Raw genomic sequence first — 72,089 nt, 5'->3', positions numbered from 1 at the left:
ATGCTTCACACAACACCACCAACAATGGAGGAACTTGAGAGGAGGTTACTTGCACTCACAAAATCGGCTAGCACTCTTGTGTATCACTTAGGTGCCGATTTGGTAGACTTAGGGTCTCTTATATAGTGTGGCAAACTAGGGTTACACCATGTAAACCCTAATAACCTTCCATATCCCTCATGCTCCATGGATTAAAACCTCCATGGAATATCCTGTTGGATTAGTGTCTAAGCCCATAACTATAATTGGTATGTACTTGACCCGATTTGGCATGGTCCATTTGGGTTGCATGGCATCAGAACAATTGGATAGACAAAATGAGAAATAAAGGATGCTAGTGATTTACATTAATATATTATAAGTTCTAACATATTAATATGAAATCATATTATTTAATTAGTATTGATCAAGAATTAATTTAGAATTAATCTAGTGATCAAAAAGGACTAATTAAATATGGACTTTTATATATGTGGTGGGCCAAGTTCATTTAGGTTGGGCTAAGCTTTCATAGATAGTCCATGGAGTGTTTAACCCATGGATTCTATGGAAATGAAAGGTCATGGGTATTAGGGTTTACATGAATGTAACCCTAATCCTCCACACTATATAAAGAGGTTCCTAGTTCATGAAATGTGCACTAGTGTGTATACACAAGAGGGAAAAAATGGATTTGGTGCATGTATCCTTATTCTCTAGTTATTCCAAGGGTTCTTGATGTTGTGTGAACCAATTGAGGTGTCACACTTGAAGCACTAGGCTCTTAAGCTCCATGGAATCAAGCTACAACAAAAGGTATGTCATTCTACTAGATTCTTGTAGTATAGTTGCTTCATATTATGCTAGTTAGGATGAAACCTTGGAATATCAAATATTTGCATGTATAATAGAGAAACCATAGATCCAATGTTTATAGGGTTTCATGTACACCATAGGAGTGTTAGAATGCTCAAAACCCATCAGTGGTATCAGAGCCTAGGCTTGTTTTCTTTTATACTTGATGCAAATTGCTGAAAATCGAAGTTTGTATGCTGCCTGGTCAGATGACTCGCCGAGTTCATTAAGGGACTCGACGAGTCCATGCCTAAATTCATCCAACTCGTCGAGTTGGTTCATGCACTCGACGAGTTGGACCACCTGACAACATATCTTAGAATTTTAAAGATGGAATTGGTCTAGAATCATTACCTTAAACTGTTTTGGACTTATAAAACCTGTTTTTGATGTGGTAATGATTATGGTAAACCAATTTCAAGGTTGTTATCAAAATTTCAAGTTTTATGTATGTTTATGTAATTCTTGAAATTGTTGATATGATTGTTCATACACTTATGAGTTTTGGTAGATCATAGGAATTATTTGCAAAATTGTTTATTAGTTAATTATTAATCTAAATGTGTTTTTAATGGAGTCCATAATTTGTCCTCAAGTTATGGATTACCAAAAGTCATTTCTTTTAAAGATCCATTAAAATGCATAGGTTACAATAGTTGAAGAGTCTTTTTGTTTTAAGAACTCCATAACTTGTCCTCAAGTTATGGATGTTCAAGAGTCTCTTCATTGAAGTTTTTAAAACCTTAATTAAACTCATAAGTTATGAAAATCCAAAAGTTTTTGAATAGTTAAAAACTTTCCCTCAAGTTTTGGAATTTGTAAAGTCAACACACACTTTAATTCCAAACCCTAGAGTTTTAAAAGTTAAAATTCAACCCTTATACTTTATAGTATTATAAGTTAATAATATATATATATATATATATATATATATATATATATATATATATATATATATATATATATATATATATATATATATATATATATATAAGAGCAAGTCAGTCTTACCGTTAGTAGGCCTCATTCACGAAGCCGGTCTATAAGGAGGGTATAAGGTAACTGCCTATAAAATGGTAGTTTAATGGGTGTCCACTCTCACCCACCGCTTCCTTGACTGGTGGAGGGTCGTTATCCGAACGGGTAGGACAAGGACTATAATTCTCCCTTCATTAAAAGTATTAATGATAGATACTAAGTAACTAAACTCTTATAAATTCCCAATCTTAGTTACTTAGGAAAATGTGAATTTGGTGCAAACTCATGAAATTACACTTTGCACTTTGCTTAAGTCGTTAGTGGAGCGTGTGTGGTTAACCGGCACACTAACCTGGATTTAACAAGGTAGGCAAAGGGTAACTTAATGTTTATCATAGAATCGGTGGAGCGCGTGTGGTTAACCGACACATCGATTAAGTGATAAATATTAAGGGTACCAAGTATATTTGAATGGTTATTCACACCTTGTTTTGTGATCCTCGATATCCCAGACACAAAACTTGAGAGGGCACAATCGAGATTGAAACATGCCATTGAAAAGTTCAATGAATGTCAAAAGATCTAGGAGTTTCAAAACCAATTAAAACCTAATTCCCATTTCGTTTTTCATGGTGGAAATTGGTGAATCGTCATTCACCTACCTTCAAATATTTTATAGCTTGGATTACGGCATCCCTATTCCAAGTTATAAAAGTATTGTGTTGGGTCCTAGCCTTAATATTTCATATTGGGTGTTATATTAAGGACTTAAATCAACTGACTTGAATATCTCCCATATTAAATGTCTGTTTTAGACATCTATGATCTTCCCTAATCCCTTGGAACAAGCTTTCCTAATGAATATGATGTTCCGTGGTTGGATAATGGAAATCATACTTCACTTCCTCCACATCCTCCAATTATTATCCCTAACCCACAAGTTCTTGAATAGTTCAAGGTCACTCAAGCCCTATTGGAAAGCAAGGTCTATGTGTGCTCACATCTTGGAGATGAAGTCACATATTGACAAGCCGGGAGAGTTGGGTGTCAAAGTATTGAGAAAGTTGGTTGTTCAATCACTTTCTAAGTCACATAGTGAGTTTCCTTTGGGACTACTATGACATGACCCTTAATGATCTTATTTATTTGCTTGGTGCTGCTGAATCAGCAATGATTTGGAGGATTGGCAAAGCAAATTTGATTAGAAGATCAACTTCCCAAACCTCCATGGACATTGACAATGGTAACACTGGATATCCAGAAAAACCTTCTCTTCCCAATGGAAATGGATCGTCCATAGTCAACTCGGTTGACCAAATGGTAAAGAGAAAGGCTAAGTCTGAGACAGTCTTTTGTACCATTCACAAAGAGTCCATATGCTAATATTGCCAAAGGAAGGGGAATCGGTTGCGAAGCTGCCCTATTTACCTGAAAGATTATAAGGTTGGTAACTCCACTATCTAACTCTATTAAGTTCCTATTTGGAGATTCTTATTACATGATGTGACTGTGTCACATGTTGAAGTTTTAAGAATAATAGAAAGGAGAGGAAGCTTAAAGAAGAGTAAGCTGATTCTGATCGCGAAGATGGATTTCGATCGCATGGTTCGGTGATAAGAATTTTTGAGTTGTTGCTTAAGAGTTGTAATAGATTGCTTAGGAATAGATAACAACATAGTTTTTCATATGCATTTGCATTGTAAGGATAAGTTTTTTCCGCAAGTTTTAATATAAAAGAAATTTTTTAATTTATTTATTTTAAGTATCCTTACAATGGCATTTGTGAAAAATTGTTGTTTATATGATTCCATTGATAGCAACATTGGAAAATGGATTTGATTTTGTCGTTTGTGGTAGTGTCATAATTTACCAAATAAGGAAATATTCTCATCAACCAAGTTTCAGTTGGATAGAAACTTGGAATTATGCAAGTTGTATTGTATGGTGAATGAGATTTTTCATCTTTGGAAAATTAAGACTAGTTCCTTGTCCACATGTATATGTGAGCCAAGTGAAGGACTAAGGGATCGAGTACACATTCTTGTACATTGGTCAAGTCCACCACAAAATATCGATATGACTATTCGTCATGATTTACTAAAGTTTAGTAAATATGGTTATACTTACAAGTTTAAGTATAATTCTGAAGCATTGGAAAAGTTTCGATGTATGGCAGAACGAATAAGAAGAATCAAATTTGGCAGAAAGATAGAAGTTTCTCAAATATGAAAAGATGGGAGAGTACTTTAGTATCATGTTTTATGATCATCTTAATGATTGTGAGACCATATCACAATTCATCCTCTAGGGACATCTCAGTGCATTCTTATGGCTAAGAAGAGGAGTCATGAATTGTTGAAGTGGTTAAATCAAGAAGATGAGTCATACTTCGTTCCAAAACAAGTCTTAGAGTCATACTCCAAGATTGTAACTTGAGTGACACATCTTAAAGAAGGTTTATTAACACTTGTCAAATGTAAGAGTAAAATGTGTTCTACTCTTGTACATTTGAAATTGGTAAGTTGTGATGTTTTGGATAAAACAAAGACCAACTAAGGCCAATTGTGTGAAGTGTTTGTCTTGATAAAAATCTGCACTATCTCTTGAATATTTGTTTGACAAGGCATGGTACTTGGCAAGAGAGTCTTATATGTCAAGAGGACAGTGGGAGTCTAAAAGATTCTGAAAGAGTCTAATCAAGAATAAAACCTGTAGTTTATCACTAGCACACGACTTGAGGTTTATAACCTATCGTCGTGTTGACATATTCCTGTTTCTATGCCCATTCTAGTTAAAGTTGGCTTTGCATATTGAGAGTTCTCAATTGGTTGCATAACAACTTGGAAGCAATGACAGGCCCTTGTGCTGCCAGGTGGCAAGAAGTTAAGACTGCACAAGTTTAGTCCATATGAATTTGTCACTAACCATGTCTTGTGATTATGGTTTTGACAAATTCACATGGAAAGGAACACATACACCATAAAATCTAAGTGTCATAAGGTTTATCTCTGATTCATGAAAATGATGGTGAGGAAACGCTTTCACTAAGTAGATTTTAAGTAGATAGCAATTGTGATATTTGCATTCTCAAAGTCGTTAGTGGAGCGTGTGTGGTTAACCGACACACTAACATGGAATTGTGAGGAATGGCAAAGGTCTAAACAATTGAGACTATGATTACGACATCCCTTTTCATAGTTCTGAAATTTTTTAGACACACATGTGTGCTATCTAAGGAAAGGTGTATGATTTTGATAAAGTTTTATCAAAGCATCTCGTATCAGAAACCTGAACTTTTGTAAGAAAGTCAATAAAGTATTTATTTCTAGAAGTCCAGCTGATTTCTGAGTACATGTCAAAGCTAGTGGGATCATAAGTGTTATGCTAATAATCATCATGCAATTGGGAGTACAATAATTATGATAAGTGTTTCAAGTTAGCAATGTTAATTATAGAAAACAAAAGTTTCAATTGGGAAAAGTTGTTTTGCTATAATTAAGGGAGAGGAAATTGTACTTCATTTCTATTCTAAAAGCTTAGATTGAGATTTTAATCAAATTTAGTCAAGTATATATATATGAATGTTATGTAGGAATGGTTCAACATAAGGAAATTTGCGTTCTAAAATTCGATTATGATTATGGCATCCCTTTTCATAATCTGAATTATGAGAACATGGAAAATAGAAATAGAAATATTATAGCAAAAGACTGGTCTAGTATCATGTCTTTATGTGAGGCATCATGAATCGTGTCCCATATGCTTCAGATATAGGGTCGATTGCATGTGCTATAATATTCATCTGTTCTAAATTTTTCCAAATGCCTAGAGCATTACGAGGGAAAAGTACTAGAACTAGATATGACTAAAATGATTAAGCAATTGTCGAGGACAATCTAAGGTTTACCAAAGATTGGTTGCTTAGGGACAGTTGGAAGTATGGTGTAAATCTTTGGAGAGGACCATATTGACATATTCTGAAAAGAGGCAACTCTTGTTCAGAAGTGATAGTCAAAATGAGAATATGGAAATATTCCCATAGGTGGAAGTTATTCATTAAATCTGTGTAAGATTAGGAAACTTAATGCAAGAAGGATGTTCAAAGCAATGTACTTTGAATTTGAGACTTCGTTTCCATGGAATGATCTCCATTGAAATACTCTATAATGATTGTTGACAAGTCTTTGTGACTTTGTGCATAATCATTATAAGAGGATCAGTGCATATAAGTTTAAAATCTAACAAGATTTCGGTAAATGGCAGGAATTTGGAATTCTTGCATTTGTGGTAAGGATTTGGGATTGTGAAATGAGAATCATTGGAATTATGTTCAATCGATCTATTTCACAAAGTAAAAGATCATAGACAAACTTAGTGTGCATACTTGGTGTATGGCATAACTAATGTTTGGACAAACATAGTGTGCATATTTGGTGTATGGCATGACTATTGTTTGGATAAACATAGTGTGCATGCTTGGAGCATGGCATGACTATTGTTTTAATTCAAGTATAAAGTTGATAAATTTGAAACAGTATACAATGAATGATGTGTAATCAATATGGTGATAAATAAAAGGTGTTATATTTATATTCATAAGTTCTGAGACCATATTGGATTCGATTATTCTTGTGTTTCACTTTGCATGTTTTGACTTCCATAATAACTAGGTCGTTCTTCCTGAATGACTAAGTTATTCAAACCATCCACAGTCGATAATACGTTGGGAGTAGGTATTAAGGAAAGACTGTCATGAAGCTGGTTTGTAAATGTCCAAGGTAGTGGACATAGCAAGAGTTGCTACAACATTCATGAGTGCTCATAAGTTCTGAGTATTGGATTAAACCCACGCTCATTTGACTCACTTCATGGATTTTATCATGAGTGATCATGAGACGATAATATCTTATATTCTTCAAACCTAGAGATATGAGTTGTTGCCTATGAGTTGGTTATACATTGATTGTACGAAAACGCATTGGTAACTCGATGTTATAAAACGTGCCTTTGTGTATAATTCAACAAGTAGTAGAACAAGCATATGAGCCGACGTTTATCCATTCCTTTTACCCTTAAGGGATAAAAGCGATATCTGTGGGCCCCTTGATGATTTAGTGATGACACCCCGAAGTGCTTGGTCAAGCCTGGACTGATTTGATTTGTTCAATTAGTCGGTCGTCATAAACCGGAAATCAGGAAACAACAAATGGACAGAGAGAATGATTATAATCCATATCTCAGTCCATATGATATCTAGAATGGAGGAATATATGATCCCTTATCTAATGGACGCGTCATTGATTTGTTCAGAGTTCGACAACGACTTTTAAGAGCTACGATTGCTTGTCGGGTTTTGGAGTCATACGCAATAATAGTTTTAGACTTATCCAAGTGGGAGACTGTTGGATTAGTGTCTAAGCCCATAACTATAATTGGTATGTACTTGACCCGATTTGGCATGGTCCCTATGGGTTGCATGGCATCAGAACAATTGGATAGATAAAATGAGAAATAAAGGATACTAGTGATTTATATTAATATATTGTAAGTTCTAATATATTAATATGAAATCATATTATTTAATTAGTATTGATCAAGGATTAATTTAGAATTAATCTAGTGATCAAAAGGGACTAATTAAATATGGACTTTTATATATGTGGTGGGCCAAGTTCATTTAGGTTGGGCTAAGCTTTCATGGATAGTCCATGGAGTGTTTAACCCATGGATCCTATGGAAATGACAGGTCATGGGTATTAGGGTTTACATGAATGTAACCATAATCCTCCACACTATATAAAGAGGTTCCTAGTTCATGAAATGTGCACTACTGTGTATACACAAGAGGGAAAAAACAGATTTGGTGCATTTATCCTTATTCTCTAGTTATTCCAAGGGTTCTTGATGTTGTGTGAACCATTTGAGGTGTCACACTTGAGGCACTCGGCTCTTAAGCTCCATGGAATCAAGCTACAACAAAAGGTATGTCATTCTACTAGATTCTTGTAGTATAGTTGTTTCATATTATGCTAGTTAGGATGAAACCTTGGAATATCAAATATTTGCATGTATAATAGAGAAAACAAAGATCCAAGGTTTATAGGGTTGCATGTACACCATAGGAGTGTTAGAATGCTCAAAACCCATCATATCCATGGGTCACCACATGGGTTTAGCCCAACATAAAGAACTATGGATCATATGCCCACTTTATAAGAATGAATGATTTACCAAATCAACCCCTTATATTTAATTAGTCTCTTTTGATCACAAAATTAGTTCCAAATTAATTCTTGATCAATACTAATTAAGTAATATGATTTCATATTAATATATTAGAACTTATAATATATTAACAAATCATAAATATCCTCTCCTCATAAGTCCATCCTTATAAAATGTTCTGGTGCCATGCAACCCAAATGGACCATGCTACTCTCGGGTCAAGTAGATACCAATTATAGTTATGGGCTTAGACACTAAATCCAACAGTCTCCCACTTGGATACGTCTAATAACTATAACTGCAAGTACGACTTAAAACGCCGACTAGCAATCGTAGCTCTTAAAAGCCTCTGTTGAAACGAGATGCTCCATTTTAGATAAGTGATCATATAATCATCTGTTCTCAAGATATCAGCTGGACAAATACATGGAACAACGTCATACTTATTGTCCATCTGTTTGTTTCCCGATTTCCAATTTGTTTGACATAGAACTTAATCGAACACATCAATTTAGTTCTGACCGGGCCCGACACATAATTCAAAACAAAATCATCGAGGGGCCCAAGATATCGCTTTTAATCCTCCAATGACTAAGAGGAATAGATAAACTTCGACTCATATGGTTGTACTAACTACTCATCAAATTGTACACAACAACACGTTTTATAGCATCAAGTTACCGAAGCGTTTTCGTACTATCAATGCATAACCAACTCATATCTCTTGGTTTGAAGACTTATATGATATTATCGTCTCACGATCACTCGAGAAAAATTCCATGAAGTGATACAAGTGAGCGCGGGTTTAATCCAATACTCAGATCTTATGAGCACTCATGAATGTTGCAGCAAACTTTGCTATGTCTAACACAATTCAGATAAATCGACAAGCCAAATTCATGACATTCTTGATTCAATACCTACTTCCAACGTATAATCGACTGTGGATAGTTTGAATAATATAATTATTCTGGAAGTCAAAACATGCAAAGTGAAACAATAGTAAATGATTGACACAAGACAGTACCATACTAGTAAATAAAAAACACTTTTTATTTAAGCATCAAATGTCAATTACATTTCAACTATTACAAGTTTCGAAAGCTATCTAATCATTAAAACTAATATCGTCCTTCAGCCCGATGCGCCTCGCATGCTGTAGACGCTTAACCCTGCTCAGTCCCTTCGTGAGGGGATCTGTCGGGTTCTCATTAGACGATACCCTCTTTGTCACGAGAAGTCCTTCTTCTATTCGATGTCTAATGAAGTGGTATTTTCTGTTGATGTGCATGGATCTGCCGTGATCCCTTGGTTCCTTGGCTAAGGCAACTACACTCTCGATGTCATAGAAAATCTCCATAGGATCCTTTATAGCTGGTACGACTCCAAGGTCTCCAATGAAGTTCTTCAGCCATATTGCCTCCTTCGCCGCCTTGCTTGCTGCTATGTACTCCGATTCGCAAGTTGAATCAGCTACTATCTCCTGCTTGGAACTTTTCCAAGTTATTGCTCCTCCATTCAGGGTAAAGACCCAACCCGACTGAGAGCGGAAATTATCTCTGTCGGTCTGAAAGATGGCGTCACTATACCCCACCACTCTCAAGTCATCACTCCCACCGAGGGTAAGGACCTATTCCTTAGTCCTCCGCAGGTACTTGAGAATGTTCTTTACCGCAGTCAAGTGAGCCTTGCCAGGATTCCCTTGATATCTGCTGACCATGCTCAAAGCAAAGGCCACATCAGGGCGAGTACAAGTCATAGCATACATGATCGAGCCAATAGCGGAAGAATATGGTATTCGACTCATCTCAGCTATCTCAGCCTCTGTACTCGGACTCCGAGCTTTACTCAGTTTGGCATTGCTCTGGATCGGTAAGTCACCTTTCTTGGAATCCTGCATGCTGAATCTTTTCAACACCTTATCCAAGTAGGTACTCTGACTAAGTCCAATTAGTCTCTTTCTCCTGTCTCTCAATATCCTTATCCCAAGAATATAGGCAGCTTCTCCGAGGTCCTTCATAGCGAAACACTTCCTAAGGCAGGACTTAACCTCCTGCAAGGTTGGGATGTCATTTCCTATGAGTAGTATTGATGGGTTTTGAGCATTCTAACACTCCTATGGTGTACATTCAACCCTAGATGCTTTGGATCTATGTTTTCTCTAATATGCATGCAAACTTTCAAAATTCCAAAGCATCATCCTAACTAGCATACAATGGAGTAACTATACTACAAAATTCTAGTTAGATGAAATACCTTTTAGTGTAGTTGGAAACCTTGAAGCTTCAAGAGCCTAGCACCAATAATGTGAATGCCTCAAATGGAACCATAAATCACCACCAAAAATTGGAAGAACTTGAGAGGAGATAATTGTTGGATTAATGTCTAAGTCCATAACTATAATTGGTAAGACTTGACCCGACCCGGCATGGTCCATTTGGGTTGCATGGCATCATGCATTTGGATAGACTATAATGAGAGAAATAACACTTAAGGTTGGTTAATATATTATAAGTTCTAATATATTAATAAGGTTATTTAATTAGTATTGATCAAGAATTAATTTGGAATTAATTAAGTGATCAAAAGGAGACTAATTAAATATATGGGTTGATTGCGTAAATCATTCATTCTTATATATGTGGGCTTGTGATCCAAGATTCCTTATATTGGACTAAGTCCATGGGGTGACCCATAGATACTCCATGGAGGTTAAAATCCATGGAGCATAAGGAATGGGTAAAGTTATGAGTTACATGGTGTAACCCTAATAGCCACCATATAAAAGAATCCCATGGCTCAAGAAATCGTGCACTAATGTGTGAGTGTGAGGGCTAGACGATTTCAAGGAGTGTTCAAGTTTCTCTCAAGTTATTCCAAGTGTATTTGGTGTTGTGTGAACCATTTGAGGTGTCACACTTGGGGCACTAGGCACTCAAGCTTCATGAAGACATTCTACATCAAAGAGGTATGTATTCTATCTTGTTATATTTATTATTTTGTATGCTAGATTAGGATAATACCTTGGATGTTCATAATTGTATGTATAATAGAGAAAACATAGATCCAAGGTATTTAGGGTTGCATGTACACTTAGGAGTGTTAGAATGCTCATAACCCAACAGTGGTATCAGAGCCTAGGCTTGTTTTCTTGTTATACTTGCAAAAGTAGCTGAAAAATCGAGTTGGATGCATATATTCGATTGTTTTGGCTGGAATTGGACTAGGAACATTACCCTAAGATGTTTTTGGACTTATAAACTTGTTTTTGATGTGGTAATGTTCATGCTAATCCAATTTCTAAGATAATTGTCATAATTTCAAGATTTGTATTAGTTTGTATGTTCATGCTAATTTCTTGAAGATTGATGATTTGAATTATCTTGTTCTTATGAGGTTCTTAGATTAATAGAAAAGTTGTGTGAAATAGTTGTTTTTAATCCATTTAAATCTAAGAGTTGATTCCAAAGTGTGTTTTTGTAACTTGTACTCAAGTTATATGAAAAGTCACATTTAAGAATCATAAAACTCATAAAAGTTGGCAAAGGTTACAAAATGAAGAGTCTAGTTCTAATTAAATGGTTTTATGACTCCATAACTTGTCCTCAAGTTATGGAGGTTCAAGAGTCTCTTCATTAAATTAAAAAAAAAGTGTAACCTTAATTAGTTCCATAAGTTACAATAAAAAAAAGTTATTTTTTTTATTAATTAGTTTAAAGTCTTCCATAACTTGTCCTCAAGTTATGGAACTTGAAGAGTTTTTTTTTTAATTAAAACTACTTTAAACTCATAAGTTATGGAATTAATTAGTTTTGAATAGTTTCAAAACTTGCCCTCAAGTTTTGGAATTTGAAAAGTTTTCACTTATGAATACTTTAATTCCAAGTTAGCCCTTAGAATTTTAAAAGTTAAAATTCAACCCTTATACTTTATAATATTATAAGTTAATAATATTTATATATATGTATAAGAGTAAAGTCAGTCTTACCGTTAGTAGGCCTCATTCACGAAGCCGGTCTATAAGGGGGGTATAAGGTTACTGCCTATAAAATGACAGTTTAATGGGTGTCCACTCTCACCCACCGCTTCCTTGACTGGTGGAGGGTCGTTAGCCGAACGGGTAGGACAAGGACTATAATTCTCCTTTCATTAAAAGTATTAATGATAAATACTAAGTAGCTAAACTCTTATTAATACCCAATCTTAGTTACTTAGGAAAATGTGAATTTGGTGCTAACCCATGAAATTACACTTTGCACTTTGCTTAAGTCGTTAGTGGAGCGTGTGTGGTTAACCGGCACACTAACCTGGACTTAACAAGGTAGGCAAAGGGTAACTTAATATTTATCATAGTATCGGTGGAGCGTGTGTGGTTAACCGGCACACTGATTAAGGGGTAAATATTAAGGGTACCAAGTATATTTGCATGATTATTCACACCTTGTTTTGTGATCCTCGGCATCCCAGTCACAAAACCTGAAGGGCACACTCGAGATTGAAACATGCCTTTGAACAGTTTAATGAATCTCAAAGATCTAGGACTTTCAAATCCAATTAAAACCTAATAAATTATTTCGTTTTTCATGGTGGAAATTGGTGAATCGTCATTCACCTACCTTCAAATATTTTATAGCTTGGATTACGGCATCCCTCTTCTAAGTTATAAAATAGTTTGTTGGGTCCTAGCCTTAATATTTCATATTGGGTGTCATATTAAGGACTTTAAATCAACTATCTTGAATATCTCCCAAAAAGATGTCTGGTCTAGACATTTATGATCTTCCCAAATCTCTTGAAACAAGCTTTCCTAAATGAAGATGATGTCCCATGGATATCATACTTCTTTCACCTCCTCCAATTATTCTCCCTAACCCACAAGTTCCTAAAAAGTTTAAGGTCACTCAAGCCCTATTGGCAAGGCAAGGTCTAGGTGTGATCACATCTTGGAGATGTAGTCACATATTGACAAGCCGGGAGAGTTGGGTGTCAAAGTCTTGAGAAAGTTGGTGGCTCAACTACTTTCTAAGTCACATAGTGAGTTCTTTTGGGAATCCTATGAAACAGACTAAGACAAGACCCTTAATGATCTTATCTATTTGCTAAGATCAACTTCCTAAAACGCTATGGGCATTGACAATGATGACATTGGATATCCAGTAAAGCTCTCTCTTCCCAATGGAAAGGGATCGGCCATAGTCAACTCGGTTGACCCAATGGTAAAGAGAGAGGCGAAGTCTGAGATAGTCCCATTATCAAGGGTCCATATGTAACTATTGCCAAAGGAAGGGGCATTGGTTACGAAGCTGCCAAATTTACCTAAGGATGTTAAAGTCAATAAGTTTGGCTCTACTTCAGGTAAAGTCCATTGTCTAACTCTATTAAGTACATGCTGATTCTGATCGCGAAGATGGATTTCAATCGCATGGTTCGGTGATCAGAATTTTGGGCTATTACTTAAGAGTTATGATATTTATATTGCTTAGGAATAGATAACAACAAGGTTTTCATATGGATTGTAAGGATAAGTTTTTCCGCAAAGTTTTAAAATAAAAGAAAAAGGTTTTGATTTTATTTATTTTAAGTATCCTTACAATGGCATTTGTGAAAAGTTGTTGCTTATAAGATTCCATTGATAGCAATATTGGAAAAATGGATTTGATTCTTTCGGTTGTGGTAGTGTCTAATATTACCAAATAAGGAAAGATTCTCATCACCCAAGGTTCAATTGGACCGAAACTTGGAATCATGCAAGTTGTATAGTATGATGAATGAGAACTTTCAGCTTGGAAAATTAAGACTAATTCCTTATGTGAATAAGGAAAGGACTAAGGGATCGAGTACACATTCTTGTGCACTGGTCAAGTCCACCACAAAAGATCAAGAAGACTATTCGTCATGATTTACTTAAGTTCAGTAAATATGGTTATACTTATAAGTTTAAGTATAAGTCTGTAGCATTGGAGAAGTTTCAATGCGAGACAGAACGAATAAGAAGAATCAAAAGTATGGCAGAAAGATAAAAGTTTCTCAAATCTGAAAAGATGGGAGAGTACTTTAGTATCATGTTTATGATCATCTTAATGATTAAGATACCATATCACAATTGGTCCTCTAAAGTTATCTTAGTGCATTCTTATGACTAAGAAGAGGAGTCATGAATTGTTGAAATGGTTAAATCAAAAAGATGAGTCATACTTCGTTCCAAAACAATTCTTAGAGTCATACTCCAAGATTGTAACTTGAGTGACATATCTTAAAGAGGGTTTGTTAACACTAGTCAAATGTAAGAGTAAAAGGTTATCTACTCTTGTACATTTGAAATTGGTAAGTTGTGATGTTTTGGATAAAACAGAGACCAACTTAGGCCAATTGTGTAAAGTGTTAGTCTTGATAAAGAATCCGCACTATCTCTTGAATATTTGACAAAGGAGTCTTATATGTCAAGAGGACAGTGGGAGTCTTAAAGCTCTTGAAAGTTTCAAGACTTAATCAAGAATAAAACCTAAAGTCCTTCACTAGCACACGACTTGAGGTTTATAACCTATCGTGTTGAAATTTTTGTGCCTATTCAAGTTGGCTTTGCATAGGAGTTCTGAGAGTTCTCAATTGGTTGCACAACTACTTGGAAGCAATGGCAGACACCTGAGCTGCCAAATGGCAAGAATTTAAGATTGCACAAGTTTAATCAATATGAGTTTGGATTTGTCACTAACCTTGTCTTGTGATTATGGTTTTGACAAATTCACATGGATAAGAACACATACACTATTAAATCTAAGTGTCATAAGGTTTTATCTCCGATTCATGAAAATGATGGTGAGGAAACACTTTCACTAAGTAGATTTTAGCTAGATAGCAATGTGATATTTGCATTCTCAAAGTCGTTAGTGGAGCGTGTGTGGTTTACCGGCACACTAACATGGACTTGTGAGAAGTGGCAAAGGTCTAAACAATTGAGACTATGATTACGACATCCCTTTTCATAGTTATAAAATTGTTTAGACACACATGTGAGCTATCTAAGAGAGGTGTATGATTTTGATAAAGTTTTATCAAAACAATCTAGTATCAGAAATCTGAACTTTGGTAAGAAAGTCAGCTGATTTCTGAGTACATGTCAAAGCTAGTGGGAGCATAAGTGTTATGCTAATAATCATCATGTTAGTGGGAGCATGATAATTATGACAAAGGTTGCAAGTTAGCAATGTTAATTATAGAAAACAAAAGTTTCAATTCGTGAGGTTGCAGGGGTTGAAAAAGTTGTTTTGCTATAATTAAGGGAGAGGAAATTATACTTCATTTCAATTCTAAAAGCTTAGATTGAGATTTTAATCGTATTTAATCAAGGATATATATATATATATATATATATATATATATATATATATATATATATATATATATATATATATATATATGAATTTCATGTTGGAATGGCTCAACATAAGGAAATTCTATATATGGGTCCATTATTTGCGTTCTAAAATTCGATTATGATTACGGCATCCCTTTTCATAATCTGAATTTTGAGAACTTGGCAAATTGAAATGGAAATATTATAGCAAAAGACTGGTTTAGTCTTTATGTGAGACATCATGAATCGTTTCCCATATGCTTCGGATATAGGATCGATTACATGTGCTATATTCATCCTTTCTAAAATTTTCCAAATGCCTGGGGCATTATGAAAGGAAAAGGTCTAGAATTGGATATGACTAAAATGATTAAGCAATTGTCGAGGACATTCTAAGGTTTACCAAAGATTGGTTGCTCAAGGACAGTTGGAAGTATAATGTTAATTCTGGAAGGACCATATTGACATAATCTGTAAGGAGGCAACTCTTGTTCAGAAGTGATAGTCAAAATGGAATATGGAAATGTTTCAAAGTTAGAAATTATTCAATCTGTGTAAGATTAAGAAACTTAATGAAAGAAGGATGTTTCCAAGGAGCTGATCTCCTTTGGAATGCTCTGTAATGATTGTTGTCAAGTCTTTCTGACTTCGTGCATAATCATTAAGAGGATCAATGCATATAAGTTTAGAATCTAACAGATTTCAGTAAATGGCATGAATTTGGAATTCTTGCATTTGCAGTAAGGATTTGGGACTGTGAAAAGATGATCATTGGAGTGATGTTTAATTGATCTATTTTACAAAGTAAAGATCATAGACAAACATAGTATGCATACTTGGTGTATGGCATGACTAGTGTTTAGAAAACATAGTGTACATGCTTGGAGCATGGGACAACTATTGTTTTAAATTCAAGTATAAAGTTGATAAAACCGAAACAATGAATAATGAGTAATCAGTATGGTGATAAATAAAAGTGTTTATTTATATTCATAGGGTTTGATACCATATTTGATTTATTTATTCTTGTGTTTCACTTTGCATGTTTTGACTTCCAGAATAACTAAGTCGCTCTTCCTGAATGATTAAGTTATTCAAACCATCCACAGTCGGTCATATGTTGGAAGTAGATATGAATCAAGACTGTCATGGGTTGGTTTGTAGTGGTCCAAGTTGGTGGACAAAGTGGTGCTACAACACTCATGAGTGCTCATAAGTTCTGAGTATTGGATTCAACCCGCGCTCATTTGAATCACTTCATGGATTTTATCACGAGTGATCATGAGACAATAATATCTTATATTCTTCAAACCTAGAGATATGAGTTGTTACTATGAGTTGGTTATACATTGATTGTACGAAAACGCATTGGTAACTCGATGTTATAAAACGTGCCTTTGTGTATGATTCAACAAGTAGTAGAACAAGCCATATGAGTCGAAGTTTATCCATTCCTTTTACCTTCGGGATAAAAGCGATATATGTGGGCCCCTCGATGATTTAAAGATGATACATGTGAGTGCTTGGCCAAGCCAGGACTGATTTGATTTGTTCAATCAGTCAGTCATCATGAATCGGAAATCGGGAAACAACAAATGGACAGAGAGAATGATTGATAATCCATGTCTCAGTCCATATGATATCTAGAATGGAGGAAAATATGATCCCTTATCTAATGGACAAGTCATTGACAAAGGTCAGAGTTCATCGACAAGGTCAGAGTTCGACAGAAGCTTTTGAGAGCTATGATTGCTGATCGGTTCCTGAAGTCATACGCAATAATAGTTTTAGACTTATCCAAGTGGGAGACTGTTGGATTAATGTCTAAGTCCATAACTATAATTGGTAAGACTTGACCCGACCCGACATGGTCCATTTGGGTTGCATGGCATCATGCATTTGGATAGACTATAATGAGAGAAATAACACTTAAGGTTGGTTAATATATTATAAGTTCTAATATATTAATAAGGTTATTTAATTAGTATTGATCAAGAATTAATTTGGAATTAATTAAGTGATCAAAAGGAGACTAATTAAATATATGGGTTGATTGTGTAAATCATTCATTCTTATATATGTGGGCTTGTGATCCAAGATTCCTTATGTTAGACTAAGTCCATGGGGTGACCCATGGATACTCCATGGAGGTTAAAATCCATGGAGCATAAGGAATGGGTAAAGTTATGAGTTACATGGTGTAACCCTAATAGCCACCATATAAAAGAATCCCATGGCTCAAGAAATCGTGCACTAATGTGTGAGTGTGAGGGCTAGACGATTTCAAGGAGTGTTCAAGTTTCTCTCAAGTTATTCCAAGTGTATTTGGTGTTGTGTGAACCATTTGAGGTGTCACACTTGGGGCACTAGGCACTCAAGCTTCATGAAGACATTCTACATCAAAGAGGTATGTATTCTATCTTGTTATATTTATTATTTTGTATGCTAGATTAGGATAATACCTTAGATGTTCATAATTGTATGTATAATAGAGAAAACATAGATCCAAGGTATTTAGGGTTGCATGTACACTTAGGAGTGTTAGAATGCTCATAACCCAACAATAATATGCACTCAAAATCGGCTAGCACTCTTACAAGAACTCTAGGTGCCGATTTCATGAACCAAAGGGCTTCTTATATAGTATGGCTACATTAGGGTTACACCATGCAAACCCTAATGTGCATGACTTTCCATATTCCTCACGCTCCATGGGTTTTAACCTCCATGGAGTATCCATGGGTCACCATATGGGTTTAGCCCAACATAAGGAATCATGGATCATTAGCCCACTTTATAAGAATGAATGATTTACACAATCAATCCTTATATATTTAATTAGTCTCTTTTGATCACAAAATTAATTCCAAATTAATTCTTGATCAATACTAATTAAATAATATGATTTCATATTAATATATTAGAACTTATAATATATTAATAAATCATAATTATCCTCTTCTTAAAAGTCCATCCTTCAAATTGTCCCGGTGAAGTGCAACCCAAATGGACCATGCTACTCTCGGGTCAAGTACATACGACATATAGTTATGGACTTCGACACTTTATCCAATAGTCTCCCACTTGGATAAGTCTAATAACTATAGTTGTAACTTGTAAGTATAACTTTAGGATCCGACTAGCAATCGTGGCTCTTAAATGCCTTTTGTCGAACTTAGACGTACCATTTTAGATAAGTGATCATAGAATCCTCTGTTCTCAAGATATCAGCCGGACAAACACATGGAACACAGTCAATCTTATTGTCCAACATTTTGTTTCCCGATTTTTGATTCGTTTGACATAGAACTTAATCGAACACATCAACTTAGTTCTGATCGGGCCCGACACATAAGTCAAAACAAACTCATCGAGGGGCCCAAGATATCACTTTAATCCTCCAATGACTAAAAGGAACATATAAACTTTGATAGTATATGCTTGTAATAACTATTCACTGAACCATACACAATAGCATATTTTATAACATCGAGTTACTGATGCGTTTTCGTACTATCAATGTACGACCAACTCATAGTCAAAAACTCTTATATCTAGGTTTGAAGATTATATGATATTATCGTCTCACGATCACTCGAGATAAATTCCATGAAGTGATACAAGTGAGCGTAGGTTGAATCCAATACTCAGACCTTATGAGCACTCATGAATGTCATAGCAATGTCTAACCATTTCTGACAATCCACAAGCCAAATTCATGACAGTCTTAATTTAATACCCACTTCCAAAGTATGATCGACTGTGGATGGTTTGAATAATCCAATTATTCAGGAAGTCAAAACATGCAAAATGAAACAATAGTAAATAATTGACATGAGACAGTACCATACTAGTAAATAAAAAGCACCTTTTATTTAAGCATCAAATGTCAATTACAGTCTATCTATTACAAGTTTCGAATCAACTATCTAATCATTAAAACTAATATCATCCCTCAGCCTAATGCGCCTCGCATGCTGTAAATGCTTAACCCTGCTCAGTCCCTTCGTGAGGGGATCTGACGGGTTCTAATCTGATGATACCCTCTTTGCCACGAGGAGTCCTTCTTCTATCTTGTGTCTTATGAAGTGACATTTCATGTCGATGCGTCTGGACCTGCCATGATCCCTTGGTTCCTTGGCTAAGGCAACCGCACTATCGCTATCACATAAAATCTCCACAGCTCTTTTATAGTTGGTACAACTCCAAGGTCTCCGATGAAGTTCTTCAGCCATATCACCTCCTTCGTGCTTTGCTTGCTGCTATGTACTCTGATTCGCACGTTGAATCAGCTACCGTCTCCTGCTTGGCACTTTTCCAAGTTATTGCTCCTCCATTTAGGATAAAGACCCAGCCTGACTGAGAGCGGAAATTATTTGTGTCAGTCTGAAAGCTAGCATCACTATACCCTACCACTCTCAAGTGATCATTCCCACAGAGGGTAAGGACCCAGTCCTTAGTCCTCCGCATGTACTTGAGAATGTTTTTCACCGCAATCCAGTGAGCCTTGCCCAGATTCCCTTGATATCTGCTGACCATGCTCAAAGCAAAGGCCACATCAGGGCGAGTACAAGTCATAACATACATGATCGAGCCAACAGCGGAAGCATATGGTAATCGACTCATCTCAGCTATCTCAGCCTCTGTACTCGGACACTGAGCCTTGCTCAGTCCAACATTGTGATGGATCGGTAAGTCACCTTTCTTGGAATTATGCATGTTGAACCTCTTCAACACTTTGTCCAAGTAGGTACTTTGACTAAGTCCAATTAGTCTCTTACTCATGTCTCTCAATATCCTTATCCCAAGGATATAGGCAGCTTCTCCAAGGTCCTTCATAGCAAAACACTTCCCAAGCCAGGATTTCACCTCCTGCAAGGTTGGGATGTCATTTCCTATGAGTAGTATGTCATCCACATACAGTACCAAAAAGCTAACTATACTTCCACTAGCTCTGATATATACACATGACTCATCGTCACTTCTCGCAAAGCCAAACTCTTTGACTTTTTCATCGAAGCAAAGATTCCATCTGCGAGATGCTTGTTTCAATCCATAAATGGATTTCTCAAGCTTACACACTCTATTATGGTACTTAGCATCGACAAAACCCTTTGGTTGACTCATGTAAACATCCTCAGCCAACTTCCCACTAAGGAAAGCGGTTTTGACATCCATTTGCCATATTTCATAATCATGAAATGCAGCTATGGCTAGCATAACCCTAATAGACTTAATCTTCGCTATTGGTGAGAAGGTATCATCATAGTCAACTCTCGGAGTTTGAGTAAAGCCCTTCGCAACCAGTCGCGCCTTATAAGTGTGTACATTCCCATCCATGCCGGTATTCTTTTTGAAGATCCATTTGCAACCGACTGTCTTACGACCCGGTACATTGTCAACCAAGTTCCAAACTTGATTGTCATACATGGACTGAATCCCGCTGTCCATCGCCTATTTCCATTTATCAGACTCGGGGCCTTCCATGGCTTCCTTGTAGTTGTTAGGTTCATCCAAATTTATCAGTGTGATGTCACTGATAAATGTATCACCTTCAGATGTTATATGAAAACCATATAACACAGGTCGAACACTAACTCTACTGGAACGCCTCAGAGGTACAGACTCGTCAATCGGCTCAACAGGAGTCTCATCCTCAGGTTGACCGCTAGTGTTTGAGGTTCCTTCATCGATTAACTCTTGAAGTTCTTCAAGGTCAATTTGCCTCCCACTGTCCCCTTATCATGTGAGCTCTCTCTCGTGAAAGACTCCTCTCCTCGCAATGAAGACAACATTGTCACTCGGTCTGTAGAAGAGATAACCAAAAGACTTTTGTGGGTAGCCGATGAAAATACACCGCTCACTCTGAGGTTCCAGCTTGTCGTGAGTCCCGCGCCTCACGAAAGCCTCGCAACCCCAAACCTTTATGTGTGCTAACGAGGGAGCCTTCCCTGTCCACATCTCGTGAGCTGTTTTGGTAACCTTTTTAGTTGGGACTCGATTAAGGATATGGGCGGCAGTCTCCAAGGCATACCCCCAGAATGAGATTGGTAACAAAGATCGACTCATCATGGAATGAACCATGTCCAACAAGGTTCGGTTGCGCCTCTCAGCCACACCATTAAGCTGTGGTGTTCTAGGTGGCGTCAACTGTGAAACAATTCCACACTCCTTAAGATAGTCTGGGAATTCGATACTAAGATACTCACCACCACGATCGGATCGGAGCATCTTTATCTTCCTGCACAGCTGATTCTCCACTTCTTGCTTAAACTCTTTGAATTTCTCAAAGGTTTCTGACTTATGCTTGATTAAGTAGATATAGCCATATCTGTTGTAATCATTAGTAAAAGTCACATAGAATCAGTTAGCATCCCTTGTGGCGGTTCTGAAGGGTCCACACACATCGGTGTGTATGAGATCCAACAAACCCTCTCCCCTTTCACAAGAACCAGTGAAGGGTGACTTAGTCATTTTTCCAAGAAAACAAGACTCGAAAGTGTCATCCGACCTTAAGTCGAATGACTCCAAAACTCCAGCCTTCTGGAGTTGGCCTATGCGCTTCTTGTTGACATGTCCAAGACGACAATGCCACAAGGATGCCTTATCCAAATCATTAGCAGAATCGTTATGCAACACATTATTTCCTAAGTTGTCTACAACCATCACAGTTTCATATACACCATTACAAGGTAATGCTCTAAAATAAAAAAACACCATTATAATAAGCATTTATTGCACCAATTTCATTATCAAACAAAAATGTGAAACCTTGTTTATGCAAACCATGAAAGGAAATAATATTTCTCGCCATATCAGACGAGTAGCAACAATTATTCAAATCTATTTCTAACCCACTACTAAGCAATAAAGAGTAAACTCCAATCTTGGTGACAGGTGAAACCTTCCTATTCCCCATGATCAAGTTTATCTTCCTGTGCTCCACATCCTTACTTCTTTTTAGGGCCTGCACATCAGAACAAATATGAAATCCACAACCTGTGTCAAGCACCCAAGAGTTAGTATGTGATGAGTTTTTAGATAGAATAGTGTAAATACCTGCATGGGTGGGTTTGACCTTCCCATCCTTAACATCCTGCAAGTACTTAGGGCAGCTTCGCTTCCAGTGCCCCTTTTCATGGCAATAGAAACACTCTGCTTCTTTTCGGATGGTCGAGGGAGTAGCGGAACCTCCTTTGGTTCCACTTGAAGAGGATCCATCAAGAGACTTTCCCTTGCGGCTCTTGAAAGGAGCCTTCCTCTTCTTCCCCTTACCTTGCCCAATATCCAGAACAGGGGAATTTGCAGTAGGAGTGGTTACAACAGATTTACCTTTGAGACCACTTTCGGCAGTCCTCAAAAGGCCCTGAAGCTTGCTCAGAGTGACTTCCTCCTTGTTCATATGATAAGTCATGCGGAACTAATCATAACATGGAGGTAAGGAGTGTAGAATAATATCTATAGCCAACTCCTCATCAAAGTTCACATTCAATTTGAGCAGACGGTCCACAAACCTTTTCATTTTCTGCAAGTGGCCCGTGATGAGTTCACCATCCTTCATCTTTGTTGTAATCATGGAGCAAATGATTTCATACCGCTCTTGACGAGCACTATGATGGTATCTTTCCATTAGGTCTTGGTGCATCTCAAAAGGGTAGAAGTCCTCATAGGAATTTTGGAGTTCAGGAGACATGGTGGCAAGAATGATACAAGCTACCTTGGTGGCTCTTTCTCATGTGCCCTGAAATCAGCAATCTCCTGAGGAGTAGCAGCAGACTCATCGATTTACTTAAGCTCCTTGTCGAGGACATATTCCTTGTCCTCGTAGCGAGTGACCATCCTGATGTTCCTAATCCAATCATTGAAATTAGTCTCATCAAAGATGACTCTCCCACAAAGGTTCATGAGAGAGAAGGAGTCGGTAGGGTTAGAGCCCGAAGCAGTGTTGGAAGGCATTTGAAAAGAAAGAAAGACAAAGTTTATATTAGATAAAGAGTCCTTAATATAACACCCAAAATGAAATATTAAGGCAAGGACCCAACACAATATTTTACAATTTAGAAGAGGGATGTCGTAATCCAACTTGCAAAATATTTGAAGGTAGGTAAATGATGATTTACCAATTTCCACCATGAAAACGAAATTTGTTAATTAAGTTTTAATTGGATTTGAAATTCCTAGATCCTTTGAGATTCATTGAACAATTCAATGACATGTTTAAATCTCGATTATGCCCTTCACGTTTGTGACTGGGATACCGAGGATCACAAACAAAGTGTGAATAACCATGCAAATGTACTTGTTACTCTCAATGTCAATTATCAACTTAATCAATGTTCCGGTTAACCACACACGCTCCATTGACCTTATGATAAACATTAAGCTACCCTTTGCCACCCTTACTAGTCCAAGGTAATGTGTCGGTTAACCACACACACTCCATTCACGACTTGGTAAGGTGCAAAGTGTAATTTCATGGATTAGCATCAATTTCACATTTTCCTAAAGTAACTAAGAATGGGAATTTATAAAAGGTTTAGTTACTTTATTACTATCATTATACTTTTAATGAGAATTATAGTCTTTGTCATACCCATTCGGCTAACGACCCTCCACCAGTCAAGGAAGCGGTGGGTGAGAGTGGACACCCATTAAACCACCATTTTATAGACAGTAACCTTATACCCCCTTATAGACCGGCTTCGTGAATGAGACCTACTAACGGTAAAACCGACTTGTCTTATACATATATATAAAGATTAAACCTATAATATTATAATAGTATAAGGGTGGAATTTTAACTTTTAAAATTCTAAGGTTTGGAATTAAAGTTTCATTTAGTGAGACTTTACAAATTCCAAAACTTGAGGGCAAGTTTTGAAACTTGTCAAAACTCTTCAAGTCCATAACATATGAGTTTAATGACATCTTTATTAGAAAAACCTTTCATGTTCCATAACATCCATAACTTGAGGACAAGTTACGAAGTCCATTAAAATCATTTAAAACATTATTTAACTAACACAATAATAAAATAATTCATAGAAGTCAATCAAAATCAGATGAACAAGACAATTCAAATCAAAACAAATTTCATGTAATTCGCCTAACCATGCAAACTAATACAAAACATGAAACTTTTGATAATTATATTTTAAATTGGATTAGCATGATCATTACCACATCAAAAACAAGTTTATAAGTTCAAAAATAGTTTAGGGTAATGATCCTAGTCCAATTCTAGCCTTAAAACTCGAAAATCCGCACTCTGGAGCACCAACTCGTCGAGTGCATGAACTAACTCGATGAGTTGGTCAGAATTGTGAGGGGACTCGGCGAGTTCCCCAGTTTACTCGGCGAGTCCACTGTCCGGACATTAGAAATTTGATTTTTGAAGCATTTCTAAGCAAGTAACATCAAGTATATTGGAAAACAATCCTAGGCTCTGATACCACTGATGAGTTTTGAGCATTCTAACACTCCTATGGTGTACATGCAACCCTAGATGCTTTGGATCTATGTTTTCTCTAATATACATGCAAACTTTCAAAATTCCAAAGCATCATCCTAAGTAGCATACAATGGAGTAACTATACTACAAAATTCTAGTTAGATGACATACCTTTTAGTGTAGTTGGAAACCTTGAAGCTTCAAGAGCCTAGCACCAATAATGTGAATGCCTCAAATGGAACCACAAATCACCACCAACAATTGGAAGAACTTGAGAGGAGATAATATGCACTCAAAATCGGCTAGCACTCTTACAAGAACTCTTGGTGCCGATTTCATGAACCAAAGGGCTTCTTATATAGTGTGGCTACATTAGGGTTACACCATGCAAACCCTAATGTGCATGACTTTCCACATTCCTCATGCTCCATGGGTTTTAACCTCCATGGAGTATCCATGGGTCACCACATGGGTTTAGCCCAACATAAGGAATCATGGATCATTAGCCCACTTTATAAGAATGAATGATTTACACAATCAATCCCTATATATTTAATTAGTCTCTTTTGATCACAAAATTAATTCCAAATTAATTCTTGATCAATACTAATTAAATAATATGATTTCATATTAATATATTAGAACTTATAATATATTAATAAATCATAATTATCCTCTTCTCAAAAGTCCATCCTTCAAATTGTCCCAGTGAAGTGCAACCCAAATGGACCATGCTACTCTCGGGTCAAGTACATACCAAATATAGTTATGGACTTAGACAACTTATCCAACAAGTATGTCATCCACATACAATACCAGAAAGCTAACTATGCTCCCACTAGCTTTGACATATACACAGGACTCATCCTCGCTTCTCGAAAAGCCAAACTCTTTGACTTTCTCATCGAAACAAAGATTCCATCTGCGAGATGCTTGTTTCAATCCAGAAATGGATTTCTCAAGCTTACAAACTCTATTAGGGTACTTTGCATTGACAAAACCCTCTGGATGACTCATGTAAACATCCTCAGCCAACTTTCCATTAAGGAAAGCGGTTTTGACATCCATTTGTCATATTTCATAATCATGAAATGCAGTTATGGCTAGCATAACCCTAATAGACTTAATCTTAGCTACTGGTGAGAAGGACTCATCATAGTCAACTCCCGGAGTTTAAGTAAAGCCCTTTGCAACCAGTAGCGCCTTGTATGTGTGTACCTTCCCATCCATGTCGGTCTTCTTCTTGAAGATCCATTTGCACCCGACTGTCTTACGACCGGTACATTGTCAACCAAGTTCCAAACTTGATTGTCATACATGGACTGAATCTCGCTGTCCATAGCCTCTTTCCATTTAGCATAGTCGGGGCCTGCCATGGCTTCCTTGTAGTTGTTAGGTTCATCCAAATTTACCAGTGTGATATCACTGATAAATGTATCACCTTCTGCAGTAATATGGAAACCATAGAACTCAGGTGGAACACTAACTCTACCGGAACGCCGCAGAGGTACAGACTTGTCAATCGACTCAACAGGAGTTTCCTCCTCAGGTTGAATGCTACTGTTTGAGGTTCCTTCACCGCTTGACTCTTGAAGTTATTCAAGGTCAATTTGACTCCCACTATCTCCTTGGCCTGTGAGCTCTCTCTCGCGTAAGACTCCTCTCCTTGCAACGAAGACAACATTGTCACTCGGTCTGTAGAAGATATAACCAAAGGATTTATGTGGGTAGCCGATGAAAATACACCGCTCACTCCGAGGTTCGAGCTTGTCGTGAGTCTCGCATCTCACGAAAGCCTCACAACCCCTAACCTTGACGTGGTCTAATGTGGGAACCTTCCCAATCCACTTCTCGTGAGGTTTTTTGGCAACCTTTTTGGTAGGGACTAGTTTAAGTATATGGGCGGCAGTCTCTAAGGCATGCCCCCAGAATGAGATTGGTAACAACGCTCGACTCATCATGGAAGTCCTAGGTGGCGTCAACTGTGAAACAATTCCACTTTCCTTAAGATAGTCAAGGAACTCGATACTAAGATCCTCACCACCCCGATCGGATCAGAGCATCTTTATCTTCCTGCCTAGCTGATTCTCCACTTCTTGTTTAAACACTTTGAATTTCTCAAAGGTTTCTGATTTATGTTTGATTAAGTAGACATAGCCACATCTACTGTAATCATCAGTAAAAGTCACATAGAAGCGGTTAGCATCCCTTGTGGCGGTTCTGAGGGGCCCACACACATCGGTGTGTATGAGATCCAACAAACCTTCACCCATTTCACAAGTACCAGTGAAGGGTGACTTAGTCATCTTTCCAAGTAAGTAAGATTCGCAATTGTCATCCGACCTTAAGTCGAATGACTCCAAAACTCCCGCTTTTTGGAGTTGGCCTATGTGCTTCTTGCTGACATGTCCAAGACAACAATGCCAGAAGCATGCCTTATCCAATTCATTGGAAGAATCAATGTGCAACACATTATTTCCTAAGTTGTCTACAACCATCACAATTTCATATACACCATTACAAGGTAATGCTTTAAAATAAAAAAAACACCATTATAATAAGCTTTAATAGCACCAATTTCATTATCAAATGAAAAACTAAACCCTTGTTTTTACAAACCATGAAAGGAAATAATATTTCTCGCCATGTCATACGAGTAGCAACAATTATTCAAATCTATTTCTAGCCCACTACTAAGCAATAAAGAGTAAACTCCAATCTTGGTGACAGGTGAAACCTTCCTATTCCCCATGATCAAGTTTATCTTCCCGTGCTCCACATCCTTACTTCTTTTTAGGCCCTGCACATCAGAACAAATGTGAAATCCACAACCTGTGTCAGGAACCCAAGAGTTAGAATGTGATGAGTTTTTAGATAGAATAGTATAAATACCTGCATGGATGGCCTTAACCTTCCCATCTTTAACATCCTGCAAGTATTTGGGGCAGCTTCGCTTCTAGTGCCCTTTTTCGTGACAGTAGAAACACTTTTCTTCCTTAGGAATGGAAGAGGGAGCAGCAGAACCAGCCTTGGTCCCACTTGAAGAGGATCCATCAAGAGACTTTCCCTTGCTGCTCTTTGAAGGAGCCTTCCTCTTCTTCCCTTTCCCTTGTCCAATTGCCAGAACATGGGCGATGGTAGGAGTAGTAACAACCGATTTACCTTTGAGACCACTTTCGGCAGTCCTCAAAAGCCCTTGAAGTTTGCTAAGTGTGACCTCCTTCTTATTGATATGATAGGTCATGCGGAACTGATCATAACATGGAGGTAAGGAGTGTAGAATGATATCTATAGCTAGCTCCTCAGGGAAGTTCACATTCAACTTTAGCAATCTGTCCACAAACCTTTACATTTTCTGCAAGTGGCCCGTGATGGGTTCACCATCCTTAAATCTTGGTTGTTATCATGGAAGAGATGATTTCATACCTTTATTGACTAGCACTCTGATGGTATCTTTCCATCAGGTCTTGGTGCATCTCAAAAGGGTAGAAGTCCTCATAGGACTTTTGGAGTTCAGCTGTCATGGTGGCCAACATGATACAAGGCACCTTGGTGGCATCCTTCTCACGGGTCCGAAACTCAGCGATCTCCTTAGGAGTAGCAGAAGACTCATCGATTTCCTTAACCTCCTTGTCTAGACCATAGTCCTTGTCCTCATAGGGAGTGACCATCCTGATGTTCCTAATCCAATCTTTGAAGTTGGAACCATCAAAGATGACTCTCCCACACAAGTTCATGAGAAAGAAGGAGCCAGTAGGGTTTGAGCCAGAAGCAGTGTTGGAAGACATCTGAAAAAGAAAGAAAGACAAAGTTTAGATTTGATAAAGAGTCCTTAATATAACACCCAGATGATATATTAAGGCTAGGACCCAACACAATATTTTACAAATTGGAAGAGGGATGCCGTAATCCAACTCGCAAAATATTTGAAGGTAGGTAAATGATGATTTACCAATTTCCACCATGAAAAACGAAATTGATATTAAGTTTTAATTGGATTGAAATTCCTAGATCCTTTGAGATTCATTGAACAATTCAATGGCATGTTTAAATCTCGATTATTCCCTTCAGGTTTGTGATTGTGATATCGAGGATCACAAACAAGGTGTGAATAACCATGCAAAATGTGCTTGGTACTCTCGACTTTATCAACTAATCAATGTGCCGGTTAACCACACATGCTCTATTGATCTTATGATAAACATCGAGCCACCCTTACTAGTCCAAGTTAATGTGTCGGTTAACCACACACGCTCCATCAACGACTTGGTAAGGTATAAAGTGAAATTTTCATGGATTAGCATCAATTTCACATTTTCCTAAAGTAACTAAGATTGAGAATTTAATAAAACATTTAGTTACTTTATTATTATCATTATACTTTTAATGAGAGTTATAGTCCTATCCTACCCGTTTGGCTAACGACCCTCCACCAGTCAAGGAAGCGGTGGGTGAGAGTGGACACCTATTAAACTGCCATTTTATAGGCAGTAACCTTATACCCCCCTTATAGATTGGCTTCGTGAATGAGGCCTACTAACGGTAAGACTGACTTGATCTTATACATACATACATACATATATATATATATATATATATATATATATATATATATATATATATATATATTATTAAACTTATAATAATATAAAGTATAAGGGTTGATCTTTAAACTTTTAAAATTCTAGGGCTTGGAATTAAAGTATCCTTAAGTGACTTTACAAATTCCAAAACTTGAGGGAAAGTTTTGAAACATGTCAAAACTTTTCATTTCGATAACATATGAGTTTAATGATCTCTTAAAAGAAAAACCTTTCATTTTCCATAACTTGAGGACAAGTTATGGAGTCCATTAAAAGCATTTAACCAATTATTTTAATTAACACAATAATCAAATAATTCATATATGATTCGATTAAACTCATATGAACAAGATAATTCATACCAAACAAATTTCATGATATTAGCCTAATCATATAAACTAATACAAAACATGAAACTTTGACAATTATCTTTGAAATTGGATAAGCACAATCATTACCACATCAAAAACAGGTTTATTTGTTCAAAAACAGTTTAGGGTAATGATTCTAGTCCAATTCCGGCTTTAAAACTCGAAATTCTGCATTCTGGAGCACCAACTCGTCGAGTGCATGAACTGACTCGGCAAGTTGGTCAGTTTTAAGGGTGGACTCGGCGAAACTGTCAGTGGACTCGACGAGTTCACTTTCCAGAAAGCAGAAAATCGATTTTTCCAAGCTTTGAAAACAAGTAGCATCAAGTATAATGGAAAACAAGCCTAGTCTCTGATACCACTGAAGGGTTTTGAGCATTCTAACACTCCTATGGTGTACATGCAACCCTAGATACATTAGATCTATGTTTTCTCTAATATACATGCAAACTTTCAAATTTCCAAGGCATCATCCTAACTAGCATACTATGGAGTATATACATTACAAAAATCTAGTTGAATGGCATACCTTTTGTTGTAGCTTGAAACCTTAAGCCTTTAAGAGCCTAGAACCCCAAGTATGATGCCTCAAATGCTTCACACAACACCACCAACAATGGAGGAACTTGAGAGGAGGTTACTTGCACTCACAAAATCGGCTAGCACTCTTGCGTATCACTTAGGTGCCGATTTGGTAAACTTAGGGTCTCTTATATAGTGTGGCAAACTAGGGTTACACCATGTAAACCCTAATGACCTTCCATATCCCTCATGCTCCATGGATTAAAACCTCCATGGAGTATCCATGGGTCACCACATGGGTTTAGCCCAACATAAAGAACTATGGATCATAAGCCACTTTATAAGAATGAATGATTTACCAAATCAACCCCTTATATTTAATTAGTCTCTTTTGATCACAAAATTAATTCCAAACTAATTCTTGATCAATACTAATTAAATAATATGATTTCATATTAATATATTAGAACTTATAATATATTAACAAATCATAAATATCCTCTCCTCATAAGTCTATCCTTACAAATTGTTCCGGTGACATGCAACTCAAATGGACCATGCTACTCTCGGGTCAAGTACATACCAATTATAGTTATGGGCTTAGACACTAAATCCAACAATCCTCATGGTCGATCAAAACAAGATTTCATACTTAATTGAGACTGAACAGGTTCCACCAATACACAACCAACTTGAGAAAACTTCCGAAGTGATCCTGAATGCCACCCAACCCAAACCTGCTATGAACCAAAATTCTACACCGCCATTAAGGGTAAACGTACCAGTCACCTAAGGAACATAAAACATACTAATCTTGGTGATAGGCGGACATATCCATAGAACTTCAACTGTCACAACTCAAATCCTTCGGAGAACCTTTGCTGAAAGGCAACAATGTGATCAATAATCGTGAACGTACCAAATTCCGAGACTGATTCCTTAATCGATCTCTGCCCAAGCTTGATTATAATTAGGAATCCATACCACCAGATGACAATTTCTTTCTGTCACCAATTTTCATCCTGAGTAATCCCAACGACTCCTTACCTATTCATTTGCACCCCCAAAAGGGACCAATAGCTGCAACGAGCTCCTCGATTACCCACCTCTATATACCTCTTCCTTGGCCAAACCCTGAATCGAGATCCCACACACTCGCACCGCAGACTCCAAAAAGACATTCTTCAATACCACGAATCCGAATAGATCGATGATCCACCAAGCAGAATACCCAATTCTCCCCCACTTAGGGTTCGAACTACCACCCACGGGTGTTGAAACCAAACCATAACTCAAACCGACTCAACCAGGTACAACCATCCCTGACCCCCAGGAATGAATAATACACATATGATGATCTTCCAGATAAGGATCAAACAAATCCAAAGAGAATCCGGAATTTCAGCTGAAGGCCTCTGAAATTCCGAATCATAACCACTTAACATTGAGGTTCCCTTACAAGAGCATAACCCAATACTGACTTATGATCCAACACATACACTCTTTGACTGCAATTCCAACCACCAAACCGGTACCTGGCCTGCCTATCACCTAAGAACACGGACCCTTGATCACATCACCAACATCCATATCACATCAACCGACATGCGTACTACCGTGTTGATAATCTGTCTCCAAACACCGCGACCAACAGTGCCCATACCGGGTTACATCCCAACAAACAATTCACAAGCCCGATTACTCCTCCTCCGAACCGGGAAGACTAAAAGGGAAAATTGCTGCTATTTATAGCGACATACCAACCCATCAATCAACCATTCTACTTCCAACTGCAATCCCCAAACCGATCATAACGGTCGATCCATCCTTGAGTCCTGCGACTCTAATGCACGACCTTGAGCAAAACCCTCGAGACCTCAAAACCAACAAGCTCATCCATGACTGAGCAACCATAACCAAAGATAAAAGAAAGTCGGGGTTGGTGTTCACCGCAAGCGGAAATAACTTGGGTAAGTAATAAACAAATTAAGTTAATATGTTATTTGATAAATATGTTATTATTATTATTATTATTATTATTATAGTTATAGTTATTTTAAGGTATATTATTATTATTATTTCAGTATATAAATTTAGTTATTTGTTTTAATTAATGTATGTTTATTGTTTTCTTTATTTTAGGAAAATATTCAACGAGAGAAGATGTTGATGCAAGAAGGGCTTAAGGAGAACGAAAAGTTAAATGAAGAACATTGTCTCACTTGTGCCCTCGGTGAGAGACGCAGATATATTCGCAGTGTTGGAAGGAAACTAAGCATCAACAATAATTTATTTCCAAATGAAGATTCCAACCGTTCCAAAGCTTCCACATCCCAATCTTCAGATAATTCCTAAGTTGATGTATTAACTCAACAAATGCAATACATGCAACAACAAATGCTACATATGCAACAAATGTATAATAACACATTCACGTCCGTCATTCCTAACTTCCAACCACAACCAATGCCACAATTCCAATGCAATCCCAATACACCAACCAACGAGACCAAGGAGAAGGAGAACGAGGACGACAATGAGAACGAGAACAATGAAGATTCTGATTGATCTTTTATGTTATTTTTTAACAATGTTTGTTGAAGACTTTTTTCTTTGTTATTTTGCTATGTAGTAGATTTTTTTTGTAAAGTTTTAATGGTGTGTTATGGTTATTAAGTGTTTGATATTATTCTGCATATATACTGTAATAACCGTTTCACATTTACCAACGACATGTCGTCTCTAGTACTAAAATGAAAGTTGTCTGTCACCTGCTTTTCCAGACGACATATCGTCTGTACTCTGTATTGCTTAACCCTGTCCCAACGACATGTCGTTGGTAAAGGTGACCGTTATACCGGCGACATGTCGTCGGAATAGGTTTATAATAAAACTTTTTTTTTCCTTAAAATCAGTCTCGACGACCCTTTGAAGAGAACATATCTTCGGCATTAGTGGCTCTGTACCGACGACATTTATCCCGAGGACATTTTCCATTTTTACCGACGACTTTGTATAGACAACAAGTCGTCGGTATAGGCTTTTCCGACGAAATATTGCATGCATAGTTGCTGAAAATGTCGTCGGTATAGGCCTCATTCCTTGTGGTGATACTAAACCCTAATCAATGGGGTCTTTTCCACATTTAACAGTAACCTGTTTATATACTTTTTGACAATTGATTAATTATGATCAGATGGGTTAAGAAGTTCAATTGTATACATGGTTGTTAAAAATATAGCAATCATGTAAGTAATTTTTATACGTTCGATATTATGTTCGCATTATATAAGAACTTAAGAGATGAAATGATCAAAATTATGCTGTTTTGTAAAATAAGTTCAAAGTTTTAATCAGGCTAAATTGGTAAACATTCATTTGAATGTATCTGTTGCTAACTAATAATATTATAACTTGTATGAAACAAGTTATCAAAATTATAATAAATTAATATCTGCCATTAATAACCATGCATTAGGTTTAGGAGAAAACGTTTAAAGAAACTAAACAATATTAATTCTTATCTGTAAATGGAGAGGTAGCCAACGATTTTTTCTCTTAAACCCTAAAAATATACTATTTAACAATATAACTGTGTCACTTTATAATAAATTGATAAAAATAACATCATTGAAAAACATGATATGACATAATACAAATCTTGAATAAGAGAGAAGTGTCTGTTTTTCGTTGCCGACATTAAACGACAAAGACTTTTAGGGAAATAATTATATAAATAATAAGGAGTAGTACGGACTAAGGTCATCTTTCACAAGGAGCATTCGTTTCAATCGTTTACAATAGTTTGGACAGGATTATACATATATATAATATATAATAGAGAGATAGAAATAGTATTTTAGTGAGAGACGCCGGTGATCAGAAGTTAGAACTTAGGGTTAGAAGATTGATTCATCCATCGGCCGGGAGAGAGAAAATGGGGCGGAGGAAACTCGAAATTAAGCGGATCCAAGATAAGAGTAGCAGGTTAGTGACATTTTCTAAGCGGAGATTAGGATTATTTAAGAAAGCACGACACCTGTCCGTGATCTGTGATGTTGATGTCGCCGCTTTTGTAATCTCCGATAGCGGCAAGCTCTATGAGTTCTGCAGCGGTGGCTATAATAGTAACAGGTGCATTTCATTGTTTTCTACATTATCCAGCATGATTTTTTTGATTTTCTTTCCGAAAAACTGTTCCTACATATGTGTTCTTATTGTATCTTTCTCTATACATGCTGTTCTAATTTAGATATAAATATGGAATCTCTGAACTACATGATGGCATTTCTAGGGCTTTCACAACTGATTTTTTGTCTGAACTAATTAACGATATGTTTAATGCCATACTCTTATAATTAGAAATGCATGTAGATCTTATGGTCCATTTTATTCATCCGACTATCCAAGTAGTAATTAAGCACCTATTCTTGGTGGCATGTGGAGATTCAAAGCCACTTGTGGTGAAAATAATGTACATGTTTGCTTAGTAAATGTTTCCATTTTTGCCATGATAGTAACAACATATATATGTCCTTGTAGGTTTTACTGTATACTAACTAGTTGTTACTTTGGTTCAGTGGTTTTGAGCACGTTGTTAGTAGGAACCTGAGGTGTAGATAGTGGTTACACATTGATTAGAAACACTCTACTCCAAACAATTATTAATGATAACATATATATAAATCATGTTATTTATAAGGGTTAATGTTGAAAAAAAAAACCAACTTCACTATCTAAAAGATCCACTACAAATTCTCTTAACTATTAAAGTCTATCAAGTATTTCACTCAAACCAATTGTCACAATCACTAATTCCTAATCAATTAAGTAATTATCATAAATCACTTGACAATAGTTATTTTTTTCTTCAAACTTGAAGCTTGATTAAAAATATATAAACAATTTAGCATTCAAGCAATGATTTTATTCATAGAAATTAATAAAAACAAACACAACTCATTCCTAATTAACTAATAGTACCACTAATTACACCCATTATTGGAAATAAAAGTTTAGCTACTCATCTTGAACTAATAATATTGATTGTACTAATGAATCAAAGGAGAAAAATGATGAAAATTTAACAAATCAAAAGTTGCATGTTGCCTATGACAAATCCCCCTCCCCCGACCCCCACCAAATGAAAAAAAAAAATCCCTCAGCTGTTAAGTTGGTTTTCTTAAAAATTATTGAGTACCTCGTAAGGGTGGTGCATTTTTCGTTCTATATTTTGGCTATAAAGGGCATGGTTCGTGCTAAATTAGCATAATGTTTTCCATCTTGCTTGTTTAAACACTTTTACTCCTTGCTTAGGGGCAGGCTGAGCATTCGGAGATTATGACAATATTTTAATACTTTCCAATTTTGATCTTTTCATGGACTTCTTTGAGAACTTTGTTCAACTTTGGGGTGTTACCTCAATCTTGACACAAAGCACAAAAAGAAATTCATTTTTAAAACATCTTTCATGATATACTTTAACACTATAAAAAAGATGTCAAATCATATCATATAATGTTATACTTACAACGAAACTCTAAAATGATAAATTCGGTTTTTACATTACATAAAGACCACTAAAAGAAATCACATGTAAGTCCAATATGCTATTTATAAGTAGATAGTTGCCCATATTTCATAGGCTTTGGGTAGTTGTTTGTACGATGTCGAATTGAATCGTAATTATAACAGACTCTCTTCCAAAGACAATTACTCATCATATGGATAAGATGACCATATTTATAGCAAATGTTCTATCATACATTCTCTAGCATGATTCTTATTACATTTGGAACAATTTGGTTTGTCAAGTGTACTTGCGCCTTCATTTAATGGATTCTTGAATGTTTGACTAGAGTTCCTCTATTCGAACTTTCTTTTCTCATTAGATGATGATTGATTGGCACTTAACCATCCTTCTGAACAAAGATTTCTAACTACATGACTTCTTGAGAGGTTTTAGTCAAGACATATTGACAAACTTTCGTAAATCATTTCTTAAACCTTGCAGAAAAAGACTACATTACAAGGTTACGTGACTACCTTATCTATGAATACAATGGCATTGGTGTTGCTTATATGATACCATAACTAAACTGAATAGTTTTCAATCAATGGAGAGAATTTAACTTTAACTTAGTTGAATCAAACCATACTCGTTAATTGAGGGTTCATTGGCAGGTTTGAAAACAACTTTCCATGCCATCAAGACAACTCATAACGGCTATGTGTCCTCCTTTTCTTACTAACTTAGAAGGACTAATAGTTATGAGTTCTTTGTAGTTGCATCCATGAGTATAGAAATTCTCAAGATCATGTTTTTTCGGATTTTTTGCGATCGCTCCATGTTTGTAGGGATGAGCAAAATACTCAAAAGAACCGAATCATAACCAAATATGAAAAATGGTGTGGTTCTCAGTTCCTATTTTTCATAAAAATCAATTTCCGGTCCCACGTTTCTCGATTTTTTCATGTTTGGAACCAGAATTGATTTCCTAACTTTGAACAATCATAACTTGTTCATACAAACTCCGAATGAGTTAATTTTTTTTCCCAACATGTAGTTCTATGTCTATGATATATTATAAGATTCTGAATCACCTTAATTAGTTAAGACTTTACAGAGTTAGACAACGCTAAATAAAGGTTGTTAAGGATGTTGGGGGTTGTTTCCAACTGTTTGAATAATTTTTTTACCCAACATTGAATAGCCTTAACTTGTTCATACGAACTCCGAATTAGCTTATTTTTTTTCCAACATGTAGTTCTCTATTATGGTTACCTTTTAGGTTGTTGAATTACCTTAATTTGCTAGGATCGACTAACCCTAAACATGGGCTTTTGGGGTTGTCTCTAACATTTTGCAGAATAATTTGCCTAACTTTAACAACCTTAAGTTGCTCATACGAGCTCTAAATGAGCTGATTTTTTCCCATTATATAGCTTTTTACCAATAGACATTAGGATCGTTTTCCCAAAATAGAAAACTTACTAAATAAAAGTGTTGTTTTTATATAATTTAATCTAATGTGGACTAAAGATTTAAATAACTATAAAAATTTATTAAATTAATTAACAAAACATAAAAAATAATACATAAAAGATTACAATATTAAAGAAAGACAAAACTGCAAATTTGGTCACTGTGGTATTCAAAAAACTTTGGATAGGGTCCAAAAAGTTTTTAACTTGCATGGACCATCCAAAATCAAGAATTTACTATGATTTTGGTCCAAAAAACTTGAAAAGACGGTTTTACTCTTTTATTTTATTTTTTGTATTTTTTATAATCATTCTAATATTTTTTTACTTAAAAAAAAGGAATTATCCCCCCCCCCTCTTTCTCTCTCTCTCACCTCACTTCAGGTGCAATTTAAACTACATACACATTGTTTACGAAACATTGAAGCTTCCATGGCACCATAAATCATCAGAATACAATTAGAATCAGAAATATCGACACCTCCTTGGTTCACCTGCATATGAGTTTCATAAACACCACCTGTCATCTTGATTTGAGATAAGTGACACGAACAAGTAGGCTTTGGGGGCATCAGACTTGTTCATACCTGCTGCTTATCATCACTGGTGGTGGTGAAAATGAAATCCAACATTTTATTAATATTCTCATCATTCACCTGTCTCTTCTTCCCAGGAACATCATCTTCAGAACCAGAAAAGTAGTTAGGAGGATGTCGTACATGAGCAATCAACCAAGAAGAAGAGAAGAGAGGAATTAAGGTCCAATTGAGGGTTTCCAAGCCCTAATCACACCTTAAGCATCATCGGAACAATCCCGTCATCACAATCAGAGCTTCTAGTCACCCTCCCTTCTCTCTCTCACACATACTACCGTATACCTGAACACACTCATGAAGTAGTCATCGACGATCATATGCTATGGGTTTCTTCTCTCGCCTCGTTCTAAAAAAGAACCGTCTCTGGATACAGAGCCTTCTTCACCCCTGCTGATGTAATAATCGTTCATGGGTTGCTGTAATAATCACTTCATCTTCTTCAACATATTCATACACATACAACACAATAAACACACACACACATAATGATGTAAAACCCAGAAATTGATGATGAAAAACTCACACCCCTGCAAATCTCGATCCAAATGCAGATTCAGATTGAAAGAAAAGCTTGTACATATAGGTTTCTGAAAAATAGTGGGGGGGGGAAGAAATAGGAGATGGTAGGATGCTTCATCTTGGGGTAGGCTTCACTTTTGTACTTCTTGTTCTTCAATTTTTTTGCCCACAGACTCTAGTCCGACCCACACCTTTTTCCAGAAATATCACCCTTTTCACAAACATATCAAAATCGAACACAGACATACAATTGGGTTTGATTTTCTTACTTCTTCCAGATTTTAATAATCATTTCACAACTGGTTCTTGTTTGAAAGCTCATATTGACGAGAATCAGAACAAATTGAGAAAAAGGACGACCAAGAGAAAGAGAGAGGGGGGGAGAGAGAACGATGGGGGTGGGAGATAATTCTTTTTTTAAAAATAAAAAAGTATTAGAATGATTATAAAAAATACAAAAAAGAAAATAAAAGGGAAAAACCGTCTTTTCAAGTTTTTTTGGACCAAAATCACAGGAATTTCTTGATTTTGGACCTTCCATGCAAGTTGCAAACTTTTTGGACCTTATCCAAAGTTTTTTGAATACCACAGTGACCAATTTTGCAGTTTTGTCTTAAAGAAAAGAAAACTTACAATCTAGTTCCATGGATATGAGATCCTTACACACTTCTATGAAATTGAAAAACTTCTACAACTTGAAACCCAAATACAAAACTAAGGAAATTTAAAGAGAGATATGAAAATTTTCGGATGCCTTCTTCAACTAGCAAGGCTCTATTTATAATCAAGCGTAGGACTTGAAAATCGGACCTCAACTTCGTTATTTATTGGAAAATGTTTTTTTGTTTTCTTTCAGCATAAGAATCATTTGTCTTTATTTTCTCAATCAGATTCTCTAAAAAGTGACTGTAAAAATTCCACTTGATTTGTAGAGATTCTACCTCCTTTGGCTAAATTTGGAATTTATTTTTATTGATTTCGTCTTTTTTTTCGTTCTTCTTGCTAAATGCACCATCTTTGGAATTGATACTTGCAACTTCATTCATTAGTTAATCTCTTTGTTCTTCCAAACTAAGATCGATACCATTCATATCCTCATTATCAAAATATCATTGTGAAGACATATTATTATCATCTTCCATACATAATTCTATAAGAATTTTTTTTCTCTTTTTTGGATTAGTTTATTTAATTCATCATGGGAAATGATTGGATTTTCTCTTACTATTTTTTCCCGTGTAATGGACCATAACAACTTATCTTCATTTTTGGCATAGTTATCTACCTCATAAGATTTTAATTTTTGATTATTATCATGCTCTCCGATAACATCCATGACTTGACCAATAACATATTTAGGGTTGAATTTTTCCACCATTTGACCTAATAGGTTCTCTTCAAAGAGAGAATATTTGCATAATTTTGTATAATATATAGTCAATAGGCCGTTATCCATGACACCTTGTATTTTGATACAATCAAAAGCACGAATTTGTTTAAAAATAAGGACATATTTTCCCTTTCTAGATCTTTTTGGAAAATTTCTTGTAGAGGGCACAATCTCTCCCATGTTGATAAAAACCAATTTGAAAAATATGTGTTAAGATTAAAGTCTTTAACAAACATAAAGAACAAGCTATGATTTCTTGTTGAATTATGATGACAAAAAGCATACTTCTATGCTTTGATATAATCCTAATATGTAATACTACATTGGTTTTCGAAATTTTTGCTTGTTATAATCCTTAATTGGTATGGGCTTGTACCTCATTCATTCATGGGCATTTTTTTTTACTATTCTTGCCTTATTGGAGGCGATTGTATCCTGACCCCTCTCGATAAATTTTATTTTATGATGACAAATCATGAATCATGTCATTTTCAAAATCTATTCATAACAATCTAGAGACAAGGTTTTTAACATCTTTTTTGTAATTTATTTTGTTGATTTCCAATCAATTCTTAATATAAACTCTTCATTTAGCAACTCCTCTTGGAATTTGGATATACATTCAATATTAGAGAGCATCTCTTTTTTTTTAATGGTTGAATATTTTTTTGAGCATCATTCTACTTACCAGAAGTGAATATGACCAATTCCTCTTTATTTTTGTGTGGATTTATTTGTTTCAGAATGCATCCACATCTGATATTAAAATCACCTATTTCTACTACATTTTTCCAATTATCACTGGCCAAAAGCATGAGATTTTTTTTACTTTAAGCTTACTTAATTTACAGCTTTTATATGTTCTCCCCAAGGAGAAAGATTTTTCTATAAATGATCATAAAGTGGAGCACTATCTATAGTAAGATCTTTATAAAAGTCAAAAATGTAATTTAGGTTTCTTAAAAACCTTTGTAAATAAGTTTGATCTTTAATCTCATCAGTCAATTTATTTTCAAAGTTTATAGATATATTAGTGAGAAGGTATTTTCCTTCTTCAATTTCATGACTAAGGAAACAAACTTTTGTTTGAAAAAAAATTATTTTCTTTCCCGAAATAGTCAAAAGATTATGTTTGATACTTTAGAAGAAAATATTCAAATGTTTACAAGAATGATTAATATTTTTAGAAAATATCATAATATTATCAATATAAACAATCAGAGTAAACATGGGATATATCATTCATAATATTTTGAAATTATGAATGAGACATTTTTTAGTCCAAATGACATAACATTTCATACATATTGACCAAAATGTACCATAAAAGTGGTCTTCTGTCTTCTTCATGAATTGAATTTGTCAATATCTTGATTTTAGATCAAAATTTTAAATAAAATAAAAGTCTCATCCATACGACTTAAAAGGTCTATTTTTATTAGGAATAGGATATTAGATCCATTTTAGAATTTAATTAAGAGGTTTATGGTTTATCACTAATCTTGGGACCCCTCTTTCTTTTTTAGAATTGTTGTTTACATAAAATGTCGAACAACTCCATGAAGATTTAGGTCTCGTTTGATAGATACTGACTGAGAAAGTGTTGACTGAGAAAGGTCTGTCTGGGTAATAAATTCTGACTGAGTAAGAAACCATGTTGTTTGATTATACATCTGACTAAATGTGCTGACTAATGAAAAATGACAATTTTACCCTGCTGTTCTATACAATAATAAATGAAATTGCTAACTAATTAAAACATACAAATCAACATTCAAAATGTAAATTAAACGTAAATCATAATTAGAAAAATAAAAAAACATTTTCATAATAAGTGCAATGATATATTTGAGAGAGTTTATCATCTTTATTATCCTTTATAATTTAGTTTTATTTTTATATAGTTATAAAAAATAATATATTTTTATATTATAATCTAATTTTTTGAGAGAAAATAAAAGATAATTATGATATTTTAAAATATAACATATGAAACAAAAGATATTATTTTGAAAATATTTTATAACTATATTCTGTTTTAATAGTAATAAAAGACCTTTATGAGTCGTGGTATAAAATTTAGCTTTGAAAATTTCAAATAAAAAAGCCCAAATAATGCTTCCAAGCCCAAACACCATTTAACCTACTTGCACTTTTACATATCTTTATTTTTAACAATTTCTTTTGAATAATCGGGCGCCGTCACATTTTCTTCCTAAACTTTCCTTCGTCGAAGCACATACTCTCAAGATATCGCATACAAAAAACGACAGAGATATGGCAAGCCACACCCGTTTTATACAACATTGCAGACAAGAAATGATAGAGCTACACAAGAAACGTTCGTCGGGTATGGAGGCACCGAAAGAAGAGAGGTAGGACAAGGGCATAAGTGGCATACGCTTCTCCTTTCTCAGTCAGCCAATTGCTCTCTTCTAACCGAGTCAGATTTCACTTTCCAAGTCAGATGCTCCAAATTGATTTACCAAACAGCTTTTAACTGACCGAGTTAGTCAAAAATGTCTGACCTGACTCGGTCAGATGATTATCAATCAAACAGAGCCTTACTTTTTCTTATTAAATATTTTTCTAATAATCATTGAACTTTTTTTTTACAAAAATAAATCATCACTTTATTCTTTTGTATAGGAGGAGCCTTTTTGCAAATATCTTTTTCATTTAAATTATTTTTTATGGTAGATGAACCACATGTTTTTTTCCTCTCTCAGAATGCTGAAGGAATTTCATTACAAATTCTCTTATCTCTTTCTATTTTCTAAAGTTTTGATTTTTTCTTTATTAGAAGGGTTTTATAAACTTGTATGTAGGTTGCAAACCTTTATTTCTTCTATTATAAAATTTATTTGATTTTCTTAAAAAAAAAACAAGTTCCCCCTTTTAATTCATTTATCCTACTAGTTCTAAGTTTCGTAATATATTTAAATAAAATTTTCTACCCTTGCAAAATTATAAGTATTCCATTAGACTTTATTCTTTCAGTAGGTTTAACTTGGTGTAGGAATGAATTTTCTAAAATTAAATCTTGTGATAACCTATTTATCATTGTAAAATCGTTCTTTAAACATATTCAATCATTACAAACAAAATTTTTTTAAAAACTTTGTATGATAATATCATTTTTGTTTCGTTAGCTATATATAGTGATATTATTTTTATATATAAACTTATCAAAATATTTAGCTAGGATTAGTCATTCTTTTGTGCAATTTATATCAACACCACTATCAACAAATGATATTATGACTAGACTATATTCCTCATTTATAACTAAGTTAATTTTAATATACCATTTTGGATACTTTGCCTCATAAAAGAGGAAGTTATTGATTTCTATTTTGAAATCTATTTTGTTTTTGAAAGTCCATTCTTTAAAAGTGCTTATATAATAATTTCTTTTTCTTTTTCCATCTTATTAAGTTTGGTTTTGATTCCTATTGTTCATTCTTTTAGTATATTTATTTCATTTCTCAGATCATTAATGGTTGGATTTTTGGTAGGTTGACCATGAAATTTGTTTAGAACTTCATCTAAAGAGTATTAAATCTTTCTATTCTTTAATTTTTATTTTGTTCTTGTTTTTCATGTTCAATAAGTCTTTTTAAAGCATCTCATTTTTATGAGGTTCTTCTATTTGTTCAACTAAATCTAGGAACTTTTGTTCATTATTGAATACATTTATGCTTAAATCATTCATATCTACAATAAGCTTGTAATAATCAATCTTATTATTACAGTACTATTTTATGAGCTTTTTGAGATCATATCTGAACTCTCACTATCTACATAGTTATCAAGGATTCATTATCAATGTTTTCTATTAATTCCCACTTTCTTTTTTATATCTTCATCAATTTGTAGTTCTTAAATCTTTTTCTTATAATCATGAAAGTGGAGAAAATTAAGAAAGAAACGTACCTGGGATTCAAAAACAAAAACCCAATGTTTCAATCTTTGATTTTTTTGTTTGACTATAAAATAAAAATAATAAAGAAACCTGATGAAGAAGGAATATATCACGTAGACATCACTTTGGGCCATTCCGGGAAGCAATGAAGGAAGACAGAAGGCGGTGCTCGGAAATCAATATCTATGAGCTTCCAGCTTCAACCACGGTGGTAGTGCGTGGCGGTGAAGGGGGGGTCGTGTTGGGGGTGTCTCATAGGTGATGCGCTCTCTCTCTCTCTCTCTCTCCCTCTTTCTCGCTCGCTCTCTCTCTCTCTGCATTCCTTCTCTCTCTTTTCTTTCTATAATTGTAACATCCATACACATATCATTCGTTTCGTCAATCGATTTAGGGCTTGAATATGGAACAAATAGAGAAGACAGAGAGAAATGGTGAAATCGATCTACAGGGGTGGTGGGAAGCGGTGAAATCGATTTAGGGCTAATGTTCTAAATTTATCTTTGCTTCTTGCGTGATATAAGGAATTGTTGTTGATCTACCATAATTAACTATGCAAAGATTACTATAATACCCTTAAATGATTTATTTAATGATTTATTTTTTTCTAATTTCCTATTGGTGCATTCATGCACACAATAGTTGCTAGAAACATTTGAACCTAGCTCTCTCTCTCTCTCTCTCTCTCTATATATATATATATATATATATATATATATATATATATATATATAGTGATTAATATGAACTTGTAAAAAACACGGGCTTCGCACCGCACCGGTTTTGTATTTGTTAATTATGGAAACATCGTGGAAACAAAAGCCAGAAGTCATAGGAATATCATATTTTTAGAAGGCATCTAATAAGGGAATAAAGGTGTAAAAGTTTGGAAAGTAATGTGGCAAAATGAAGGTCAACAAAATTTTACTAAGGTACTAAAAGTGTAAAAGTTTGGAAATTCGTGTGGCAAAATGAAAGTCAACAAAAGTTTACTATTCCTAACTTGGTCAAGCTTTAATATATATATACATATAATAGTGTTTATATTATGTTAGTAAAATTAAATGGTTGTGTTATAATTATCAGTTTTGACATATATGCTAATTTAGTGTATGCCCTATATGTAACAAGGATTAAAAGTCTTTTACAACCTATACAGTCTATAATTACCCAATTCAATAACCTACTTCATTGTTGAATGTTTTAATGTTAAACATATTATCAATATACCACTTAATCAATTATTTGTTTTGCTTTTACCCATAAGCACACTAACAAACATCTGCCCATACCTAACTGAGTATTCAAAGGTTATACCTAACTGAGTATTCAAAGGTTATGACACAAGTATAATTTTCTTAGTACATGCTTATTTCCTCTGTTTTCACTTTTACATGCTTCCATGATTTTGTTTACTATTTATTAATGAGCATGTCTCTTACCTAACATGGAATTCAAAGGTTATAAAACATAAGTATAGTTTTCTTAGTACGTGTTCATGGCCTCCTTTTGCAATTTTACATGCTTCTATGATTTCATGTTTATTTTTTATTTTAGTTCTTTGCTTGCACATGGTGTTCTGATTGGCTAGTGTTGATTGACTAGTGCAGCAGGAATTAGGTCGGTCACCCGCCACCTAGTTGGATTTGGGGACTTGGCAGTAAACACCCCTCAGACTTAGTTTCTCAAACCAATTAGGTTGTTTTGGTGGACTTTTATTGTATATTACATAGATTATATTAACTTTTCTCTCTCTCTCTCTCTCTCTCTCTCTCTCTCTCTCTCTCTCTCAATATATATATATATATATATATATATATATATATATATATATATATATATATATATTCTCAATCTGGCCTTGGGGGACAATTTAACAATGGTAAACGGAAATGGCAAGATATTATCTAAATTATTTAGCATTCATATATGACTATAACTTGAAGTGTTATAAGCTTATTTTTTCATAATAACAACACATTTTTGTAGAGTTGCAATTAAGAATGGAGATTTTTTCATGGGAGCATTGAGAATCCTTGATGGAATCAATGCCAAGATGGAGACTCCAAAAGTAAGAAACAAGACTTTAATTTGTGGAATTGACCAGTTAAGGTAGTCTGGTTTGTTACTGTCGATAGTGGTGTAACAATTTTGTGTCTCTTGTTGAAGCAAAACAGTTGGGTATCAATATCATGAAGGGGAGTTGCTTCAACAAAGGATTAAACTCAAATAAACAGTTAACTATGGGGTGACACACGATATAAGTGCAAAGATTAGAGATTGTGAAGAGATCACCACCCTATTAGTGGTTGCAATAGATGGCTTCTAACTCGTGCTTATGTTAGAGTTTTTCACAAAGTATGTGATTTCCAAATGCCTTTTGCTAACTCAATATGTATCTTCATGGTTTTTATGCAAAATGTTGTTAAGAACGAAATGAATATGATATACATTATGCAATTCAATTAGGGCTTCGAAACAAGTCCTTTTATTTAGTGGATATAAAGGAGGAGTTGGGAAAAATTATGATAATATAAACTGTCCTAAAGAAAATCGAGCAAGTTCATGGTGAGTTTAAGGACGTGAGGCATAAGGAGTTGCTTAAGAAGCTTCCATAAGACCGAAGGTGGATCGAGTTGGAACTAGATTCCAAGCCAACTTCCAAATCCCCTTTTTGTATGGCACGGCCATAGTTACAATAGTTGTAGAAACAACTTAAAGACGATAAGGGTAAATTAACCATCCATGGACCTCTATGGTTCAATGATCTTGTTCTAACGAAATATGAATGATTCTTAATGAATATGCATTGGTTTTCGAGTTTTGAACAAGGTCATGGAGATAAAACAAGTATCCTTTTAATTTTGAAATTAAAAGGATTGCCTTGGTCATGCATTGGTTCATATTCCTTTTAACGAAATATGAATGATTCTTAATGAATATGCATTGGTTTTCGAGTTTTGAACAAGGTCATGGAGATAAAACAAGTATCCTTTTAATTTTGAAATTAAAAGGATTGCCTTGGTCATGCATTGGTTTATATTCCTTTTAACGAAATATGAATGATTCTTAATGAATATGCATTGGTTTTCGAGTTTTGAACAAGGTCATGGAGATAAAACAAGTATCCTTTTAATTTTGAAATTAAAAGGATTGCCTTGGTCATGCATTGGTTCATATTCCTTTTAACGAAATATGAATGATTCTTAATGAATATGCATTGGTTTTCGAGTTTTGAACAAGGTCATGGAGATAAAACAAGTATCCTTTTAATTTTGAAATTAAAAGGATTGCCTTGGTCATGCATTGGTTTATATTCCTTTTAACGAAATATGAATGATTCTTAATGAATATGCATTGGTTTTCGAGTTTTGAACAAGGTCATGGAGATAAAACAAGTATCCTTTTAATTTTGAAATTAAAAGGATTGCCTTGGTCATGCATTGGTTCATATTCCTTTTAACGAAATATGAATGATTCTTAATGAATATGCATTGGTTTTCGAGTTTTGAACAAGGTCATGGAGATAAAACAAGTATCCTTTTAATTTTGAAATTAAAAGGATTGCCTTGGTCATGCATTGGTTCATATTCCTTTTAACGAAATATGAATGATTCTTAATGAATATGCATTGGTTTTCGAGTTTTGAACAAGGTCATGGAGATAAAACAAGTATCCTTTTAATTTTGAAATTAAAAGGATTGCCTTGGTCATGCATTGGTTCATATTCCTTTTAACGAAATATGAATGATTCTTAATGAATATGCATTGGTTTTCGAGTTTTGAACAAGGTCATGGAGATAAAACAAGTATCCTTTTAATTTGATCAATTGGGAACAACCTAATATTTCTCTAAGCCTAACTTCAGACCAAAGTACTATCAAGTTTAGATTGCCGAAGAGGACAAAGAAAAAATGACGTGTTAAAACTTTAAAGTATGATTCCTATAAGTTCTTGGTCATTCTTTTTTGTTAAAAAAATCCACTTATTCCATAATTTGCATGACAAGTTTTTGGTGATGTACTTGGACAAAATCATCGTTTATAGTCATCTTTATATGAGCATGTTTTTCACTTGACACGAGTATTACATGTTTATTTGTATAACGAGCTTTATGAGAAATAGAAGTGCTTATGTACTTAGAAGCAGATGGAATCTTAGGACACAAGATCAATATTTATGGTCGAGGATGGGTGAATCCAAAATGAAAGCTATTGGATATTGGATGGGTCCAACAAAGGTTGAGGAACTTCGATTTTTCTTTGGCATGTGAACCATTAATAGAATTTTATCCAATGATGCTTGAGTCAGGTAGATCCTTTTATGGATATCTTGAAAAATGATTAAGTGTGGGAGTAGGATGCTAATTGTCAAGTAGCTATCCAAGGGTTGAAGGGTATCGTAATGTGAGAACGGGTGATGAGACTACTAGATAAGGCTCAATCATTCAACTTACATATAGATACATCGGACTTTGGGTATGTCCTATTGCATGAGACACTCAATTGCATTTGAAAATCGAAAGTTGAATAAGTTGGAGAGGTGTTGTAACATTCAATAAAAATAGATGAAATGTGGTTATACATTCCTTGCTGATTTAAGGCATGATTTGCTCCAGAAAAGTTTATGATCTAGAAGTATAATATTTCCATGAGCTATTTCTAAACCTAAAAAATGTTGAGTCCAAATCAAGCTTGAAAAACGATTCTCTAGTGTAATTTCTTACTTAGTAGAGTGAAACCCCACAAAGACAAACATAGTGACAAATGCACTAAGTTGCAAGGTGGAGATTGCAACAGTTATGTAATCCTTATTCTTTCTACATTACCAAATTAAAGAAGTATTAACACAAAATCATTTGGCTAAGAATCTAATGGAAATGGATCGAGAAAGGAAAACTTGATGTTTTTTGATAAAAGGGTGACATGATGTTCACCAAGGGAGATCGGTTATTCGTGCCTAAGTAGGATAACCTTAGGTGGAGCATTGCAAAAGAGTTTTGATTCCAAAAGTGTTGTACTTGCAGGGATAAGACAATCATTAACATTGATCTAATACTTATTGTCGTATGGAATGATGTAGAAGTAGACGTTAACGTGTTTGGTGTAACACAAAGACAAAGTCAAGCTACGCCAACCAAAAGTATTATTAGCATCATTACCAACATTCGCGGGTCCATGGGAAAGTATACTTATGGAATATATCACATGATTGTGAACCTTGGAAGGATGTATCAACATCATTATGGGCATTGATCAATTATCATACTATGCGACTTCTATTGTAGCATCAATCAGTTACATTGTTGATGAGATGGCTATTGGGGTATACCATAGATGATTATCATAGGTGGTCGAGATCTACGATTCAAGGGTAGTTTTAGACAAAATTATTCAAACAACTAGGAACAGAGCTAAACTTTTTCATAAGCTTATATCCTATGGAAAATAGAGACGGTGAGTGTTTTACTTTAGATATAATAATGGAACTATATGATTGAACCAAAGGACTTGGAAAGACTTCTTGATATAATAGCAAAAAGGTGATGCAATAGTTCAAATCCCTTTTAATATAATCATGAGACGAAAACCTTTAACTTTGAATGCATTGGCCACAACTTATGAAGGGAATATAATGACTTCTTATAAGTCGGAAAAGGAGTGGTACACAAGAGCCTAGTGCGCCAATGCGAATGTCTTCTCCCCGATGATAAGGATAGTTGGAAAATCTCATACCAACTCCAACTCCCGCCTAATTTGAAGAGCCACTTGGTTTTCTATGTGAACATCCGCAATTCATATTACAAAGACTTGGAAGACCCGAATTGAGGAGTGTCTAAGTAAGCACCAACGACTGTAATGACCTCTTTCAATCGAGAGGTTTGGGAGATTTATTTGGACCTAACTACAAGGAAACGAGGAAGGCACGATGGAGACATCACTATGTAATGAGACACATGTTCATATATATTTTGTAAAGATTCTAGTGAGCTTGTAGAAGGATATTGAATAATCGTCTTCAAGAAGCAACATGCTTTAATTGCTTTCCTTTACGTTTTCCAAAAAGCCTCAAGTATAATAAGGCTCTCCCATTTCGTTTGTACTCGCCTTTGAATTATTGTACAAGTTCTCTAAGTCATTCAAGCATTTAGCTACTTGGCTTTGTTTCCTTTATTTGGTGTTTATGACCCATAGTTGGCTGAGTTTGGGGGACTAAATGTTGCATGGTGAGTTTGAACAAGTCCATCAGATGGTGCTTGAACATCATCTCTCTCTCTCTCTCTCTCTCTCTCTCTCTCTCTCACACACACACACACACACTATTTACCTGCATAATTTTTATTAGTAAAGGTCAAGGGTGGTCATTCATCCTTTACACTTGGGGCTTTATACTTCATGCACCACAATTTGGTTTTGGACTAATTTTTTATTGGGAGAATTTCATATATGTACTTCTTAAACATCAAAATATCATATTTGACTAATGTAGTTGTTTAATATCATATTTACCCTTTATAAAAACCTTCAAAATATCATATTTCCCCAAATCTTTTTTTACAATGTTTTTAATAGTTAATAATCATTTTTTATATTTTAGAATTATTATAATAATTAAAAAAACTTTAACTGTATTATCCCTACGTCTATAATAATGAAACATTACTTTTAGATTGCTGAAATCTTGCTCTCTTGACAAACAAAACGCTTCATCTTTAGACCTCTCCATGGAATGTATGTATTGGTTGTTTAGTTTTTGTTGTTGGTGAATATTGTCATGATGTAGATAGATGATATTTTAAATATTACCATTGATATTTTGATGTTTAAGGACACATATGATATTTTGATATCTAAGAAGGGCATATATATATATATATATATATATATATATATATATATATATATATATATATATATAAAGCATATACAATACTTTAAAATTTTATGAAGGGTAAACATGATATTTAGAAATTAAGTTAGGAAAATATGATATTTTGATGTTTAATAAGGAAATATACGAAATTCTCCCTATTTTATTACTATTTTATTACGACAATATGTCAATTACTTCAATCTTTCGGTAGTTAAAGGTTGCAATCTAATCTTTGGATCTGGATGTTATCTAACTGGCTATGGTTCGTTGTAGGGCTTATTATTCCTTGGCATAAAAAATCCGAATAATTTAGTTGTTCCAATATTTTCAGGGCTAATCCCACAGAAAGCTAATCAAGGGCCTTTGTCTTTTGATTCCATTTATAATGCAATCCATTCTAATCAAATAGTAAATTATGCAACACAACCAAATATGGTTACCTTTTTTAAGCTTACAAGTAATCATTATAGACTTAAATGTTATCTATCTAACCAGCTATTGTTTAGTGTGGAGCTTATCCTTTCCAGGTATCTGGCAGAAGAGAGAACCACCCAAGAAGGAGCTTGTGAAGATATGGTAAGTAATGACTATTTGAGCAACTGGTAGTAGCTCTCTACTATTTGTGATCTATAATTGTCTATTCATATCTTGATCTCACCATATAACATTAAATTTGCAAGATATCTTGTAGGCATTTAACAAGTCCACAAGATTCCGAACATGCAAAGAGCTTCTAAAGTCAGTGAGAAGGTATGTATATACACATATCATGGAAGCACTATATATGTCTGTGTATGATGTATGGTCAATCAAGTAGCTAGCGTGTGTGTGTGTATATATATATATATATATATATATATATATATATATATATATATATATATATATATAGGGATCATTAAGTAGTTTTAAAATTCAAATTAAGATAATCCCAGAGCTTGACAGGGTTGACGAAGAACCAAATGAGGTCTCTGTGAGTGACATGACAGAGTTAGAGGAGGAACTTCATGCTGCTCTTTTGCATACAAGATCTAAAAAGGTTATTCATTGTCTAACTAACTGATTCTGCTCTCTCATTGAGTCTGTAAATTGACAATATAATTATAATATTGTTTGCACAGACACAATTGCTGGTGGAGCGCATGTCTACCTTCCACGAACAGGAAAGGAAACTAACTAAGGAAAAGGAAGAACTGAAACAGCAGGTAAATATATATATACATATCTCTTATTAACACGAAAACTGCAATTGTTTCACCTCAATCTTGTTGTGGAGTTGCCATGGAAGAATTATTGATGAGATGCATTTGACTTACAGTTACAGGTGGCATCAGCAAAGAAGAACCAGAAAGATGGTGATGGTGGTGGTGGAGGTCTTGACCACTCTGCAAATAGCCATAGTTATGACCAGACCAATCTATATCCACCACAACCACTTTTAACAACACTCCCTCTCTTCAAGGAGTAGATGATGTTTTGTTATATTAATCAACTAATTCAAGGAATATATAGACGATGTCTTTAGAAAGCCACGAGATAATAAAATATAAAATAAAAAAAGCCTCTACTTCCGATTTCTATGCATGCCTTGGTTTGGTTGGTCCCTATTATAAAAGTTGTATGAGAGAATGGGTATTAACTTAATCGAGAACTATAGTATTATATCTAATGATGTGAAGATGCAAGTTCCACATTATAAATATGACGATTTTCTTCGTATTGGGTGTTTATCATACAAAATAATAATTTATTTGTGGTTTAAATATATATAAGGCCGGTGTCATGGAGATGATTAGAAGGAGTGTGGTGATGATGTACTGTGGTGTTCAAAGGATAAGTGGAAAGAGTCATGGTCAACTAGCATGGGAGAGCTTCACCTAGAAGTAGAAGAAAGGTTTATTTTGAGTAGTTTCATATATGCTCCATTGTTGGTTAAACGGCCAGGCCGGATTGAGATCAGAACAAAGTTATTCTTGTATGGGCTGAGTTTGTCTTTTAATCTCATTGTTCCCATAACCTTTACTGGAGAGGATTTTATAAAGTAGCATCATTTTCCATAAGATAGATAAAGATTAAGTTTTTTCAAAAACTAGCCATAAAAACCACATATGTGGTTTCGTCGAGCCATCTACGATTTCAAATTTTCCAAAAAAAAAAAAAAAAAATGGATGGTCATTTTGTCCATACATGAAATCGCATATGGCGAGCATTTGTTATTTTTTTCCTCTTATCTCACATGTGATTACATCATTTTTATTTATTTATTTATTTATTTTTTTGTAATATCATATTTGAACATATTTGGTATCAGATTGGAAGCTTATTGACTTAGTATGTATTTTATTTTATTTTTCTAATTTTTTTAACGTAATCTCTACATGATCAGGGATACCATATAAGAACGCCCACAAAATGCATAGAAAAGTAGAAAAACTGAACAATAAAAAATTAAGATGAAAGAAACAGCAAATGGCATGGCTTTCGCTTTTCTTTTCGAATTCCTGGAAAAAACGAACAAGAAAGATTTACATAAAATAATTACAACATTGTTAATCAGAACCTCATCTTTGAATGTGAAAATGAGGTCAAATGTGTTTAGAGTTTAATATAATGGGTTAATGAGCTATGAAACAATAGATGGGTCATGATTATGCAGCCCATTCAAGTCATGATTACGCAGCCCAGTCAATTCAAAGCAAAATGCATTCATGTTTGTCTGGTTTCATAGCTATTTTTGGTTAAGTTATTAAAAAACTTGACTATTTTTTTTTAATTTCATTTTATTAAATATTTAATTGACATTTAATATGTTAAAAGATGATTATAGATATTATATTTGAACACTTGTGATTTAACTTTTTGCAATAAATAAATGAATGAATAAGAAGCTTTGTATATAATTGTAAATCTACCTCAAACAACTTTAGGACATTTTTTGTTTTTAATTACTTTCAAAATAGGTTTCTCGCTTAGAGTAGCCACATGGAGATGGTTTTATTATTTTCTATGAATATGTAAAAACGTCATTTTTTTGCTTTCGTTAATAACCTAGTACTAATTACCCCCTCCTAGCCACACCTGATTAAAGTCATCGCTTTCAGGATTAAAACGTGGGACCTCGTATATAAAGATCCACTATATGTAAGAACCTTGAATTTAGAGAAAGTTGACTTTTAGTCAAATATTGACCATTAGGGCAAAATGGCCAATAATGAGAATTATACGAGATTACGAAGTTGTGACTTCATGAAAATGGGTAATAAGAGTTGAAGTCATTAATATGAGAGAAGATGAGTAAGTTCAAGAGAAAGAATGCATGAGAAGATGCATTTTTGGTCGAAATGATAAAATGAGAATTTTATACTTTTTAGGCCAACTTTGTGACTTAACAGATTAAGACCCATACTAAGTCAGTGAGATATGACTTAACAGAAGTGTAGAGTATGTTCCCACCTTCGTGTGGATATAAATAACATCGAAAACGGATAAGAAACGAAGAAGTTATGAAGGTTAGAAGTTGGAACAAAATTGTCCGGAAGCTGGTATGGAATCAGCCCAAAGGGATACTGTCAAGCAGTCACCACGGTGCGGTAAGCATTATGAAGGATTCAGACGTTTCTGTCTGATAGAGAAAGAATTAGCATTGAACTTTGTCGAGGCGTGACAATATGTTCCTTATGGCACGGTGGCGCATAGTAAGTTGCCTTTCACCGCGATGCAAGTGATCACCGTGGCGCGGTTACGCATCAGAGTAAAGCCTGTTAAGCCTTCATTCTTGCCAAAACACCCCCAAAACTCTTTGGAGATAAGCTGGGATGAATCTGAGGAAGATAGACGATCAAGATGCTATTAAGGGTGTTTGAGGCTTGGATTAGAGATGAAAAGCTCATGAGGTAATCATCTTCTCCATTTTAAGCTAGTGTGGTTTTAATGGTATTTTTAATGAATTGAGCTAGCTATGTTATATTAGAGTAAGAAAGCTTGTTAGTAGTGCTAATGAAGGTGTTTAGATGCCTTAAACAAGCTTTGTATGTAATCCCCAAGAGTGGGATTAATCCAATAAAAGTTAGGGTTTGAAACCCTAAGTAGTGATTATGTTTAACTGATGTATTAAATGTAGATTATAATGAATTAGGTATTATGGGATGTTTAATTCATTAATTGATTGAGGTTAAGAGATAGAGAATGAAAATATAGAGTTTTGATCCATTAAGTGGTAATTTTGACCTTAAGAGTCATTAAGCTCTTAATAGGCTAATACAAGTAATAAGAACTTGTATATATATGATTATGCCTAAAAGAAAGAAGATGGATCCAGAATGCATCAATGGTAGAGTAGAGGACAACGGGACAGTTAGTCTTCACTAACTAACAAGGTGAGTTATTACTCTCTCCCTCTCTCTCTTTCTCTCTCTCTCTTTAAATTATTTGATCCATTAAGTGGTCATTTTGACCTTGTCATTCCTCACAATTTAATGATCAATTTGATATGATCATATAGATAAATGTAAGTGAATTTTAATTGTTTAATAATTAAAATTATCTAATAACAAGTTAAATGATGAAACAAGACATTGGAGAACATAAAATAATTCCCTATTTGAGTTGAATTATTTTGTAAAAAATAACCTTTGGAAACCTAAATTAATCTTTGTATTTAAAAGGGCAATTAGACCATTTTCTCCTTAATTAATGGGTTTTTGATAAGGCATAGATAAGTTGCACTAATTGTGTTTTCAAATAGATCAGTTTTTTTTTTAATAATGTGTTTTGACAGAACTACCCCCTATTAATGAAATATTAGGCATTATTTCAAAGGCAAATAGGTCATTTCGAGTCTACGTATTCTAGGAGCCATTATTTTTCCAACTTCATCATGTCGTTTCAATTCTCCAGACCAGTTCGATCGTCTGTAATCTTCCCCAACGTCAAACTTCCCACGATAAAGAAAAACCATACAATCCTTTATAGATAATCATTATCACTATCGATTTTTGCGAATGTTAGTGAAGCCAGTACTTCTTCAACAATCATTGCATCAAAGTGAGTTTTTCTTCTTTCCCTGTTACTTGTAATCACTGTTTCCCCTTGTTTTTGTTTAAAAAAATGATATAAACTTATGCAATGTGTATTTTGTTAGTAGAATGTCTACTTCATGAGCGTGAACTTCATTGGATGATCTTCCTGTAGAAATTCTGACTCACATTATCGCAATGGTAGGGTCTGATTCCATTAAAGAAGTTATGTCTGAAAGAATTTGGTACATAATTCTCATTCATTATCTTATTAACAATATTAGATGAATAATAATTTGATAATAACTGTAAATTTCAATTTCTGAAGTTCCAAAAAGATGAATGAAGCGGGTAAAGATCATGATGTGTTCAGAACAGTATCCCTCGATGAGTTTCCAGTTAGTGAAGGCTTGGGTTCCAAAATTTTGAAGGTTGATTCATTTATATACAAAAGTGCATATTATAATAACACAGAAGCCATGTATAGAACATGAGTGGTATGTGTCATTGAGTAATTTTATATTTTTAGTTTAATTATTGTAGTTGTCTTAATGATATTGTTATTTTGTTAACAAGTAGAGTACTTTTGTAATGTTAATTTTCCTTTGGGATTGAAGTTGCTGAATGATGTCGGATATGATGGTCATCAGGAGGCTAACTATTTGCTCGGGATGATCTACATATCAAGACGTTTTCCTGAATGTGAGCAAGGTATGTATACTTTGTACATTATATTATAGTTAACATATGTGTCTACATTGTACACTATATTATAGTTAGCATATGTTTAAAATGTGTACTTGTAGGTTTGTGTATACTTGATGCATATTTCGGTGTGGTTGCTCCCGATTATGAAGACTATGAAGAATGTGTTGAAGGTGCCAAAAAGTTGTTGCGGAATATACATGTTGTGCATAGACCTACAACGCATAACATCACCTTTCAATGTGGATCATTCTGTCGACGGGGAATTTGCATCATTTTTGGAAGATGATGACCCACAAAAGTATTGCAAAACATGTCGTTGGTACGTAGAGTATGGTAAATTTTGTAGATTTATTAGGGATGTGTAATAACAGATAATGTTTTGTAAATGTACAGTGTGATTACTCTTTTTTGTTTGGTTTTTTTGTGGATGCATTTATATATATATATATATATATATATATATATATATATATATATATATATATATATATATATAGGCTTAGGTTATTTTATTTTTACTAACTATTGTGTGCCAGAATGCACAGATCTGGACCACCGGATGGAATAGAATCAAAGGTCATGATCTGAGGGTCTATGATATTACAATAGGGTAACATGTACCATATAATCACACAAATTTCAGCATAAGGGCATTTTAGTCAATTAACCTATATTAAAAAAAGAAATTTTCAGATTTTTAGGAATAATTAATTCCTTTATTTTTTAAAATATGAATATTTTAAATTAATTCAAATTTAAAAATCCGATTTTATTCTGTCAGAATGACAGAATGCCAACCATAAACTAGTAAATATATTTTCAATTTTATTCTTGCAGAATATATTTCCAATGCATGTATTTTTTATAATTAACCTGATTTAAGAATTCTAGATTATTATTCATATACAACCAAGTTGGGTCTATGATTTTATTCTTAATAAACATATGAAATAAAATACAAATTTATACATATTCTTACAAACTAATATCCTTATACATTTTAATATATTTATACATATTTTAACATAATATCATCAAAAATGAATAAAATTCTTAAAAAATAGCATTCTTGAATATACAATTATTGAACAAATACATTTGATCTTCTTCAGTGGTCCATATAATCCACTTGATCTTCACATATATACTTGTTGTTGAACTTGATTCCAAATATTTCTCTTATATGATCAATATTGAATTCCTTCTCCATAAAATTCTGAAAGAATAAGATACATTACTCGTTAGTATTACCAGTTAAACAAATATATATAAATAAATTCTAACAGAATACATTACAGAATGCACTTAAATCAAAAGACATTCTAACAGAATGCATATATATAAATAAATTCTAACAGAATACATTACATAATGCAATTATCTATGAGCTTCCGGCTTCAACCACGGTGGTAGTGCGTTGCAGTAAAGGGGGGGGGGGGGGGTCGTATTGGGGGTGTCTCACAGGTGATGCTCTCTCCCTCTCTCTCTCTCTCTCTCTCTCTCTCTCTTTTCTTTCTATAATTGTAACATCCATACACATATCATTCATTTCGTCAATCGATTTAGGGCTTGAATATGGAACAAATAGAGAAGACAGAGAGAAATGGTGAAATCGATCTACAGGGGTGGTGGGAAGCGGTGAAATCGATTTAGGGCTAATGTTCTAAATTTATCTTTGCTTCTTGCGTGATATAAGGAATTGTTGTTGATCTACCATAATTAACTATGTAAAGATTACTATAATACCCTTAAAGGATTTATTTAATGATTTATTTTTTCCTAATTTCCTATTGGTGCATTCATGCACACAATAGTTGCTAGAAACATCTGAACCTAGCTCTCTCTCTCTCTCTCTCTCTCTCTCTCTCTATATATATATATATATATATATATATATATATATATATATATATATATATACATACATATATATATAGTGATTAATATGAACTTGTAAAAAAACACGGGCTTCACATCGCATCGGTTTTGTATTTGTTAATTATGGAAACATCGTGGAAACAAAAGCCAGAAGTCATAGGAATATCATATTTTTAGAAGGCATCTAATAAGGGAATAAAGGTGTAAAAGTTTGGAAAGTAATGTGGCAAAATGAAGGTCAACAAAATTTTACTAAGGTACTAAAAGTGTGTACAAGTTTGGAAATTTGTGTGGCAAAATGAAAGTCAACAAAAGTTTACTATTCCTAACTTGGTCAAGCTTTAATATATATATATATATATATATATATATATATATATATATATATATATATATATATAATAGTGTTTATATTATGTTAGTAAAATTAAATGGTTGTGTTATAATTATCAGTTTTGACATATATGCTAATTTAGTGTATGTTACTTTAATGACAATGGGTGAACTTTGTATACAACTGTATTTGTTGAGGTTGTTATTTTTTGTTAATAAGTATAATAACATTTCTATATTTTTTATAACCTATAACTATGCATACAATTTCGGTAATTATTTGATATATGTTTGCTATATGTTACGTTTTGAAATATTGAGTAATATCTACCAAATATACTTTGACCTAGTATCCATCCACCAGATCGAAATCACGATGAAGGGTTGTCGACGATTCCCTAATACAATATTTGTTTGAAATGGTATAAAATTATTCAAGATAACATAAACATAATAACAAATGTTTATTCTTTCATGTAGTATTAAAGACATAAAATGCAATAAACCAAACAAAATATATTACCAATTCAAAAACATATCATTCAAACCATAGCTTATCAATTCCATTGATCATAATAACATTACGAAAATTAAGCATACAACATCCCAACAAAGAAACAAACCAAACACACCATCATGAACTTGATAATTCCAACTTGACCACGTTCAACTCGAGGGCCATAACCATGCTCATTAGTATCTTGAATAACAACTTGAGTCGGGGTTTCATTGACATGAAAATTGACAGGAGTGTCGGGGGGGGGGGGGGCATCTAAAATGACATCTTCACCATTGGCTTGCGCTCTCAATTTGTACATCTTCTCTCTATATCACTTTTTCGGGAGTTGTGGGTCAATCCAACGAAAAAACCCACAATTTATGTATTCATCATTGTAGTTTGTGCAGCCAAGGAACCTCCGTCTAGGATTCTTTAGCGTCCAAGTCGTCCACATTCCAACCGGATGTCCACATCCGCACAGCCTCACGTTACTGCTTGAAGACAACAACATCGATTTGCCCTAATTTATCTTCTTCCGCTTGTGGGTTGTCGAATATAGGAGTTGGAGTGCATGCTTTATTTATGCAAATAAATTCCATCATATGGCACTATAATGTAAAACACTTTTCAAAAAATTAATTCGTAGCAAATTTTGTAACAAAAATTTGCAACATATAATTGTTCAATACTAAAATTTCCACGAGTTTTATTGTCGTTGCAAATTTCCATAGCTAAATATATATGAATTTGAACTACTCATTATCAAATTTTCTATATAATTTAATTAAGTAACAAATGTTGTAACATCCCGTTATTTTCTGTTTGGAAAGTCAACCCTAGTCAACCAAAGTCAAACTTGGGTCAACTAAAGTCTTCTTTATTGTTTTGGGTTTTATTAAGGTTAAAATAATAACCTTTGTTTGTTAAAAATCCTTAAAATAATTGTGGTTGAAATAAGAAGGGGAAATGCTTAAAAACCGAGAACATTCGTATCCTATTCCCTTCGGACCACAAAGCCTCTGACCGCAAACAAGGGCTGTGAACGTGCGAGCCGTGAACTTCGGACCGTGACCAGGCTTCAGCCGTGATCAGACTTCGGGCCGCAAACTCTTTGGATCTTATCGCCTCGGGAATCTAACCTTATCGCCTCGAACCTCGTTCTCGACCGCGAACCACTTCTCGGCCGTAATCACTTCGAACCGTATACGAGGTTCACAGCCGTGAACACCTCGGACCGTGAACCCTCGCATACATATACTTTTCAGCCGTATTTTCTTCACCTTTTACACTTTCAAACACCATTCCAAGTCTTTTTCTCTCAAGTATCATCAGCCAAGAACACGAAGAACAACCTCTCTCCTCAAGAACATGTTATATTCATCCTTTCTCATCATATTCAAGTGTTAAATCACTAGTTCTTCATAACATCTAACAGGTATCAATTCTTGATCTTGATATCACTTCAAGAACACCCTTCCATCTTCTTATACTAGGCTAAAATCTATTAATTTCACTAGTTTACGCGAAGAACACGCGAAGAACACGAAGAACACCCGAATGAAAACCTTTGAATCTTCTTAGAAACGTGCTTAGGATCATCAAGTGTTCATCTTTCTTCAAGAACTCAGGGTCGTGAACACCTCTAGGGCCGTGAACCCTTCATGCTCTTGGGCCGTGAACAACCCTCTTCTGGCTGTGAACACCATTCAGCTTCCATTTTAGCTTCTAACACTCCTATTTGTAAGTTATACTTACAAATTAGTCCAGTTTCTAATCATTCCTATGATTATATTAGCTAATTGGTTGCATATATGTTATACAAATCATTATATAGGACTTGTTTTGCTACGGAATTACACTTGTGGAACTAAACATCCTATATCAAATCATTAATAGAATCACCCTCCAAAAGGTGAGTTCATACCCCCGTATTTTCATAGTTTTTACTGTTTTAAGGGGGAATACAAGTCTAACACAAGGATTTTGTGTTACAAACAAATGGTTTCAAAATATTTCACCAAAATGGATTTCAATTATCATCAAATCAAATAGTTTCAAATTGTGTTAAAATGACATCAAGTCACCAAAAGTATTTCAAAATGTTAAATTATTTAAATGATTTTATAAACTTATGTTTTCCCCAAAAATCATATTTATATATATATATATATATATATATATATATATATATATATATATATATATATATATATATATATATATATATATATATAAAAGATTTAAAAGGCTTAGGACTGATAACTCACTTTGGTTCCTTTTCCTTGTTTGGATGTGGGCTTATAAGAATCGGTTATTTGTCTGAATGTCATTTAAATTTTACTTATATATATTTGTATATGTATATAAATATAAAAGTTATTTCATTCAGTTCAAATACCCTTTGTAACATGTTGAGCAATGGGTTGCATTCATGAACAGTTAGTACCAATTCAGAAAGTACATATAAATTATAATAGGTATAATTTATGATTCAAGAACAGTAATTCACGAGTCAAGTATACTAGAGTACACCGTTTTACAAGGGTTAGATTCAAAACTAAACAAGAGTATACAACTTACAAATACATTCCAAGTATACTAAATAAGGAACATACTATCAATCATTTATTTCAGAATGATTGGGTTTTCATTATTATTATACATGTAACGTCTATATGCTTTTTATGAGTCAATAGATTCAGGTTGTTTAATTCACTTAAACAACATAGTTAAAGTCCTGATATTATAACCAGAATCTCCAGTTGGGGATCGAAACAAGTGTGTATAGATCTATATTGGGATTGACACCCCCGCACTCAGACTGCTAGCTACAGCCGGGCATACACGCCTATGAGTGACAGTTGTTATCAACAGTTTTGACGCCTTCAATGCGTTGTTTCAGGCCATCTAGTCTCAGTATGGTTATAATAACTCATTAAAAAGATATTATCAATATGTTAGTGTATAATTAACTAAACATATGTACATTTTCAATGCATTAGTTTACAAAAACAGCTGGTGGAGCCAGACACACTCACTTTTACAGTTTTATAAAGGAATACAAAAACAGAACATTGGTTTATAAATAGAATGGTTTTATGAGATTAAAAATATTTTTCATATACAACAGAAAATATAGGATTTTCTAGAACAGTTTACATATTCAAAGAACAGAAAACATACTTTCAAACATAAAAACTTATGCACTCACTCAACTTTATGTTGATACTCTCTTTTCAAATTACTTGTATTCTCAGGAAATCAGTAAGCAGGTACTTCCCGAGCTTTTTAGAAGATGGAGCCATTTTGAGTCATGTCTTCTTCTTTTGTATAACTATTTTAGTGTCAATATACATTGATTGAACACATGTAAAAACTTATACTTATTAATGCAATGGTTGTTTGTACTTCGATTACTATAATGCATGTGTTGTGATACTACAAATGAAGTCATCCACCCCTGGACGTTTCCGCCGTCTGGTTTGGGGGTGTGACAAATGTCGTCACAAATTGGCTAGGATTTTTTCCATAGAAAAACAAGAAAAGGAAATCAAATTCCATAGCAGAATTCGCTAGCAAATACCTACAAATGCTACTTCCATAGCAAAGCAACTAAGGAATTGTTTTTCATTGAAAAATTATGTTGCATATTAACCACGATAATTAATTCCATAGTAGCAGTACAACGGAAAGTGTTTTCATAAAAATTTTCATTGGAAAATTGCTACGAATGTTTTTTCCATAGAAATATCGGTAGCATAATACCAACGGATTTGGTGTCGGTAGCATTTTCCCTAGCAAGTCTCATGCTTGCTACCGGAAATAAATTCTGTAGATAATGTGGTAGCAAATTTGCTATGGAACGACATTTCATAGCACGATCCATTGCAGAATAACAACGAAAATACGCTCCATAGTGTCCTTCCCTAACAAAATCAGGTTTTCTTGTAGTGGTTGTAAGGACAAGTTCCAACTTTTCATTTATTTTCAATAAAAGTGAAATTTTGGTTTATCTGGTTGCCTTATTGTATATTTCCTTGCAATGGCATTTATGAAAGTGTTGGTTATCTTTCTAATATTAGCAATATTAATAGTGGATTTAATTCTTATGATATCACTTGTGGTATTGTCATAATTAACCTAGTTTCAAATTGGGCAGAAACTTGGAGTCATGTAATTCAAATTGTGTGATGCATGAGAATCTTGGTCATTGGAAAATTATGACTAATTCATTATTCACGTGTTTATGTGAGGCAAGTGAAGGACTGATGGATCTAGTACATGTTGATATGGACTACTCATATCCACCACAAAGGACGATAACTCTATTCTTCATGATTTACTGATGCTTCAGTAAATATGGTTGTGTTTATGAGATTAAGCATGATTCTAATACCTTGAAAAGATTCAAAGAGTAGCAGAATGAATAGAAGAATCTATTAAGCAAAAAGATAAAAGATTCTCCAATTTGAAAAGAAACGAGAATGTTTTAGTGTCATGTTTTATGATCATCTTGGTAATTATGAAATTGTATCACAATTGAATCCTCCAAGAACATATTAGTACAATTGTATGACTAAGAAGAGGAATCGAACATTGTTCGAAATAGTTCAATCAAGAGATGAGTCATACTTCATTCCCAATCAAGATTTAAAGCCATGCTCTAGTAACTATTAATCATATCTTGAAATTCATTTCAAACTAAGAAGGTTGAAAACACCTCGAAATACGTGGAGTAAAAATGTTTTCTTACTTTAGCACATATAGAATTGGAGTTGTGATGTTTTCATTAATCGAGATACAAAAGATAAACTGAGACCTATTCTATGAGGTGTTTTCTTGTCGAGAATCCACATGAACTTTTGAATATTTGTTTTAGATCGTCAAGGAATGTTCCTTGAGAAAAAACTCATATGTTAAGAAGTCAATGGGAGTCGTATTGATCTTGAGAGTTTCAAGAGTCAACCGATAATAAACCTTTTAGTTATCACTAGCATGCGACCTGAGGTTGATAACCTATCGTGTTTGGTTGACACGTTCTTATTTTTGTGCACTTCTAGTTGAGTTGACAATGCTTATGATATCTATGTTTTTCATTTAACTACAAAAGAAAAGTGTGTTGGTCAGTGAAAGTGCATTGATCAATATGGGTAGCTTGCTAACAACATGAAAGCACTGGTAGGCCCTTGAGCTACCCAATGGCAAGAAATTTGGATTAGCGAAGTTCAGCCCATGAAGGAAATCTAAATTTGAATTTGGTTTTGTCCTAAACCTTGTCTTATGATTATAGGTAGGAAATGATAGATTCATATGGATGGGAACGTATGCACCATAAAATCTAGGTGGAAAAGTTTTTGCTCTAATTCATGAGAATGATTGTGAGGAAATACTTTTGTTGATAGATTATAAGATATGATAAAGATCAATATGGATATTGGTTGTGTTAATTGCATTCTTAAATTCACAATATGACTACGACATCCCTCTTCATATTTTGAATTGTGAGGAATGGCAAGGAATAGTTTGAACTTTCATGACATATATCTAGAGGTTCTGAAAGGGTTTAAACACACACACATGCTGTAACACCCGGTTCCCGGTACGTATTTTAAATTTAAAAATTGTATGTTTTTACACTGGGACTCGGCGATTTGGAGGCCCAACTCGTCGAGTAGACTAGACTTTGGACGCGGGTTTTAAATTTAAAAATTGTATGTTTTTACACCGGATGTGCATTGATTACCGGGAGCTGAACAAACTGACGGTCAAGAACCGTTACCCCTTACCGAGGATCGACGATTTATTCAATCAGTTGCATGGAGCGTCTTGGTTTTCCAAGATCGACTTGAGGTCTGGATATCATCAGATGAGAGTACGAGATGAGGATATCCAGAAGACAGCGTTCAGGACTCGTTACGGGCATTACGAGTTCGTGGTGATGCCTTTCGGGCTCACCAATGCATCGGCGGCGTTCATGGATCTCATGAACAGAGTATGCAGACCGATGTTGGACCATTCGGTGATCGTGTTCATCGATGATATACTGGTGTATTCGAGATCCAGAGAGCAGCATGAGGACCATTTGAGAGAGTTACTTGGAGTTTTGAGATCGGAGAGGCTTTATGCCAAATTCTCCAAGTGTGATTTCTGGTTACGAGAGGTCCAGTTCCTAGGGCACCTCGTTAACCAGAATGGGATATTGGTCGACCCGGCCAAGATTGAGGCGGTTATGAGTTGGGAGGTGCCGAGATCCCCCACCAAGATCAGGAGTTTCTTAGGGTTGGCTGGCTATTATCGGAGATTTATCAAGGATTTCTCCAAGATCGTCGTGCCACTCACCAGGTTGACCCGGAAGGGTGTTGCTTTTTCATGGGGACCAGAGCAGCAGGCCTCCTTCGAGACACTTCGCCAGAGACTGTGCGAAGCCCCAGTGTTAGCCCTTCCGGAGGGGATGGAGGACTTTGTGGTGTATTGTGACGCATCGATATCGGGGCTGGGAGCGGTGCTGATGTAGAGAGGGCATGTGATAGCATACGCATCGAGGCAGCTGAAGCCTCACGAGACGAGGTATCCCACCTACGATCTGGAGTTGGGGGCTGTAGTGTTCGCCCTCAAGATCTGGCATCACTATCTGTATGGGGTTCGGTGTACCATATACACGGACCACAAGAGCTTGAAGTACTTGATGGATCAACCCAACCTGAATATGCGCCAGAGGAGATGGTTGGACGTGGTAAAGGATTACGATTGTGAGATCCTGTACCACCCGGGCAAGGCTAACGTTGTAGCCGATGCCCTGAGTCGTAGGGCGGAGAGCGCCCCGATACGGGTCGTTTGTATTAGATTGACAGTGATGACTCCGGTGTTGGACACCATCCGAGGGGCCCAGGCTGAGGCCGTGAGACCGGAGAACCGCAAGAGAGAGCGGGTTATCGGATATGTATCGGAGTTTGTTACCGATAGCAGAGGGCTTATGACCTTCCAGGGTCGGATCTGGGTGCCATTTGTGGGCGGGGCACGTACCATATTGATGGAGGAGGCACACCGATCTAGGTTTTCGATCCATCCCGGGGACACTAAGATGTATTTGGACCTGAGAAGAGATTATTGGTGGCCCTGTATGAAGAGGGATGTAGCATGGGTTGTTGAGAGGTGCTTGACCTGTCGCAGGGTTAAGGCCGAGCACCAGAGGCCACATGGTAAGTTGCAGCCGTTGGAGGTTCCCGAGTGGAAGTGGGAACAGATTACCATGGATTTTATCACCAAATTGCCAAGGACTGCGAGGGGCATCGATGCAATTTGGGTGATTGTGGACAGGTTGACGAAGAGCGCTCACTTCCTTGCTATCAGTGAGAGCTCCTCCGCTGAGAGGTTGGCAGAGTTGTACGTGAGGGAGGTGGTATCACGGCATGGAGTGCCGATCTCGATCGTCTCAGATCGAGATGTGCGTTTCACTTCCAGATTCTGGAAGAAGTTTCATGAGGAGTTGGGTACGAGGCTGCATTTTAGTACTGCATACCACCCCCAGACAGATGGGCAGAGTGAGCGGACGATTCAGACGCTTGAGGACATGCTTCGGGCATGTGTGTTGGATTTCAGAGGGAGTTGGGACACATACTTGCCCTTGGCTGAGTTTTCCTATAACAACAGCCATCATTCGAGCATCGGTATGCCACCCTTTGAGCTGTTGTATGGGAGGAGGTGTCGGACTCCTATTTGCTGGGGTGAGGTCGGGCAGCGTGTGATGGGTAGTACAGAGATAATACTTCAGACGACTGAGCAGATTCAGCAAGTCAAACAGAGGTTGTTGACCGCTCAGAGCCGCCAGAAGAGTTATGCGGACAAACGTCGCTCGGAGCTTGAGTTCCAAGTTGGTGATTTAGTACTCCTGAAGGTATCTCCTTGGAAGGGGGTGATCTGATTCAGGAAGAGGGGTAAGTTGGGACCTCGGTATATTGGTCCTTTCAGGGAGAATGCCAGGGTGGGCAGGGTAGCGTATCGTTTGGAGCTACCTGCGGAGTTGAGAGAGATTCACGATACCTTCCACGTGTCTCAGTTGAGGAAGTGTATTGCCGATGAGTCGGCAGTGGTTCCATTAGAGGACATTCAGGTGGATGCGAGCCTGAACTATGTTGAGAGGCCAATCGCGATTCGGGATAGAAGGATCAAGACTTTGAGAAACAAGGAGGTGTCATTGGTTCAGGTCCAGTGGCAACATCGGAAGGGTTCCGAGATGACCTGGGAGCCGGAGTTAGAGATGCGTGAGCAGCATCCAGAGTTGTTTGTGGAATGAGACTTCGAGGGCGAAGTCTGATTCTAGTGGGGGAGAATTGTAACATCCGGATTTCCAGGCATCTTAATTTACGAATTTATATTGAGTTTTGGAGAGGGACTCGGCGAGTAGGCGCTTAGACACGCCGAGTAGAGCCGCGCATTGTTAGGCTGGATTACTGACTGGACTCGGCGAGCCCATACGTGGACTCGGCGAGCCCACGCTGTTTAAATGAAACCCTAATTTCTTGGGTTTGGAACCTATTTAAAGGCCCTTATGGCCTTCAATGGCGGCTACCAGACCATAGAGAGAAACCCTAGAGTGCTTGAGCGTTTTGAGAGAGAAAGGAAGCCATTCTTGACCTTGGGAGTGTTGTTTAGCAAGAAGAAGGAGGTACTAGCCAAGAGGAAGCATAGGAGGTTGCTATTCTGTGGATTTGGAGCTAAGATCTTCACATTTGAGGTAGTAATTCGACTCTCCTTCTGTTCTTATGATGATCATATGGATTTAGGGTTTCGTAGACCCTTTGTTGGTTAGATTTGATGTCCAAATAGCCCCTTCTGGTGATAAGGCTTTGGATATGGATCCATAGAGGTCCAGAGAGCCTTATTCATCAAGCTTTATGAAGAACAATAGAGGTCATGGCCTTGGGTTAAGGTGTTTGGGGCTAAATCATCATATATGGTCATATAAATGTTGCTTGTGCATCAAGATCGAGACTTTACGTGATTATAGTGGTTGGGAAGGCCAGATCTATGGATTAGAGGAACAGATCTGACCTCAGGAGGTCATTTGAGTTGGTGCATGACATGAACTCGCCGAGTCCAAGGGCAGACTCGGCGAGTAGGGTTAGGGTTTCCCGTGAATCACTCAGTGAGTGACTTGCCGAGTTGGGGGAATGACTCAGTAAGTCAGAGGGGGAATAGAGGACTCGAGTTCATGACTGAACTCGCCGAGTCACATTTGTGCACTCGGCGAGTCGGGTCAAAGTTTGACCGTTGACTTTTATTGACTTTTAGGGTTTGGTCAACTTTAGGGTCTTTGAGCCATGAGAGGGGTAAAATGGTCTTTTACCCTTCTGAGAGTACTAAGAGGAGGAATAGTCTAGCCTTGAGAGATGTATTGATTCAGAGTGTTTATTTCATATGATTAGGCGGAGGCTAGACCCGACTTTACAGAGTTCGAGCTTTACCGAGTTACCCGAGGTGAGTCTTCTCACTATACTTTACCTAGAGTGGTAATTAGAGCTATGAGACAGAGTATTGTGTATGCTTTTGCATGATGTGATTTCTATGTGTTATATGCTATGTATGTTACAGAGTTTTCAGAGTTAGGACCGGAAGGTCCACAGAGTTAGGGTCAGAGGACCCATAGAGTTAGGGCCAGAGGGCCCACAGAGTTATGGGACTGGGGGGTCCCACAGAGACACTTTGACCAGAGTGTCAAACAGAGTTATAGCCTCGAGTGGCTAATATGTGTTATGTGTGGTATTTTGGGGAACTCACTAAGCATTTATGCTTACAGTGTTGTGTTATGTGTCTCAGGTACCAGCGAGGATCGCGGGAAGGCGCCGGCTTGATCAGTACACACGCGGGGAGATGTTATTATGATCTTGGGATATGATGTTATGTGATACAATGGTGTTTTTATAACGATTATGAATGGAAACGTGTTTTATAAAATGTGAAAAATTGTTTTGAAAATTTGGGTGTTACAAGTTGGTATCTGAGCCTTGGTTTGAGGGATTCAGATTCATCTTCGGGCGTATCTGAACTCAAACTGAGGATTTGAGAGAAATTTTGATGACTAAAAACTCTTTAAAAGAGTAAAAAGAGTTTTGAGATAAACAGAGCAGAGCCGTGTGTACGATCAGCCAGCGCCCGAAAGGTGATTTCCCAAAATACCCTTGTAATTAGTGTTATGAGATATATTATGTTATGATATATGATGAGTTATGCTATGCATGCTAGAGTAGACTAGGTATTCTTAGGACTAGAGTGGCCTGATATGTGATGCCTTAGTCTAGGAGTTTTGCTGCTAGGGATACTTGAGAGTGTTTAGATAGCAGCGAGGAGTTTATGAGAGAGCTGCTAGTGAGTAGCATATGGTTAAAGAGAGTAGAGTACTTGGGACTTGGGATCCAAGGAGGATGACTTAGAGTGGATGCTGATGCGGTGTGGACGGTAGTATAGGGCCCGTACTACTGAAGACACCGGAGCAGTGCGCACCCTAAGTAAGAATCCATTGGGTACTAAGGAGCAAGTAGGGTGGAGTTATCGAGTGCGAGTATACTCGAGCGAGTCCCTGATATTTATTATGTTGTATTTCAGAGACATCATGGTTGGGACACGCCACACACCAGAGAGTAGCGGTACTAGTGATGAGGAGATCCGTAGGATCATTCATGAGGAGGTGGCTGCGGCCATCAGGGCAGAGATACCAGAGATGTTCGGGTCTATCAAGACCACACTGATAGAGACATTTGACAAGAGATACGCTGCTCTTTCTGAGGCTGCGGTTGCTGCGGCCACTGCAGCTATAGCTGCGACTAGGCCGCAGGGTGGTGATGCGTTGCTGTTTCGTGAGTTCAGCAACACAAAACCACCAGAGTTTGATGGGACCCAGGACCCGATTGCAGCGATGAGGTGGATATCAGACATTGAGGGGTGTTTCTTTACTTGCTCATCTCCAGAGCATTTGAGAGTCCGGTTCGCGTTGAACCAGCTTCGCTTGGGAGCGAAGGACTGGTGGAAGTTTGTGACGGCGCACTATTCGCCTACTGAGCTTGCTGTAGTGACCTGGGAGAGGTTCACTGCTATGTTCCGAGAAGAGTACGTTCCCCAGGTGGAGAGGGAGCGTTTGGCCCAGGAGTTTTTGACCCTCAAGCAGGGTACAGAGTCTGTTATAGTGATCACCAGGATGTTCCATGAACGGGCGATGTTCTGCCCAGAGCACGTGTCCTCCGAGCAGGCACGTATGAGCCGATATCTGAGCATTTTGAGGAGGGATATACGAGAGTTCGTGGCGAACTCGACGTACCGGACATTTGCCGAGCTTCAGGCAAATGCCCGGAAGAGGGAGATAGAGCTGGAGACTCAGGCTAGGGAGGAGGTGGAGTCTCAGGGGAGGGATCGGCGACCGGCACAGTCTCAGCCGGCACCCAAGCGGGCCAAGCCCGCCGATTCGAGATCAGGGAGCCAGAGGGGCCGCACTTGTGGCAAGTGCGGCAAGAGTCATGATGGAGTGTGCAGAGCAGGGTCTTGCTACAAATGTGGCAAGGAGGGGCATATGGCCAAGGATTGCCCCAAGGGGTTTGCAGTCTGTTTTCACTGCAACCAGACCGGACACCGGAAGGCCGAGTGTCCGTAGTTACGAGGGTCAGCTCAGGGAGCTTCTCAGGGATCTGCCCCTGCTGTTGTTCGAGCTACAGAGAGTCGGCCGGCAAAGGCCGAGGAGCCGAAGGCTCGCGGGAGAGCCTTCCAGTTGACAACGGAGGAGGTCCGTGCAGCACCCGATGTGGTAGCTGGTATGTATTCTTTCCTCTGTTTATTTTGAGTTTGTAGTGTTATGCTTATATTGTGATATGCGTAGGTACATTTCTTGTGTGTTCTGTACCTGCCTTGGTGTTATTTGACTCGGGTGCGAGTCGGTCTTTTGTGTCACTAGCGTTTAGTCAGCACATCAGTACCCAGCGTGAGGCGTTGAGTCGACCTCTACGAGTTTCCATAGCTGACGAGCGAGCGATGTATGCTACTGGTGTGATTCGAGGATGTGTACTCAAGATCTTCGGTGTCGAGTTTCCGATAGATCTGGTCCCGATTGCTATGGGGGACGTATGTGTCATAGTGGGCATGGATTGGTTGAGCCGTTTTGGAGCTGTGATTGACTGTGAGCGACAGTTGATGACGATACGAGACCCCAGTGGGGGAGTACTTACGGTGTACGGCGAGGGTTCCCGTTCTGGGTCAGCATTTTGTTCGGCCGCTAGAGCGAGGCAGAGTTTACAGCAGGGCTGTAGTGGGTTTGTGGCTTATGTGGTGGATACGAGAGTAGATGCAGAGAGACCGAGGTCGATCGATGAGGTCCCGATAGTGTGCGAGTTCCCGGATGTTTTCCCCGAGGAGTTGCCGGGTGTCCCTCCCGAGAGGCAGGTAGAGTTCCGTATTGATTTGGTTCCGGGGGCAGCGCCTATCGCCAAGGCGCCCTATCGCCTTGCGCCACCAGAGATGCAGGAGTCATCCTCGCAGCTTCAGGAGCTGCTGGGGAAGGGGTTTATACTGCCGAGTAGCTCGCCGTGAGGAGCGCCGATCCTTTTTGTCAAGAAAAAGGATGGTTCACACCGGATGTGCATTGATTACCGGGAGCTGAACAAACTGACGGTCAAGAACTGTTACCCCTTACCGAGGATCGACGATTTATTCGATCAGTTGCATGGAGCGTCTTGGTTTTCCAAGATCGACTTGAGGTCTGGATATCATCAGATGAGAGTACGAGATGAGGATATCCAGAAGACAGCGTTCAGGACTCGTTACGGGCATTACGAGTTCGTGGTGATGCCTTTCGGGCTCAGCAATGCACCGGCGGCGTTCATGGATCTCATGAACAGAATATGCAGACCGATGTTGGACCGTTCGGTGATCGTGTTCATCGATGATATACTGGTGTATTCGAGATCCAGAGAGCAGCATGAGGACCATTTGAGAGAGTTACTTGGAGTTTTGAGATCGGAGAGGCTTTATGCCAAATTCTCCAAGTGTGATTTCTGGTTACGAGAGGTCCAGT

The 72,089-nt window shown here is 36.1% G+C and overlaps 1 protein-coding gene across 1 annotated transcript; it reads left to right on the top strand.

Annotated features, from left to right (window-relative positions):
* Positions 1–34,104: 34,104 nt before the first annotated feature.
* On the top strand, positions 34,105–52,180 carry LOC145169525 (agamous-like MADS-box protein AGL27). The gene is made up of 6 exons (XM_079088070.1): positions 34,105–34,452; positions 51,109–51,178; positions 51,294–51,352; positions 51,548–51,641; positions 51,724–51,807; positions 51,921–52,180. The coding sequence occupies exons 1-6, from the start codon at positions 34,256–34,258 to the stop codon at positions 52,068–52,070; spliced, it is 654 nt and encodes a 217-aa protein (XP_078944196.1). The 5' UTR covers positions 34,105–34,255; the 3' UTR covers positions 52,071–52,180.
* Positions 52,181–72,089: the final 19,909 nt, after the last annotated feature.

This window comes from Lactuca virosa, chromosome 4 (genome assembly GCF_052849685.1).
Source record: "Lactuca virosa cultivar CGN04683 chromosome 4, Lactuca_virosa_CGN04683_v6, whole genome shotgun sequence".
NCBI classification, from domain to species: domain Eukaryota; kingdom Viridiplantae; phylum Streptophyta; class Magnoliopsida; order Asterales; family Asteraceae; genus Lactuca; species Lactuca virosa.
This window is presented reverse-complemented; position numbering and strand designations above follow the sequence as displayed.

What these genes read in the sequence shown, in the direction of transcription:
- LOC145169525 (XM_079088070.1), top strand. Translation starts at nt 34,256, where the DNA reads ATGGGGCGGAGGAAACTCGAAATTAAGCGGATCCAAGATAAGAGTAGC. An exon ending in GGTGGCTATAATAGTAACAG is followed by an intron (nt 34,453 to 51,108) that starts GTGCATTTCATT and finishes GCTATTGTTTAG; the next exon opens with TGTGGAGCTTATCCTTTCCA. An exon ending in TGCATACAAGATCTAAAAAG is followed by an intron (nt 51,642 to 51,723) that starts GTTATTCATTGT and finishes TTGTTTGCACAG; the next exon opens with ACACAATTGCTGGTGGAGCG.